The 50,482-nt window shown below is 40.2% G+C and overlaps 6 protein-coding genes across 6 annotated transcripts in view; 5 read left to right on the top strand and 1 right to left on the bottom strand.

Moving 5' to 3' along the window:
• Positions 1-1,538: 1,538 nt before the first annotated feature.
• Positions 1,539-9,605, top strand: ei24 (EI24 autophagy associated transmembrane protein). The gene is made up of 11 exons (XM_023417760.2): positions 1,539-1,675; positions 2,931-3,067; positions 4,019-4,164; positions 4,891-4,951; positions 5,348-5,414; positions 5,502-5,626; positions 6,364-6,483; positions 7,020-7,131; positions 7,226-7,337; positions 8,027-8,101; positions 8,183-9,605. The coding sequence occupies exons 2-11, from the start codon at positions 3,026-3,028 to the stop codon at positions 8,343-8,345; spliced, it is 1,023 nt and encodes a 340-aa protein (XP_023273528.1). The 5' UTR covers positions 1,539-1,675; positions 2,931-3,025; the 3' UTR covers positions 8,346-9,605.
• Positions 9,606-10,158: 553 nt separating this feature from the next.
• stt3a (STT3 oligosaccharyltransferase complex catalytic subunit A) lies at positions 10,159-18,152 on the top strand. The gene is made up of 18 exons (XM_023417757.2): positions 10,159-10,219; positions 11,038-11,158; positions 11,250-11,310; positions 11,406-11,527; positions 11,701-11,846; positions 12,319-12,409; positions 12,498-12,604; positions 12,691-12,855; positions 13,064-13,244; positions 13,388-13,543; positions 13,662-13,753; positions 13,847-14,002; positions 15,243-15,431; positions 15,873-15,989; positions 16,077-16,179; positions 16,720-16,908; positions 17,265-17,380; positions 17,773-18,152. Exons 2-18 carry the CDS (start codon positions 11,071-11,073, stop codon positions 17,809-17,811), a joined length of 2,118 nt encoding a protein of 705 aa, XP_023273525.1. The 5' UTR covers positions 10,159-10,219; positions 11,038-11,070; the 3' UTR covers positions 17,812-18,152.
• A 1,107-nt stretch (positions 18,153-19,259) lies between these two features.
• LOC111663492 (uncharacterized) lies at positions 19,260-22,627 on the bottom strand. Its single transcript, XM_023417684.2, has 7 exons — positions 22,488-22,627; positions 21,916-21,997; positions 20,974-21,800; positions 20,549-20,879; positions 20,393-20,453; positions 19,921-20,206; positions 19,260-19,782 (listed from the first exon to the last, which is right to left on the bottom strand). Exons 2-7 carry the CDS (start codon positions 21,958-21,960, stop codon positions 19,524-19,526), a joined length of 1,809 nt encoding a protein of 602 aa, XP_023273452.1. The 5' UTR covers positions 21,961-21,997; positions 22,488-22,627; the 3' UTR covers positions 19,260-19,523.
• A 920-nt stretch (positions 22,628-23,547) lies between these two features.
• On the top strand, positions 23,548-27,527 carry thap12a (THAP domain containing 12a). The gene is made up of 5 exons (XM_023417687.2): positions 23,548-23,726; positions 24,500-24,617; positions 24,886-24,984; positions 25,076-25,112; positions 25,238-27,527. Exons 1-5 carry the CDS (start codon positions 23,641-23,643, stop codon positions 27,052-27,054), a joined length of 2,157 nt encoding a protein of 718 aa, XP_023273455.1. The 5' UTR covers positions 23,548-23,640; the 3' UTR covers positions 27,055-27,527.
• Positions 27,528-28,316: 789 nt separating this feature from the next.
• On the top strand, positions 28,317-41,451 carry LOC111663509 (uncharacterized). The gene is made up of 11 exons (XM_023417713.2): positions 28,317-28,663; positions 30,524-30,644; positions 32,008-32,115; positions 32,221-32,257; positions 32,411-34,212; positions 34,377-34,407; positions 34,742-36,507; positions 36,642-36,690; positions 36,889-38,687; positions 39,092-39,128; positions 39,283-41,451. Exons 1-11 carry the CDS (start codon positions 28,575-28,577, stop codon positions 40,815-40,817), a joined length of 7,374 nt encoding a protein of 2,457 aa, XP_023273481.1. The 5' UTR covers positions 28,317-28,574; the 3' UTR covers positions 40,818-41,451.
• A 7,057-nt stretch (positions 41,452-48,508) lies between these two features.
• The window catches only part of wnt11 (wingless-type MMTV integration site family, member 11), a 9,230-nt gene continuing 7,256 nt past the window's right edge, over positions 48,509-50,482 (top strand). Inside the window, exon 1 of the mRNA XM_023417688.2 lies at positions 48,509-48,776. The gene's annotated coding sequence lies outside the window, so the exon portion shown is untranslated. The remainder of the gene's footprint in view (positions 48,777-50,482) is intronic.

The following is a 50,482-nucleotide window of genomic DNA, read 5'->3' as shown; positions in this document are numbered from 1 at the left end:
TTCAAAATTACAATTATTACGTAACTTTACCATAAAACATGAAATTTAGGTGGTAAGTTTTCTCAGCAGAGATAACAGGGGCTGGTGCCCAGAGAGAAGTGGATACAGGAATATGTCACCAAGTTGATCTCAGTCAGATCAACACTGAGGACTCCATCAAGACAAAGGCAACCATTGATGGAGGACACAATCTGACACTCGCTCATATGATCGATGTTGTAGATGGCCTCATTATCCACCTTGAAGGTACAGTCACAGTGCTATAGGATGGTGGTGGTGATCAGGGTGGCGTTGTAGGCCTTTTGTCATAGTCATCAGAGGGACAGGAGGGAGGTCAGACCAGAGCTGGTGCCACCTCCGAAGCTGTGGAAAACCAGGAAAGTCAATGATCAAATATATGAGATACAGATATGTGTGATTAATCTATTGCTGTTGTCCTAAATTTACCCATGAGTATGAGGATCTTGTCCAGGACCAGGTCAATGATCTCTTTACCCAGGGTGTCCACGGGTGTACATCCTCCTTGCCAGAGATCAGCTGCTCAGGGTGGAATATCTGGCAGTAGGTCCGGGTTTGTACCTCATCAAAAGATTCAGTAAAAAAATGTCTTGAAGGTTTGACTAACTGAAATCAAGAAACAGGTATGGCATATATATAATGAGCGTTTACTGATGGCAATGGGTTCCAGGTCTGGGGGAAATGATTCCCACTTCCAGTGTTACTGAAGAAATCTTTCTCCATTAATGGTTGGAGGAAAGAGAAAGTTTAAAAAAAAAAAAAAAGATTATTTGTAAAGACCCATTAGATACCACGACATCATGACCAAGTCACCTGGCAAAAATGGATGCATTTATTCAGGCCCAAACACATAGGCCTAATTTTTGCATAAAAGATGATTAAGACAGAAAAATAATGTCGTACTGAAAATATCATTACACAAAAGCTCTGTGGAGGAACAGCTGTGTTCATATTTTGTACAAATGCAATTCTTAAAACCACTCGAACAATGCAACAACAATTAGATTAAAACTGCGACAATTAGTAGAATAGTCAATTAGTCGACAACAGAAAATTAATCAGCACTTATTTTGATGATTAGATAATCATTTCAGTTATTTTATAAGCAAAATTCCAAACATTTGCTGCCTCGAGTTTCTTAAATGTGGGGCTTGGTTTTAGGTCATAACACTGAAAACTGAATTAGGGTCAAAAGAACAAAACAAGATAGTAGACCTTACCTTACCTTAGCTTTTTTTTCAACTATTTTCCGGGCATTTCATAGACAAAATGATTTTAAAAATGTGGCTATCTTTAAAGATTACAATCTTTAGATGCAGGACTAGAAAAGATTACAGATTATTCTGTTAGCAAAGCCTTAATAACATGTTCTTATCTGAATGAATATGTAATTATATAATACAATATACATACATACACAAAAACTTTCCTCAATTTTAATGCCAAATACCCCTCTTTAAAACAGTAATATGATATACGAGCCTCCTACTGGGAGGACTACACTTCCCATGTTCCTTAGAGGTCGGAGCTTGCGCAATATGTATTCCACGGCCCTGGCTGCTGGTAGTGTTGTTTAGTGTTGTTGTTGTTGTGACATTAAGGGGGGCTAAAACAAAGAATTGACGAAGTTAATATAACCCTGAGCCTGTCGCATGAGGTAAGGAAGACACCGTGATTGACTATGAGCTCTGTCTCTGACTTTACCCTCTGCTTTCGCGATTGTCTTGACCGTTAAGACAACAGTTAAATTAGTTGTTGAGCGTTAGCTAGCAACCCAGGCAGAAAAGCTAGCAGAGCACCAAACAAACCAACGAAAATCAAAGATTATGAGACTGGAGGCGTCTTGCTGACCGGACTAGCTACACAGTGACAGTCTTCACATATGAAATTGTTACGAGTTTTCGGCTGGTCGGAGAGAGCCAGATTACACTGTCCGCTGTCACCTATGTAAGCTAACTGACTCAGCTTGCGAACGTTAAGATAAACAGTATCACCAAGAGACACACAACGCTTCACTTTCACCCGTTTTCACCATTATAAAACGTGTATAAGTGCCTCAGACTAAGAGAGGTGGGGCTGCTGTTGTAAAACATCACCATGCAAACAGATCCAAGGCTCTATTGTAAATAGATAGGACAGTAGCAGCATTCATTTAACAGACAGTAGCTATGCTTCCTTTATTTCAGCTAGCTAATATCATCAGATCCTGATACACTGACCTGTTTTCAGTGTTTGTGAAGTTGGTAACTAGTGTGTCGTCTTTTTCCGTCATGTGATACACAATGCACTGTTATTTACATTTCAGAGGACCACATACAGTGTCCAGGACAAAGAAAGGCTTATTGTTAAAACAATTAAGTAATATTTAAGGGAGAAGTTACAAACCACACATTGGCATTAGTTTTTCTAATGAAATGTGGTTGATATGGTGGGTTGATGAGGTATCTTTAGAAAGTTATATCACACATGAATCAGCACCATATGGCTCCCAAATATGGCACATATGTAAGGAGGTGCCAAACAGCCCTTTGTCATTGAACTGTTTCAATGCCAGAGGGGTATCTGTCATGCATTTGGTAACTGTTATTGTTCCTTGAAGTAAAATATTAGCAGTAAAAAAGTTGGAGTCTCATGAATGTACTTGAAAAACAGCCAAATTTAGAAATGTCAAGATCACTATTTCTACAGCCAGCAGCCAGTCAGAGGCCTGAATAAGCCACTATCTAAAGTGCTGATTTTCTAAACAATCAGTTAATTCTTCTGGTTAAATCTGATGTGGGTGGGAATGTTAAATAAACTACTGTATATTGCAAGCAAATTGTTTGATTGTAAGATTATTGTAAATTGCTAGAAGAAGTTCAACCCATTAGCTCTTGTCCTAACTTTTCCTCTGTGGATTTGGGTGGTTGCAGGTTACTGGGTGAGCCCCTCCCTGCCATGAGAGCTGACCACCAGGTCACAAGCCCCCCCTCCTTCTGCAGTTGATGGATCTGCAGCTGGTCCAGAGATGACAGACAGCGTCAGGGCCTTCCTCCGCAATGTTGCGACGGTCAGCAGACACGCGCACACACATACACACAGTACTAACACAGTGATCCGTGAAACTGATCCATGCATTCATACTAATAGATTCATTGAGCTTCATTTTAAAATAGCAAAGACAGATACTGACGGGCCACTTTATTAAGTACACCAAGTTGTTATATTTTGTCACCCTCGAGTATGTAAATGGGGTCCACAAAATATTACAAACACCTTTCAATATAATGCAGTTGAGTACAACAACACCACCACTACAGGCTCAATAATAAAGAAATAAAGTAGAGTTATCACATTTCTGACAGTGTCAACAAAAACTAAAAATTTATGATCTTTGTTAAATAAATTCATTGCATTATTGGATTGTATTAGTACAGCTGTACCTAATAAAGTGGGAAGAGAGTAGCAGGTTTGTTTGATGGTTGTTCTGCTACGCAGATTAAGGATTTTTATCATGACACACTGACAGTCAAGAAAACAGTTGGCATACAGTATGTCCAGAGCAAAACATAACAACCATCTGCATGTTATTAACCCCTCTTATACAATAGGCCCGAAGTAAATTCGTCATTAATGGAGCCTATAATATATTTGTTGTAGTGTCCACAGAAATTCTGTATCACATTCTCTGAATGATGTACAGTACTGTGCAAAAATGATATTGTAGAAGGTTAGACAGAAGGAATATGAACATTTTACTTAATAGCCTCTGGGTTGGTATTGTGTTAAACCCTCCATTAAATGCACCTGACCCTAAAAGAACTTCAGATATATGGTTTTTATGGAAAATATCTCACAGCACCTTCATGCATAGTTTCAAAGGGCCTTTCAACTGTTCACAGCTTTGTAATTCATGTGTTCAACGAGCACTAGCTGAGACATCAAGGCGTCATGACATAGGTCATTTCAACAAGTTAAAAATATCATGTGTATTTTCTCTCTCTTGCTCTGGGCTGTCTAGGGGATCAAGGACTCCATATTGGGGATTGGGACAATCTCCAAGCTGGATGCCCGCATCCAGCAGAAAAGGGAAGAGCAGCGGAGGAGAAGGGCCAGTGGGGCCCTGGCACAGAGAAGGGCACAGAGTGAGGAGCGCAAACCAGACAAGTAAGCCTGGAAGAAAAAACTGTATATTTTGGTTCCAATGCTACTGTTATAATCTGACTCTGGCTAATGAAGAAAATGCTCATGCATCATTTCTTATTTCCTTGCAAACATCATGCGATTTATGGGATTGAGTAGCTTCATCTGAAAGGCATGCAGCTCCTCCACCTGACAGTTTAATATTCTGACTCAATAAGCTTAGCTTTGCAGATTTGTAAGAAATTATTACTTACAAAAACAGGGCTTTCTTGCCCTGACATGAGTCTCACAGGTAGAACTTCCTGTGTACCACTTCCAACAAACTCTATCAGTCAGTCAAATGGTTATATCTGACTGTCATTAAGAGATTGTTTGGGTTAGGGTCTACCAATCCCACCAATCCTTGCAAAAGAGAAGAGTTTACACAGATTGAAAAGAAGTGCTGAACTAAGGTTGACAAAATACCATGAGCCTCTGTTGTGTCTCTTTTGTCTTGTAAACAAGACGTGGTTGGACATTTTTCTACATTATATGGTGATGAAAATAAATATATACATGTGTAAAATCATCATCATCAGTGTATGTGTATATCCCTCATCTGAAAAGACCTAATTGCTAATTGACATCACACGTAATCAAATCCACACCTCTAAATACCTTCAGCCTGGACAGACCTGTAGAATTAAAGTGAAACTACACTATTCCTTTTCTACAGTGATGATCATTATGATTATTGATTTTCTTTTTCAGTGAACCCAAAGTAGCCAGTAGGATTTTTCAGTGCTGTGCCTGGAATGGAGGAGTGTTCTGGGTAAGATACTGAACCAACTGTTACACTACATAGTTTGGATGGCAGTTTTTCTTCCCATATCTTTTAGCTTCTTTACAAATTTTCCTTCTTGTAAATTGTTAACTGAAGAAATGATATCTCAGATAACCAACTCTGCTACACCCATGTTGTGTGGCCTTGATGAGCTCTGTTCCCCTGGGTGCTGTCTGCAGGCCCCCAAAACTCTTAAAATGTCTTCAGTGTGATAACATAAATACAGAGTTTTTACAGTTTTTAGATTTAATTAGAATTTCCTGGTTGTGTTAGTTTTAAGGTTGATGTAACTTTCAGATGCGGTGTTCTTTTATTAAATGAGTATTATACTACACGGCACATTATGAGTTGAAGAGTAATTATAGCATCTCATCTCGCCTCCAGCTCAGTCTGTTTCTCTTCTACCGGGTGTTTATCCCACTGCTGCAGACTCTCACAGCAAAAATCATTGGTATGTATTGCTGCTGGTAGTTCTGGGGGAGGTTGTCTGTCTTGTGGCAGGAACCAGTCAGTCAACAAGATGTTTTTTTTGCTCCAGGTGACCCTTCCCTCCATGGCAGTGTGTGGTCCTGGTTAGAGTTCATCCTGACCTCCGTCTTCAGCGCCCTCTGGGTTCTCCCTCTGTTTGTTCTCAGCAAGATAGTCAATGCCATATGGTTCCAGGTTAGGCCCAGTTTGCTATGCTGTTATGATGTGGTGACACAACAGGCAGCCATTTTTAAATGTATGCGTAGATCCAACTGCAAAGATTGATATTTCATACCCACAAAGTTATCAAAATTGTCAGGGGTCTTAAATGGCTTTTTACACGTTGTCTACAGCTGTATAATATATCATATTTTATTGTCAGTGAAATATTAGTGTTTATAATTGAGTTACAGTCACAGATGACTTCACAATGGGCTGCAGTGTAGCTGAGATTCACAAAGCCAGCTCTGCTTCTCCCATCCTTTATAATGAAGTCTGTTCTACAGGAACAATGTTTCAGACTGATCCTTTATCAGAAAAAGCAAAAAAATGTATATACAGGAGACATACTTTCATTGATGTGGTGAGTTGAACTGAAGTCAGACAGGTCATGTGGAGTCCTGTGGCTTCAGCTGCTTCACAGTAAAAGCCCTGCTGGGAATTAAATTGAAATTGGGTATGAATGAGGCATCATTGCAGGGCTTTTATTATGAAACAGCTGCAGGTACCTCAGCATTCACAACAGTGTTTGAATCAACCTGAATTTCTAACTTGATGCTACTTTGGACTTTTCTCTGCACTTTTATTTCAGTGCATCAGGACATAATAGTACAAAAATAAATATTAAAATACTATTAAAATTATTTATTTAAGCAACAGACCATTGTCTTTCATCACAGATATAGATATTAATGTGTGATTCTCTGTTGCAGGATATTGCTGACCTAGCATTTGAAGTGTCTGGCTGTAAAGCTCAGCCGTTCCCCAGCGTCAGTAAGATCATCGCAGATATGCTCTTTAACCTCCTGCTCCAGGCACTCTTCCTCATTCAGGTACATTTTGAACACAAACAGGATCCATGATCAGACACCTCTTTCTGTGTTTCTCTGTTTATCAGAATTACAAACTCACACCGTACTGCATTCACCCAGAACTCCTTTATCTGACTCAACCTCACAATCGCTGCTCAGGATGTTTAAGATGAACAGTTAAAGTGAAGTGGCCCAGATTCACCAAATGTTTGCTCAGTGTGCGGATTGTTTTTACACTTTTCTGAGTGAGTCACAAAGTTGTGCTGTTCATGAAGAATGTGCAAAGAGGCCTAATTGCACTATGGCTATTCAGACCAGCTGCTATCAACGGCATCACCCCCAATATCTCAGGCAAACAGTTTCATTCCTGGACTCTCGAGTCAGTTCAGAGAAAGTTAACGTTATGAAAAAGCTTTATGGCAAAGTAATTACTTGTTTTGAAGACTTTTTGACATCATTTCTGCTCTCCAAAGCAAATGTGATGAAAATGCACAACCTGCTCTCTCAGCACAGTCTCTGTGAATATAATCATGTTGTGTATTTTCGTGCTCCTCTAGGGTATGATCGTTAGTCTCTTCCCCATCGATGCCATTGGACAGATGGTGAGCCTCCTCCACATGTCTCTGCTCTACTCCCTCTATTGCTTTGAGTATCGCTGGTTCAACCATGGTGAGACACTTGCATTGCACTTTAGACCCAAAATAAATAATTTGCATTGAATGGAGAACTCAAACAAAAATGTGGCTCCTTATGTTTTTTTAAGGCATTGAGATGCATCAACGGCTGTCCAATATTGAGAGGAACTGGCCGTATTACTTCGGCTTTGGTTTACCAATGGCTCTGCTGACCGCCCTGCCCTCCTCATACATCATTAGGTAAAACAGCTGGGAATTAACTGTTAGGTTCATTGAATTTGAAAATAATAATTAGCTCCAGCACTTGTGTACTTTTTACTTGTAAGTGTAAATCTGTATTTATCCATTTTGCAGTTGCTACAGAAGGTTTTTTACACATTGTCATAGAACAGTTATGAAGTTACTTGAAATTACCTAATTTTCAACTCCATCAACACAATATGTTTGTGATATGACAATTAGGCAAACTGTGTTATAGTACAACTCATTGAGATGTGTGTCTATGAAAGTTTTGTGAGGCTTCAGTAAAGGAAAAATTAGGTTTTTGTACAGGAATTTTTTTCAAATACATTTGTACATTTAGTGTCCGTGCCCTCAGTGAGAAAGTATGATTGGACAAGTAGTCAAAGAGAGTGATGCACTGATAAAGTTGGATAAAATCAGCAATTAAAATACGTTACATTGGACTTTGGGCATTTTGTTTCTTGACATTTTACAGACTAAAGCATTAAATGAGAAAATAATCAGCAACTTAATCAGCTATTGAAATAATTGGTAGTTGCTGCCCTAAAGATATTTTTTAATTGTCTGGTAAGTGGACACACAGGAAGTTTGAACGAGAGGAAGGTTTGGAAACCAGACCTCACTACTACCTACTATCCTTTACTGCCTTTAATATATCTATTTCTTCATCTTCCTTTTCTACTTAGTGGCTGCTTGTTCTCCATCCTCTTCCCTCTGTTCATCATCAGTGCTAATGAGGCTAAGACACCAACTAAGTTGTAGTAAGTCTAAAATAAAAAGTTTTTTTTCTTTTTAAATGGTTTTCTTTCTATGAGTCACTGATCACATTTCCACTCTTTCAGCCACTTCCAGCTGCGTCTCTTCTCCCTGGTTGTGTTGATCAGCAACAAGCTTTTCCACAAGACAGTCCACCTGCAGTCTTCCCTGACGTCGTCCACCTCCTCAGAGAGACTGTTGTCCCCTCACACTTCCCCAACCCGCCAGAGACTTGTGCCCACCCAGTGATGGATCCACTCCAAGGAGATGGGATAGCAACTGATGAGTGGCTTCACTCAGTGTGAAAAAGTGATTCTTCCAAAAGGGTTCCCTTAATGAAGATGATATGCGGTTTAGGATAAAGGGTTGACATGTTTTTATCTTATCTCTTTGACCCTTTGGTTATTCACTTGCAGCAAACCACCAGACACATTTTCAGTGTGACACAAAAATCGACTGCCCTGTGCCTCACACTCAAAACACATTATATACTCAGCTCTTGACTTGTTTTATTTTGTGAATTTTCTTTCATTGTTTTTTGTATAATGTGCCATTTGAGTGAATCTCCTTTAATAAATTACAGCACAAGAAATCACTTAGTTTTAAAATGTTTAAGCAAACTTGTGACTAAGGATTTTTTTTTACTGTAAAGGGGCTTGTTTGCATTCAGAAGCAAAGCACAGTCTGTCACCTACAGTATGTTTTCTTGATGTTGCAAGTCACATTCCTTCCTCACAGGTTGAATGCTTTCTTGCACATCTATGTTTATCTCTCATTTTATGGTGTTCAACCAGTTCCAGGAGTGACCTTGCACAGTTACAAAGGGAGGATATTCTTGTCCTGTTACAGCTTTGTGTTTAGAGGAATTTGCAAATCAGTTCAGGAGCTGCTATAATAAGGATTGGTGACCTTAATAGTGGAAACCAAATAACAAAGTCACTCTTTTGTGTGTGTTTGGTTGGTGTCTCATCCCAAATTTAAATCTCACTCCACTGACTGATGAGATATACATGTTGCAAACTGCAAGTGACACCAGCAAAAGGAAAAGCTGCCTCAGTGTTTTCAGTGTGTTTGAATATAGTAGGTGATAGGTGAGATGACACTGCCAAACTGCTGCGTCTATGTTTTGTTTATTTCACTTCAACCACTACAATGCTAAGCTCTGTGATAAAGGAAGGAGTCCTGTAGTTTTAGTCTTTATAAAGGGTGATCAGCCTTAACCTGCTTGCTCTAGTTGTCCCTTCCCAAGAGAGCCGAAGCAAATATAACTGGTCCCTAAAGATCATTGGCTGTTTGCTTTTTGTGCTGTACATAGTATTAATACATGCTGAATGTTCAACCAGAGCCCCGCCACCATGCAGCGACCCAGTCACTGAGTTTCCCTCACTCATCAGGGGGGAAGGACCCTGATTTTAAAACAGTGTTTGTGCAGACTGATATTTGTGAGTGAGGTTTTGTAAAAGTAATACGTCTAATTTCAATAAAATTGGTCCGTATTCAATATTTTGATCACTGTGTTCAGGGTTTTGCTACAACTCACTTAACACTATTACACAACAAAGCAAGATATGGTGGGTGTGCAATCCACAATTTACTGTTAAGTATATGTAAAGAGGCAGGTAATGTGTGTTATTGTGAGAATTTAATGTATATTGTTGACATGAATTTTGTTAGTCACTTGGGGAAACTCGCACTGTTACATTCTGATCTGATCCCAAGAAGGACCAGTGATAAAACATTAATTATGTATTAATTTGAACAGATACATGTGAAAATATTGAAATATTATTATAATTAATACTAGTGAACTAACTGTTAATGTCCCATTGTCATGTAGCTGATCACATTTACCGATTTTCCGCGGTGACATTTTCTTGTCGAAGGAGTTGTGAACCAGCAGGGGGCGACACGTTTCTTTTTCCTCACTAAGGACACGTCACTACACCACGCCGACAAGGTAGGGACTCAAATTTGAAGGACAGCCGAACAACCAATCAGATTAATGTGGATTTACTGTTGACTGACGCTCAACCAATAAACGCGCACACCAGCTCGTTATGGGCGGGATTAGCTCACGGTGAAGGTTGTGTGTGAAAAGTGTATGAGTTACAGGAGCGGAGCGGGTGAGTCTTATTGAACATTAAATAATGAACTTGTGAGCTCATTTAGGAGCAGAATTTTTTTTTTTTTCAAGCTGTTGTCCTGCTGCAATATGTGAAGGTGGTGTTTACAAAATAAGACCGAGAAAAGACACGGAGCTAGGGTGTTCATTATACAGCAGCTAGTAGGTTAGCCTCGCTAGCTACCCACACACTTCTAGCTGGATGAAGGCAGCATCAGCATTAGCCGGCCTGATGCTGACTAGTTATACGAATGTTACATGATGCTGTTTAATCCGTAAGAAGCGTGTGTTCATTTTAAATGCTCATGTGGTGTGAGTTAAAAGCTAGATTAAAGGTACTAGCTGCTGTTGATTTCTTGCTCTGATTTTGCAAAGGCTTGGAAGCTGTCAGTACCTCTAAGGCTCGCTCTGATGGTGCCGCCTTCAAAGTTAGCGTTAATTAGAGCTCTGCAGAGCTCAATGGGCTGTGTTTTCACTTTGCAAAGATGATTCTCAGTGTAAAATCTGAAGAAGACAGACACGACTCCCTGCAGAAGTTTTCTAGAGTGGGTGCTTCCTGGTTCCTGACGCCACATCTTAGTGCGTGGCCTTATCTGGTTGGGCTGGACATGGAAGTTCACTCCTGCTAGAGCTGAAAGACTTTGATTTCTCTTATGAATGTCTGGCTTTCTCAAAAAGATCGTGAAAACTTTACCTCATTTTGCAGGATTTTTTTCTGAGCATGAAGATTATCTTAGTCCGTGTTGGACTACAGATGCCTCGGCTGTGCTTTTCTCCACATTTGTCCCAGTGTTACAATGTTTGTCTTCCTCCCATCAGGTAGTACGGTGAGCTGTCCCTAACCTCGCCAAAATGACCAAGCTGGGCTTCTTGCGATTGTCCTATGAGAAACAGGACACGCTGCTGAAGCTGCTCATCCTGTCTATGGCTGCTGTCCTCTGTAAGTCCCCTATGTCCTATACACACCAGTCTTGTCTACTTAATACAGATAAAACATCTGGATGAACTTGTGTGCTTTTTCTTTTCTTCAGCATTCTCCACCAGACTCTTTTCTGTCTTGAGGTTTGAAAGTGTCATCCATGAGTTTGATCCGTAAGTACCGCTTGTGTCATGGTTATCTCCAAGGATTATTAGATGATGTTCCTCCTTAAAGTAACGTCTCACTTTCACCTTAATCTCACCTTCAGGTACTTTAACTACCGTACCACCCGCTTCCTGGCAGAAGAAGGATTTTACAAGTTTCACAACTGGTTTGATGACAGGGCATGGTATCCTCTGGGGAGGATTATTGGTGGCACCATCTATCCAGGTAGGAATCAGATTAGATTACCATAGAACTGAACAAGTAAACAATTACAAGCTCATGAGCTTTTTTTTCTGGGTTTTTTGCTTTGAAGTTCAAGGGTTATATCGGGTTCAGAGGAGAGATGTCAATTAGCCAAAGCTTACTCAAACAAATCTCCCTCTCTTTTCCCTCACCAGGACTGATGATTACGTCTGCCGTCCTGTACCACGTCCTACATTTTTTCCACATCACCATTGACATCCGTAATGTCTGTGTTTTCCTGGCTCCATTGTTCTCCTCCTTCACTGCCATAGTCACTTACCACTTCACCAAGGAGCTGAAGGTAAGTTGTATCTTACATAATAAGATACACAATAAAATATATCAGTTAAGGTTATAAACTCTAACACTGGATCCTACAATTCCCATAATGCAACTCAATAGTGTCTGTCATTAGGCTGTCATTGGCTGGCAAATACCGCCATCTTTTAAACTCCACGCCACCAGTTTGTAACCCAGAAGTGTCAGTCTGATGCAAGATAACCCAGATGACATAATCAAGATTATTTCCTCAGAGTTAGAAATTTCGCTTCAGTGCACCGAGGATATTATATGACTGTATAGCCTGAGTGATAATCCTTATGACAAGTAAACTGTTATTTGTGTGAAAAATCTGTGAAGTGCCCCTTTTAAAATCCCATTAGTAGAATCACTGGAACGTATGCTCAGTACATGAGGACTGTTTTGTGTTGAGATTAATAGTTTGTTTAATGACTGTAAGTGTACTTCCAGTAAACAGTTGCTTGTCTGTGTAGGACGCAGGTGCTGGGCTCCTGGCTGCTGCCATGATCGCAGTGGTGCCCGGTTATATCTCTCGTTCTGTTGCTGGCTCCTATGATAATGAAGGTATGTGCATGTTGTGCATAACAATGTTATTCACAGAAAATATCTCACAAGGATTGTTAATCGAATCCCTCTGTGCTGTCCTCCTCAGGTATCGCCATCTTCTGCATGCTGCTGACCTATTACATGTGGATAAAAGCTGTCAAAACAGGTTCAGTGTACTGGTCATCCATGTGTGCACTGGCCTACTTCTATATGGTGAGGAGATCTGAACCTCTACATATTTGACTGAACTAATGCAGAGTTTGCAGGGGTCATGACAAGGTATTTTTGTGTATGTGTAGGTTTCCTCCTGGGGTGGCTACGTGTTCCTGATCAACCTTATCCCCCTGCACGTCCTGGTGCTGATGCTCACAGGCCGATTCTCTCATCGCATATATGTAGCTTACTGCACAGTCTACTGCCTGGGCACCATCCTCTCCATGCAGATCTCTTTTGTTGGTTTCCAGGTAAGGTGAAATTTTTGCATCCATACTCTGGTTCTTGTGCCTTGGCTTGAAGAACATCATTAGAGTGTCCAGGAGAGAAAACATTTCTGAATTGTCAAATTAATACCATCATCTAGGCCAAAGAAGATGGAAAAACAAGTCATTGTCACATGACAGGGCAAAGAGGTTTCACTCAGTTCACCTCTCTGTTTCTCCTCTCATACACCAGCCGGTGCAGTCATCAGAGCACATGGCAGCCTTCGGTATGTTTGGCTTGTGCCAGATTCATGCCTTTGTGGACTACCTGCGCAGCAAACTCAATGCCCAGCAATTTGAGGTGTTGTTCAAGAGCGTCATCTCACTGGTGGGCTTCATCTTGCTGTCTGTGGGCACTGTCCTCATGCTAACAGGTAAGAGGAGTGACAAGATGCACTAGTAGATAAACTGGCATATGTGGACAGAAAAACCTTTTTTAAAACGTTTGCTTCACCCTTCCCTGCTTTTTTGTGAAACTGATTTGTACCGTGACTGACCTGAAGTATATTTCCTTCAGGTAAGATCTCTCCATGGACTGGTCGTTTCTACTCCCTGCTGGACCCCTCCTACGCCAAGAACAACATCCCCATCATCGCTTCCGTCTCTGAGCACCAGCCCACCACCTGGTCCTCATACTACTTTGACCTCCAGCTGCTCGTCTTCATGTTCCCAGGCAAGTGTACACTCAGCATAAACACACAGAGTAGTAAATTGTTTATACTGTAAGATCACTCTGAATGAAGCAAACAGTTTGATTTTCTGACTCACAGTTACCTTTGCTTTCCTCACAGTTGGTCTTTACTACTGTTTCAACAACCTGTCGGACGCCAGGATCTTCATCATCATGTATGGAGTGACCAGCATGTACTTCTCAGCTGTCATGGTACGTCCTGTATAGAGCTGCAGATACATGTGAACATGCACCTTCTTTACATGTACTAGGGGTTAATGTGCTTCCTGTTTGTTGCCTCCTCAGGTGCGTCTTATGTTGGTGCTGGCTCCAGTTATGTGCATCCTGTCGGGCATCGGTGTGTCCCAGGTGCTAACCACTTATATGAAGAACTTGGATGTGAGCCGGCCAGACAAGAAGAGCAAGAAGCAGCAGGACTCCACCTACCCCATCAAAAACGAGGTAGGAAGCGAAGACTGGTTCAGAGTGCTGGTTTAACTGGTAGAGGATGGTGACATTTTTGTATGCCATGCAAATGTTGTGGCATAAAACATCATACAATTCAAACTGGTTGAACCTCATCATTTAGATCCAGTGGGAGCCACAATCATTGACAGCACTGATGTTGTTATTATTAAGCCAGATAATACAGTGATAATACATTCCAGATAATACAGAGGTATTATATGGTTATGACTTCTACCATGTCTAGCTTGTTCTTTTTTTCTCTTTTTTGATAGCTATTATATATAAATGAGTATAAAGCCGGGGTTAAATTGAATAATTAGCATTGTATCCTCAGGCCTTTTGAAAAATAGATGTTGAAACTGTGTTGTGTAAAGCTACATGTCACATTTTTGAGTATTAAAATATGGTTTCAGAGGCCATAAAATTTTGTTCCTCCCTCTGTTCATTTTATTTCTGTTTCCAGTGGTGGGCATTTAGTTTTGAGATCCTTGTACTTTACTTATTTATTTGATAAATGAAGATACTGGGTCCTTGTCAGATGAAGATTTTAGACGAAAAATTATACGACAAGCTTTAGAAAATTCAACATATTGTTAAACATTTAACCAGTGGCTCCCAACCTTTTGGCTAGCGAACCCTGACATAAAAGCATTTGAGGCTCCTTGTCGTATTTCAGATGTCTAAGCAGTTCCAACGAACAGACTTTTCCCCTCTAAACTTCTCAACTGGCTTCATTCAGGTAATTCTTCAGGGAGCAACGGTAAAATGGTAAAATTATCCAATGTATTACAGAAAAAAGCAACGACTAGAGAGAAGTCTAAAAACATTTAAACAGATTTCTTCTTTCCTCTCCCATTAATCATCTCACAACCCCTCAGATTTACATTGTGAGCCTTTGGAGAGGCCAGACCCTTAGGTTGGGAACCACTGGACTAAACTTCCTAAGTAGGATTTTAAATGCAGGACTATCACTTGTAATGGAGTATTTTTACACTTTCACTAAATTAAATGATCTGAATATTTCTTCCACCATCTGTTTCTTATTTATGAACATTGAAAAAATCTCTTGTGAAGATATTGTGATGATGCATACTCTTTTACAAGTAAAATACTTTTGCATTCTAATTAAATGAAGCTGATTTTTTTTCTTAGGCCATCTTTATTCCAGTAGTCAGAATAAAAGCACAAATGCAAGGTTAAAACCTGATGACATCCTGTGTTTCTTACCTTCCAGGTTGCCAGTGGGATGATTCTGGTCATGGCCTTCTTCCTCATCACATACACTTTCCATTCTACCTGGGTGACCAGCGAAGCATACTCCTCTCCCTCAATTGTCTTGTCGGCGCGTGGAGGTGACGGCAGCCGCATCATCTTCGATGACTTCAGAGAGGCCTACTACTGGCTCCGCCACAACACTCCTGAGGTCAGTGACACCCAGAGAAATAAAGAATAAGTCAGTTATTACAGCAGGATGCTGAGTTATCTGAATTGTAGAGATTGTTGAGATTGTCATTAGAGTCGGACCAATTTATCGGTTGGCCAATTTTATCGGCCGATATTGGCCTATCGCATATATATCGTATCATTGCATACACTCTCCAGTATGCACTGATATGAATACTTTTATTAAGAAGCAATAATGCAGTGAAAATGCTCGGGTCAAATGAAGTTATATAGGCAGCATTTTATTTATATTTTCATTCAAGTTAAATATATATATATAGTTATTTTTACAGTTATTTAGTTATTTTATTTAATTGCCAGTGATCGGCCCCAAAAATCCGATTTTGGTCAGGCTCTAATTATCATAGCCATAAGGTCAGAGTGTTTCCATTCAAATGCTGATTTGATTTTGTGGTTCCAGGATGCCAAAGTCATGTCATGGTGGGATTATGGCTATCAGATAACTGCCATGGCTAATCGAACCATTCTAGTGGACAACAACACTTGGAACAACACTCACATCTCCAGAGTTGGACAGGTGAGCTGGGTCGCCTTCAGGGTACTCATGTTTCATAAAGTTCATAAAGTGCTGGTGTGTTAACCGGGGCTGCTGTTTGCTCTGTAGGCCATGGCATCCACAGAAGAGAGGGCCTATGAGATCATGAGGGAGCTGGATGTCAGTTATGTCCTGGTCATCTTTGGAGGACTAACGGGATATTCCTCTGACGGTATGTACCAAGTATCGCTAGATCAGAGTCAGTGCAACAATTTAAATATCCGCATGGACGGATGTATTTCTTCCATGTGATGATGTGTATAACCAGGTGTGACATTTTGAATAAAAACAAATGAAAAGGATGCAAAGAAAAATCAGCCTCTTAGCTGTAATAACTCTTCTTTATGTATTATTTCCACTTCCCCCTCTTTAATTCAGACAAGTGCAATTTTATACTCATAGCCTCATATATTTCTATTTTTTTCATTTATTTATTACAACATGAGTACACAATTTTATATTATGAGTGTTTTTTTTATCCTTTTACCTATGTAATCTACTTCCTAATCTCTTTTCTTTTCTGGGGGAGCAAATGTAACCTAACCTAATATCCCCCTGGGATCAATAAAGTGTTCTGATTTAAATTTTCTGTGTGTTAACCCATCAAACAGGTACTGTGGATTATATGAATGATGAATGATTAAATATGATATAATATTTCCAGGGCATTTTTATGAGCACCTGTGTAATAATCAACCTCTGTCCATCACAGACATCAATAAGTTTCTGTGGATGGTCCGAATTGGGGGAAGCACAGACACAGGCAAACATATCAAGGAGCATGACTACTACACTCCCACCGGAGAGTTCAGAGTGGACCGCGAGGGCTCGCCCGTCCTGCTCAACTGCCTCATGTACAAGATGTGCTACTACCGCTTCGGCCAGGTCTACACAGAGGCCAGTGAGTAACCCTACAGCCTGGTGTGATCATTTTGTCACCGTGCATTAGACAGTTTCTCCTTGCAGTCAGAGACACATTGAGAATGAGCAACATGTGTGCCATTTTTGAAAGGACTGTAAAGTTCAGGCTGTTAAGTTTGTTTGATACACTGTATTTTAATCATTAAGTTAGACACAACTATGATTAAAACCGAGCATGTCTGTAAACACCTAGTGAAGATTACTGTGCCAAAATATTGTAGACATCAGCTGCTGACTGCACCGTACAGACGCAACATAAAATGATGAGTAAAGCATAAATATGATACATTCTTTTTTGTGCTGTAATTCTGATGATCTTAATGATGTTCTCTGCAGAGCGCCCACCTGGTTATGACAGAGTGAGGAATGCTGAGATTGGGAACAAAGACTTTGAACTGGATGTGTTGGAGGAGGCCTACACAACAGAGCACTGGCTGGTTAGGATATACAAGGTAAAACCGTTAACTTTCTTTCTTTGACATGTTATATGTGTCTATAGGGATCACATGTTTGGTTTGGTTTACTTGACAAGGTTGGGTCTTAGCTGAGCAACAAAACTAAGCAACAGTTTTGATAATTGATTGATCATTGATGCAAATTTTAAAGCAAATATCAGTTTATAGTTGCAGGGTGTGAAATGTTCTTAGGGTTGTGAAGTGCTGGTTAGACAAAACTAGACATCACCTTGGGCTTTTACCTTTCTTTTGATGTCTCAGACCAAATGAAAACTCAGATAATCTGAATATTATTCAGTCATGAAAATAATACACAAGCATTGTATGAACTCTCAACAGATGCATTTCAACTGAACCATCTAACCTAGTCTTTGTGTTCCATCTTGTAGGTGAAAGATCTGGACAACCGGGGTCTTTCAAGAACATAAAACCCTCAACTGGCAGTGAAAACAGCCTTTTAGCGCACAGCACTGAACACCTTCCCCTATGGTCTGCAGATGAGTGGGAAAAGAGTACTTTTTTTATACTTTTTGTTTTGGGGAAGAAAATTGCATCAAAGAGATTTTTTTTTTTTTTTTGTGGATGATTTTCTTTTTTTTTATTTTGTTATAATGAAATGTCTCATCTGGGATCAGAGGAAGCTGGTGTCTAAACATCCAGTCTGATGTCAGGAGTTTGCCATGAAGTGGTCAAAAGAAAGCAGTGTTCATTTATGAGCACTTTGGATTTTTACAATGTGGTCAATTAAAGTGGGGTTAAACATGAAAAACAGTGATCTGTCTCTCTTTTTTTTTTTTCCTCTCATAAAATGCACAGAATAAAAAAACAGAATGAAGTGGTAACTCTACATAGTCATTGAGACACAACAGAGTTCGACATTTGGGAAGTCATGTGTTGTTAAAACTAAAAATCTTTCTTCCTCTTTCTACAAAATAAGTTTAATGTAAAGAGAATTACAAGTTCTAATTCTTACTCATAAGAAAAAGATATGTCAAATGTAGTTTTGATATTTCATTCAAACACTTAACCAAAATTCAGGACAACAGTTATCACCCTTTTCTTTCAACAAAAATATTTCAAAACCTTTCCGGTCACTTTAGGGCATTCACCTTCCATAAAAATAAGGGACTACTAAAGGAAGGACTAAAAAGATTTGTATGCGAGTGTGTATAGAAATGTGGTTTCAAAAAAATGTAAGGGGGGGGTTGTTGAAGGGGAAGGGTCAGTTCAGGCTGGAAGAATGTTAGTGAGGGATAATGTATTTATGGGGCATTTGAGGGATTTTAAAGACAGTCGCCACCATCAGAAGCCACAAGTGTCACCAACCGCAGTCAAATGATCCAATACTGATTCTCATCACAGGAGCAACAAGGTACTCTCCAGCCACAGTCACCAATCTGATGCAGCTCAGGGATTCTCCACTAGAAAACTTGCGATGACTCAATAAAAGCCATCAAATTGGATTTAAACTTGCTTGGTTTGTAGTTGAGACACTCGCTTCTCACTTATGCCATTCTTCCCTGCAGTCTGTCTTCTCTCCCAGGTGTCAGCAACTATCCTCCCCATCCTCTCCTTTGCTGTGCAGTAAATGAGCAGTCTGTTTTCAGGCTGAATGCTACAACCCTCATAATTGAGGTCAATGGAACATTCGTGGTTGTTTTTCCCTACTCAGTATTTCTTATAATTAATGAGGAAATTTGCTTGTATCAGCCATTTTTGCTACACTTGCTCCCTGAACCTGAACAACACGGCTGCAGTATGTGGTAGAAAGCTGATGGTTTTCAGGCATTACCACAGATTGTTTATGTCCTGTATGTAGGCTGTATAAGAGACTATCAAGGCACAACTATCCAAGATAAATAAATGAATGAATAAATAAAATAAATACTCTTTTATTGTAGAGCATTTGTCAATACATGTCAACTTTACATTAAAATATATGTTAGAAAGTTACATATATAATACATTCAGCACAGAAAATAACTAGACAGGATTACTGTTGTCCCACAATACAATAAAATGATTTAAAGTGGCAGTTAAAATTCTTTGAACAGAAACAGATTAGTAAAACCATCTTAACATCAGCAGTGTCCTTTACACCCCGTCTCATAGAATTCTGAACACATATGTACAGAGCTCCTCACAGTCTGGTCTGGTCTGGCAGATCTTCTAGAAGGGCAGGATTTTTTCTGTAAATATAGGCATTGGGATCATCATCGAGCTTCACCAACTCAGCCAGTGACGACACACAGGGATCGTGATCGACCAGCATCGTTGGCAGGTGGGAGGATTTGCGCTGGATGCGGCAGGAACGGCGCACTGGTGTCAGAAACTTCAGATCTTTGATGTTGCTCTTTCTTCGGGATGTACCGGCCTCACCTTCAATCGTCTTCTTCACACTACATACAAAAGATATTTGAAGGAGGAAAAAAAAAATACAGTATTACAAGTGAAAATAAATGACTTTTTGGCTATTAAATTAATGGCAGAATAATGACAGGCTTGACTTAAAGGATTAAGCAAAAGAATGGCCTCACCTTTGCAGGTATGGAGTCGTCTTCACACTGTATTTAACGACTGAAGCATCCTCCATCGGCGGCGTGGTCTCCATCACATCGTCATCTTCGTCACTTTCTACTTCCTCAGCATCATCCGTCTCTACTTTATCTCCATCACTTCTTTCTGCTTCATTCTTCACTTGCTCAACCTTCGGCTGCTCGCAGACATCCTGCAGAATTGCATTCACCACCTCTTTTATACATTCAGTCTTTGGTTTGTCGTCCTCCAATTCAGCATCACACTCATCTGACACCTGTGAGAGTTCTTACGGAGACAAAGGTAACAAGTTCAACAGTAAGCATCTGTATAGAGTGCAACAACAGCCAGAATAACCAGCAATGCCAGTGAGGTGAGTAGACTGATCATTATTATTTTAAGAATTACCTTAATACCACTGAACTTACCAAATTCAACACTGCAAACAGATCATAGTCACACAGCTGAACTTACCATCGCTGCATCTAGAGGGCGTCACTATGGCCTCTAAAGCATCACACAGGTTTAGTACAATCTGTCAAAATGAAATGAAAAGAAGCTGGTTTATCATGAAAGGTAATATTTTGAATGCAGCTAAAACAGCTACAGTAACTATGCTTGTTTCCTTACGTCATCCATTCTGTCCTGTGGGTCAACAGGCAGATCTACATCATAGTTTTCAAGCAGCTCCAGGGTAGTATTCATGATCGCTGTAGTTCGGTTGGTTGTCGTCAACTGTGCTCCCTGTGTATCTGCACCGTGACCAGCAGCAGAGTCTGGCTTATGTTCTTCCAGACTGTGTTCAGATTTGCTCTGTGCAGCACGCTGAGGCTCAACATGAGACTGGGATTTGAGATCAGCCTCAGGTTTGGAGACTCTGGTTTTTGGGGGTAGTGTTGCTGTCATGGCTGGTCTCTTGAAAGTCTTGCCCTTGGAAGCCTGCCAGGCAGCCAGTTTTGCTCTGCATACACAACACATAATTAAAACATTTTTGAAGTTTTATGATGTACAAGGAAAACATCAAATGTGTCTGTGTCAAGAACAAAAAATGTTACCTTCTTTCCTCTGCAGTCTCCGTGGTAAATCTGTATTGGCTAAGGGTGCTTGAGACAGGAGGCTTGTTGACCTTGTTGTCTATCACCGGAATTTTTGGCTTTGAGTTGTGAGTCCCACGTCCCTTGGTGGGAGCCACAGTTGTACTTCTGGAACTAGTACTGGTTAGTGTTGCTGGGACGGTTCTGGCTGGAGCGCGAGCAGAGTAGAATCCAGCAGCAGGACGGCTGATGACAGCGGATTTGGAAACCTGAGCGGGTCTACTGACCACTGACTTCAACTTTGGTGGTGCAGGTTTTTGCGTGCCATGTCTAGGCAGGTCAGCAACAGATTTGGACCTGACTTTTGCTGCATTTCCAACCCTTTGGCTCTCTGTTTTGGGTGCTGATCGTTTGGGATCTATCCCGTCCAGGCTGGCACTTGACTTCCAAATGGATCCAATTTTGGATTGTACCATCTTGCCTTTGTACATGCCAGGAGCAGATTTGGATGACTGCACAGCAGCTGGTGGCTTGGGAGCTTCTGCAACCATTTTTCTGTGTTTCACAGCCTGTTCTGTGTGGAAGGCCCGGCTATATGTTTGTCGCTGTTTGACATCTGAAGCAGCAGCAGCTCCTTTACCATCTTTCTGCACGGTCTTTACCTTTTTTAGAGCCTCAACACATGCTAACTTTGTGTCTGCCTGTTTGGCCTTGGCTTTAAGAGGACCATTTTTTGCAAAGATCTGCTCTTTTTCATTGCTTTTCAGGTGGAATGGAGCAAGAGACGTTTTATCTCTTTTGATGAAGGGCTTGCTTCCATGTGAAGGCTGAGTATTCTCCTTGTTTCCCTAATAAAATCAAAACAATTAGACCATTATGTAGGCAAGGGAAGCTCTGAATGTTACTTAGCATTCAAAACGACATGAAAATCATTTCATGTGATGTTCATTAACATTAACTTACTTTTTTATCGATGTGGTTTCGTCTTGAAACTGCGAAGTTGTCCATTGTTTAGTGTCAAAAATTGTTTAATCAACGGAGATTTCTGAAAGGTGAACAAATCAATAAATACTATAAAACTATACATATAAATAAACTAGGTCATTACATAATTTAACATTCCAGGATTACTAGCAACAATCTATTTTATTACGCCTGTAAGAGTTCCACACACTGTCAAAATTTTACGATTTCATAGCAAGTATTGGCAGTTTTCATGAGAAATTAACACCTGCTAGTACAATGACACATACTCTTTATCTACTTTTGGGTGAAGTTTACATATATTAAGTTGTTGGTCACATTATTTTTTATCGAAAAACAAAGAAACAATCATATCAGCCCGTCTTGGATCCAGTTCAGTTAACGTTGTGTCCACGAGCTAACGTCAGCTGACATGGAGGGTAAAAACGTAAAAACTGTAATGTGAGCGGTATGAAACATATATCCATAACTCTGCTGTAGTGTGCTGACAGTAACAATACCTATAGTATATTAAAGTAAATCTAACAAGAAACATCACTTTACTAACTTACCCTACAGTAGTGTTTCTTGGGCAATACGAGGACAAAGCACCTCCACAGCACCACAGCTCTGACTGGAACAAAACACGCCGTTTGTCTCCCTGAGGATGAAAACATTCGATTTGACTTGGCGCTGTTGCACTCCAATTGGTCATTGTAGTATCGCGAGAGACAAAAATGAACCAATAGAATGTCTCCAAACTAGGAACGGGAGTTGAAGAAGACGAGCTTCAATCTGTCAGCCGACAAGTTTTCATCCCTTCTGTTCAAACATTTGAACCCAAATAGGATTCCTGTAGTACTGGTCCATGCAAACAGCTACGCCCCAAAACATTACAGCACAGAGACGGCATTTGTAAATAAACGCACAGCTATAACTTCCAGCAGGTGCTGATCATCAACAGGGACATAAAAGCAGTTATTTTCAATAACCATATAATTTACATCACGTTACTACAATAAATATTAAACGTTGAGGGACAATATCAATACAATTAGAAAAATGCAAATACTTTGTTTTAATAATAATAACATAAAAAAAAAATCATCATCATCATCATCTTCATACCAGTCATAATCATAATCATAACGTGTGTATGTTTTGCAACATGCCATGACATGTCTTCAACCTTTGCTTTGAAAAGAACGCGGAGGATTATGGGAATGAACCGAAGCGCGCGCTCCTTTGTTGCACGTTAAGTTTTACAAAACTGTTTGAAGAAGCAAGCCAATTTGCCTTCAAAATAAAATCTAAATTAACATCACAAACTAAAAGTATACGCACTGTTGTTTGTCTTAGGCCTTTACGGATAAATGTACAAAACATATAAGGACAAATAAAACAGCAGGGATCCCCTGGTGTTGTGTGGTGGACAGGGTATACTTTTAATGTTATGTTTAGGACTTTCTTTTTTGACAACCTAACATAGCCTAGTTGGCATAGTGTTATTGTAAGCGTGTGGATGAATAAGAAAATGTAAACGCGTTTTCATATTACACATTCTACAATTTACAATCTTACTTCAAACACATTCATGCACTTTAATTTGAAATCAAAAATCGGAAGTTATCCTCTTGTTTCAAGGGGCTTGATAGCTACCATTAGCAGTTGGCTATCCTCAGAAGGATCTCACAGCAAAACACAGGTGTATTATACACACGTATAATGCAGAATCACTGTGCGGTGCCGAACTGCACTAGTAGCATATCCGACCCTCAGCCACTCTTCAGGTTTCCTCATGATCCAGAAAGGTAACTAATGCTAACAGCGATGCTAAAGCAAACAGGAAGCTCTCTAGCTACCCAGAGAGAACAGTATTATTTGTAGGTAAAGTAGCATGTGTGTTAAAACAAGGCTACGTTTGTTTTTACATGTTTTGTTGGTTCAGCAACATTTAATTCCTATCTTGTCGTGCAGCACATTATTAAAGCTTTTACAAGTTCAAATCTATTTCGTTCTCGATACGCAAACTAAATTCAAAAGTTTGACAGGTTCACGTGTCTTTGCTCATTGTTAAACGTACACACACTGGCACATACGATCTTGTGTTAAAATGCTGCAGCAAAGCCGGTGTAACTAAATAGAACATGTTGGTTAGTTTTCTGAAGGACTATTTCCAACGTGCAGACCTGGCACAGTTTATTATTGATGAAAAGACACGTCAATAACCACATGGTTAATCCTAATATAAACCCTGTGGTAAACTATCAGTGTATCAATCTCCCTACTTGGCTTTTGCATGACATGTTAGTGTATTATATTACTAAGCTAGTATATCCATAATATCTTACATATTAATAGCATTAAAAACATCCATGCTTGCTTAGATGCTTTTGAATTGTTTATTAATGTATTATTCACTATTACATTCTCAGTCATTGTTACAAATCACAAAATATTGGACAAATGTTCAGCATGTTGTTAATAGTTTGTCAAATTAATATAGCAACAAACTATAATTGACTATATAACCTGAATTTCTTTTGACTTTTAAACTTGTTGTCATTTTGACCACTCCTTTCAGATCCAAGAAGTGGGTTGAAAAATGCCAGAGGAGGGACCTGATAGACAAATCACCAGACCAGCTGCACAGACACTACAGACTGTGTGGAAAGCATTTTGAATCATCCTTGATTGATAATGTAAGTTTTCAAGTTGCACAAGGCCAATGTGACGGAAGATATGGCAGTACTTTTCATGTAATTGCTAGTCTTTATAAGTAAAATGTGAGAATTCAGCCCTGCATATTATTTCATTAATTATTTAATAAATACCTTATGTTTTGTATTGCTTGGTGAATATTTAATGTAGATATTGAATACAAGTTTAATATAGTAATATTCTTGATTCGGTCTTGTATAATTATAATATGCAGTATAATTAACATTTTTTGCTTGACTTTGTTGGCAGGGTGCTCAGTGTACAGTGTTGAAAGATGATGCCATACCAACTATCTTTGACATGCCTAGCCAACCTCAAAATGGACAGGTGAAGCGCAACAAAGAGACGGTGAGTGAAAAGAAATAGTTTTAAATGGGGGAAAATAATTTGTATAATTTGATTTCTGCAGTTAACTTGTCTTGTCTTTTTATTTTTGTAGACCAAAGATGATGAAACAGAGAGTAAGGGTAGAAAAAGTAAGTAGAAATATCAATACACACATTTATTTCTGACAAGGAAAATGAGTCCCACACCAACAATTGTCACAAGATGAATGACTGAGTTAGTTTCTATCTTGCAACTGTTTCTTTTTCCCTCTTAGAAATGAAGAAGTCTCAAGACACAGACACAGCTAAGGCAGATGTCCAGACAGATGAGGAAGAGGAATACAGAGAGTATCTCAAGTCTTTATTTGAAGTTCTTGTACTGTTGGGAGAGCAAAACATTCCTCCCACGGGGCCTGGTGATAGGAAAAAGGATGGTCTTAGGGAAAGCAACTTTCAGGCATTGTTAGATTATCGCATGAATTGTGGAAATGAAGTCCTGAAGAAGAGGTACGATGTGAATCAGGAGTGCTGCTCCTCAGTTCAGCTGAGTCAGCTGATTGAGGTGTGTGAGAAATGCATCCGCAGTAAGCTGGTGGAGGAAGTTAAACAAAATGGCTTCTTCTCATTACTTACTGATGATCTGGTGAAGATCTCTGGAGAATGGCACCTCCCTGTCTTTGTCCGTTTTGTGGACCAGTCTAACTGTCAGCAGGAGAGGTTTTGTGGATTCTTGAGCTTTGAAGGAGATGGAGATGCCCTGGCAGAGAAACTACTGTCTGAAATGGCTGACGAATGGGGTTTGGATATGGAACAGTGTAGGGGTCAGGCCCACTCCTGCACTGGGACACATTTTAGTAAAATGAAAACATTTTCTGCCAAACTGATTGACAAGTATCCACTGGCAGTGGTTACTCTGAGATCTACTCGTACACTGAATGTGTCGTTGGCCAATGGTATGGTTTTGTCAGGGGTTCAGCTTGTCATGTCTACCTTTAAGAAGATTGAGTCCTTCTTCAGTCAGTCCAATTTACTGCAGTTGGAGTTGGAGCATGCTATTTTCATTTTCTACCCAGACAAAGAGGATAAAGCTAATGAACTGAAGGACATCTGTCATACCAACTGGACCAGACGACATGATGCGTTTGACGTGGCAGTGGAAATCCTAGAGGCACTTCTACTTTGTGTGGACAGCGTGCATGACAATGAAGACATGCGGTGGAGTGATCAAGTCACACATGACGCCTTAGAGATTTCAAAAGCACTGGCTGATTTTGAGTTTGTCATGGCATTGGTCGTGCTGAAAAACGTGATGACACTTACTCGAGCATTCGGGAAGAACGTGCAAGGGGAAGCACCAGATGCCCATTTTGCTGCAACCAGTTTAAAAGCTGTATTACACTCCCTGAAGGAAGTGTCTGACAACATTGATGTGTATCATGAGTTCTGGAACGATGAGGCTGTTAACCTAGCCACAGCAATGGAGATCCCGGTAAAGATTCCTCGGTCATTCTTGAGAAAGCATCACTCAGAATCTGGAACCATTCAACCAGATAGTTACTACAAGAACAACCTGTCTGTTCCTGTGGTGAACCACATCATTAACGAAATGAATGAGCTCTTCAGTGAGGACCACTTGAAGTCTCTGAGGTGTCTGTCACTGGTCCCTGCCGTCATAGAGCAGCATAAGTCTACTGAACCTGAAGAAGAGAGCATACAGGTGTTTAAAGATTACATCCCTAATGCAGGAACCCTCTCTGCCGAGCTACACTGTTGGTGGGTTAAATGGAGCAAAAAGGGCAAAGGGGAGACTTTTCCCTCTAATATCCATGAAACACTGCAGCAGGCCGATTTGAAGTTCTTCCCAAACATGCTTGCAGTCCTGAGACTGATCGGCATCCTGCCTACCTTGGCTCTGGAAGACAGCTGCAACGTGGCGTATAAGCGCTTCAAGATGTACATGGAGAACACGCCTGACAAATTCAAATCTAAAAGCCTTGCTCTTTTGAACATGAACTATGATGTTGGGTTTGATCTGGATTCAATGGTTGAGGCCTATATGAACACATACCCTGAAAGGGGCGAGGTTATGTGAGTCAAATCAGTTGTAATATGGTAGTTAAGCCTCCAGGCAGATTATCTACAGATTTGTTAATGAGTCGTGCAGATTGTGCTACCTTGATCTTGAGATAAACATCTGTTTATCTGTTGTCTATTTTATTTCCTAGCTTTCATATTGAAGTATTTTTTTCAATTTTTGTGATAAAATGTAGAATGTAAATGAACTAGCAACTGGACTGCAAAGTGTCATACAGACATCTCTGAATTTTGTTTTTGTTGTTTGCCTTTATGCTGTTTTCATTCGTTGACTCCATTGTTAGAATCAGTTGCAAATGGCTGGTGTTTTAGAGTGTGTTAATACTTTTAAACTTTGTTAAACAGTTTTTTGTGTGTGTTTGTGTGTCACCCACGGACCTCCTGACATTTAATAAGTGGGTAAGGGGGATGAGCCATAAAACCCTCCCTGAACATGTAAATAAAGATACCGTAAGCTCTTTGCTTTAATAACCTTTTGTGGTCCTCATTCTAAACTAACCTAATCTTAGCCATGCTTTGAAACAAGGTCTGTTAGAAACAAAAGTCAAAATGCTGAAACAGGACAGTGCCTAAAATATATGTAATAATGATGTGTCCTTAAAATTATTCACCATGTTGAGTTCTGTTTGAGTTGTTTTCAGGTCCATGGTGAAGTGGAGACCATGACAAAGTAATGTGAGACTTTAAGTCTTCTCCTGTGAATAAAAGGCCCTTAATTTTTAAACAATGTCCTGTCCAGTATCACAATGGATCTTGCTCTTTGGTACTATGTCTACAAATGGAGTATATGCTTGTTCCTAAACAGCTGAGTCACTGTCTGCCCTGAGAGTCAAATTGCCAATATAGCGTCTTGTTTAAATGATTGAAAACTTAAATATAAAAATATTTGGTCTATGTATATTTTTAACTGCAGTGAACAAAGAACAAATATGCCTTTTCAGTCCACTGTGCTCCACCATATATATTAAATTCAGAGTTTAAAAAAACACACACACTAGTTGACACAGTATGGGCCGGTTTATGGTTTGGCAGAACTAGGCCTAGTCTATAAAAACGTGTTGTCTAACCACGTCTGAAATCAAAAGTATTTGTAATTGGTCTGAAAGACCACGTTGGAGGACTTGGGCTGCTTCCCTGCTTTGTTCGGTTAAACTGGAATAGGATGGAAGTTATCTTGACAGTGAAACTCTTTGGCCGGCCTGGCGGGGCCACTCTGCCCTCTGCTGAGTAACATGTTGTACTGCACGGTGTAGTTCCTGTTTGGTGGGATAACACGCTTTCGGCGACTCTTGGCTCACCACGCAACATCAACTTTTGAAAGCATGGAATTAGTAGGTTCTTAGTTTGCCAAAGAGACATTAAGCTAAAACAACACTGAAACTCAACTGTGTCGGTTGCAGGTTGTGCCCAAGGCATGACTCTGTAGACTCTCCTGCAGGTTTGCTCATAGTAGGCTTGCCAGCTTGCAACCGCCAGCTAAGCTAGCTAACTTACCAGCTAGCTACATTGCAGTCCAAAATGACTGACTGCTGCGCCGCGCCGAGCTGTGATTACCAGCAAGGGGAATCAACCACTACACTTTTCAGCTTCCCCGTGGATCCGGAGCGGTAAGACATATACTTAATTCATTGAGCCGTGGGTTAGAAATGAGCCCTGAGCATGCACAATGAATGTGTCAGCTATCCACAGTTAGCACTGGCGTTAGCCTAACATCATGTTGGCTAACAGTGACACAAGTCTGTCGAAAATGGCGCAGACTAGTTACTCTTGAAAGAAAAAATCGTGTGAAATAGGCTCCGTTCACTGATTTAGACTCAGAGACCGACAGTGACTTGTGATATTGGCTCCACCAGTTTATCTTTGTGTTCAGTCATTTCACAAACCCAATAGAAACCATACTTAAAAACTTTTTTGTGCTGTAATTTAAATCGCCATCGGTACACGACACCTACCGTCTCAGTAGTGTGTAACGTTAAGGACTGACGTTAGCTCAGGAAAATTGAAAATCCACCTATTGATAATGCTATTTTCTTGTGGCTGTAGCTCACTAAACAGCGTAAATCACACAGTCATTTTTACAGTGCAGTTCATCTTGAACAATATAAACTGAAACTTATATTTACGTCGAATTAAAAGGTGATACCCGTATGAATAAAGAGCAGTCTAGCGCCTCCCTTTATCCTGTTGCTGCTTCATATATGGCGCTGTTTTTTCACTCTGAGATCCCGGCCGCATTACATAACTATAGGCATGTTATCTTGCTTAAAAATCAATTGAGTAGAATTAATTTTAGAACTGTAATTTCATGGCAGCTGTAGTTCAGCTGGCTGAATCACAGCACTGTGTCTGTGCACAGGAAATGTAACCTCCAAGCCAGAGGAAAGACTACCTCCGAATACATCACGGGGTCTCAATAAATTGAATGCCCAGCCCTGCAATGAGTTTGTGTTTTTTTCTTCCCGTCCCTTTGCCGTGTGCTTGTTTTAAAACTGGTACCCACCTAAAAATGTGTTAGATTTACGGAATTAAATTTCATTTGCTTTTGGGCATTTCTATCCACCCTTATTCTCTGTATGCATCAATTAAATAAGTTGACAGGAGAGGGATATATATATATATATGAAAAATAAAAGACAGAATACAAGCGAAGAGCAGATATAAAGTGGTGAAGGCTTTAGTCACAGCTTAATTCTTTCTTTTATATCATCGTTAACACTGAGGCAGGGTTACAAATGCAGATAACCAAAGCAGTTTCAATTAGGTGTATCAGCCGAATCCAGTTAATTGTTCCAGACTTGACCTCATAAAACCAAACACATAATCTAACAAACCATTATCTTTGTCTATCTTTGTCTTATCTTTGTTATCTTTGCATTCTGTCAGTGATGAAGTCATTTAATGTAACTGGCATTTTAAAAGTTGTGTCAGTGGCCGACTGAAACAGTTGGCATTTACAATGGTTTGGACCAATGTTATATTAAAGTGATTGTCTATTGTATAAGAACAACAGTCAGTTTTTCACCCAGTGAGTATGTTGAACATGTTGAGATAAGAAAAGCAGGTCACCTTTTTAAATAATTATTGAATAAACATTGTTGCTATGCTTCTTGATGCAAGTATTGTGCCTCCAGTGTGTCATAACCTAATTAACCTGCTTAAGGAAGTAGCCTAGCTCAAGCAGCCCTGCCCGTTGCTGCAGTCTATATTAATGTAAAGCGTCACCATGCTCATTGTCAAATTGGTGCATCACAGTGAACAGCGTTCAAAATGGAGCAGACTGTTTTCACCTCAGAAATAATTGGGAGTTCTCCAACCTTTCAGAGCTCTTATGGATTTTTGTCAAGTCATTATTTAATTTATTTAGAGAACAGAAAATAATGTGCACAAGTGTTTTGGCAAATGCCTATTTTAATCAAGTTTATGGTTTTGAACCCAACCATTTATTCTTCCCCCCCTCTATTTTTCAGCTGTAAACAATGGCTGAACAACTGTCGTCGCCAAGATTTGTCATCAGAGCCTCCTGAGCAGGTGCATAAGCTGTACAGACTTTGTGCAAAGCACTTTGAGCCCTCTATGATCTCTCATCAGGTAAGATGCAGATTTATTGCTCATTACCCTTTTGTGTGTTAGACAAGAATAGGAGTTGCCATTTTCTTCCCTGATTTGTTAATACAGAATTACCAGTTTATTGGCTATACTTGAAAAACATCTAATGCAATTTAATCCAAAAGCTCAAATATAATCCATATCTTTGTGAAGCTTGCAAAGTAAAAAGAAAAAAAAGAGATGTTTTTAATGTTCCTTATTCACTTACATGTAAGTGATACATATGTGCAATCAATCAATGGAGTGTAATCCAATAAAACTATAGCCTCAAAAAAATCCCACAGAATTGTATCAACATCACTTTGATAGTGTCAACAAAAACTGAACATTAAACTGGTTTCAGGAAATATTTAGATCCCTTCACTTTTATACATTTAATTTTAAATGGATAAAACTTCCTTTTTTGCCCATCAGACTACAGTTAGTAACCCATAATAACACAGTGAAAATACATTTTTTTTAAATTTATTAAATTATTATCATTATTAAAAAATTACATTACAATTAATTTAAGATAAACACAAAGCTTGTGCTTGTGTATTTAGACCCTATGCTGTGGCTTCCTTGAGATGTGTCTACAACTTGACTAGAGTTCAGTGACGAGACAGAAACTGAAACCTTTGGGCAGAACTCCAAACACTACATCTGGTGAACACCAGGAACTGCTCATCACCTAGCTAATACAATCCCTAAGGTGAAGCACGGTGGTGGAGGCATCATGCTGTGGAGGGGCTTCTTAGTGGCAGAAACAGGAAGGTCAGAATCTAGGGAAATGAGAGAAAACATGTTTCACTTTGTCATTACTGGATAGTGTAAATTGATTGGTAAAAATGACAGTTTTATTCATTCAAAATTAAATCTACAACAACAAAGTGTGCAAAAAGTGGATGGGTCTGAATAATTTCTGAAGCCACTGTAAGCTACTTGTGTACCAAAACACATGGAATAAGGGAAAATGAATATTGAGAATTAAATTACAACACTAAAAGCAGCATGGAAGAGACTGCTTAATAAGCGATGACCAGATAACATTGATACTGTCAGGCAACAACAGTTTTTGTTGCTCAGTGACATCGTGTTTTGGTTTGTTGGATAATACCAAGGTTCTTTGTAAACAACAAAACCTTTGGTTACTTTTTAGTGACCTTTATCAGGCTTTGTGTTGATCAGAAGTTAGGGTAAAAAAAAAATTCTAATCAATTATCAAAGTCTTTTATAATCATTAGATAAAACATACTTATAGTTGTATTTATTTATTTTAATATCATATGGTGTCAACTTGAATTTTAGAGGTGTAGCATAAAAGTGTTACCGCCTTTTTTTGTTTCTGTTTTTTTCTTCCTAGAGTGCCTCCAGTTGTGTCTTAAGGGAAGATGCTGTTCCAACAATATTTGACTTTACAACTCCTGCGAATAACCAATCAACCTGCAACAGGAAACGAGCTAGAGATCCTGTAAGTGTGTAAATGTTTAAAATGACTGCATTTTTAAATGATTGCAAATAACTTTCATCAGACATGAAAAATGCAAACATGTAATTATCCTTTTAATCTTCCTAGTCGGAAGAGGAACCTACGTCTGTAAAGAAAACAAAAGGTACAGTACTGCTTGAAAAAGTCCTTATTAGTTGTTGAATTTTAGTCTGTTAAAATGTATTTGCCAAGTTGTAAATATTGATTCACTGATTGAATTTGCAATTTTTAAAAATCATCTCCCCCTTTTTATTGAGTTTTTTCTCTTTCCTATCAGAAAACACAGCAACAGCAGATGTGACTGAGGAGACAAAAGAATTGTCTGGAGAGAACAGTGCAATGCCTGAACTGCTGACAGAGAGCCTAACACAAGAGGACGTGGCCAGCTCCAAAGCAAAAGAGACTCTGAAAGTATATTTTAAAGAAATCCTGGCACTGACTGGATTCAGCATCAATGGTGCAAACATCAACACTGATGAGCCGATTGGAGGCACTAGGGGTCAGCAAGCTCTCAATCGTATCTGTGTGGAAAAAATTGACAAGAAAGAAATCCTCCAGTTCAGTGAAGACCTCATGCGAGAGGAGATCCAGAACAGCCTCAGACTGGCACGATTCTTCTCCATTCTGCTTCAAGATGTGACTAGCATAGAAGGAAAAGATCAGATCCCAGTTTTCATTAGGTCTGTGACAGTAGCTGGGTTCCCTCAAAAGCACCTCATTGGGTTCCTGCCATGCGACATGGATGCAGAGAATCTGTTTTACATGCTTCTGTCTGAGTTGAGAAACAAGTGGGGGCTGAGGATGGAGCACTGCAGAGGACTCACTTATCTGGTTACAGGCAGTATGTGTCAGAAAATGCGAGACCTTACCTGCAGGATTCTGCAGGAGTTTCCACAAGTAGTTCTGTCACCAAGTGACCCATATGCCTTCAACATATGGATCATTCGCTGCATGCCTGTGTCCTCCATCCAGAAGGTTGCAGACGCTGTAGAGGAGGTGGCCTCGTTACTCAGGAGAACACCAGAGCTGTCCAAAAGATTGGAGGGAAAGATCCAGATGACATATGGGCATGTAAAAGGGGAAGTGGAAAGGATCAAAGCAGCTGTTAGTGGGAACTGGGAATATAGCACTGATGCCTTCCAGACTATGTTAGATATTCTGGAGCCATTCCTGAACTGCATCAATGAGATGATTTCAAAGGTAGATGAAGACACTGCTGAACAGATGGCCAAGCTCAAGCCAGTTTTGAAGAATTTCAACTTCATCATCACACTTGTTGTTCTGAAGAACACTCTCTGTTGTGTGAGCATACTCAACTCAAGTCTCAGGGGAATAATTAGCATCAGCAGTACCTTGCAGTACACAATTTCAAATGCCTTAAAGCTGGTAAACAAATATCAACAGGAGCTTGCAATATTCCACAGGAAATGGTTTTCAGATGCAGTTGGCCGAGCCAAGAAGCTGGGAGTGGAGGTTACTAAACCAGAGATAGACCAAGGAGAGACAACTGAAACACCACTGGAGGACTTTTACAGAGAAACTCTGAGCCGGCCTGTCTTGCAGTATCTTGTTGCAGAGGTGAAGAGAGTGTTCAGCACTGAAATGGTGAGGATTCTACGATGGCTCTCGTTAGTTCCATCTTACATGGCTGACCACAATTTCAGCATTCGCAGGGATAAAGTAGCAGACGCCAACTTGAACAACCTTGCAAGGCCTGACACATTCTACGAAGAGCTTGGTTGCTGGGAAGTGAAATGGAGGCATGCAAGCAAGCGCAGAATCCTACCAACGACAGTGTTCGCTACACTCAAGATTCCAGATATTGGGTTTTACCCAAATGTGCAGAGTTTGCTGAGGGTGTTAGGCACTGTTCCGTGTGTGAATGCGGAGGCTGACGTGTATGGACAATACCATATGGTACTGGAGCGGTGCCACTCCTACCTGAGAGCTACACCAGAGGACCAAAGACAGTGCAGCATGGCATATGTCTATGTGAACCAAGATGTGCACTTCAACGTTGAACAAATGGTGGATTCATACGTCCAAAAGCATCCAGACATCCTGCAGTTGCTGCAAGTGGTGCGTAGATTTCCATAAGCAGAATTCCATTGAAGTTTCATAGCTGACTTAAGTGATAAAGCAACTCTTCTACTTGAAAGTACGTTATTTAGTGTGTGTGTGTGTGTGTGTGTGTGTGTGTGTGTGTGTGTGTGTGTGTGTGTGTGTGTGTGTGTGTTTTACAGGATGATGACACAAAAGAGAAGACTCCCAAAGGTGAGATATTTTTTAAATTGTTGATTGACCATATCAACAGGCTGTTCTGTCAGAAATTTTAAAATATACAATTTTAGGCAGTTTTGTGAAAATACAGCCTCATACAAAAAGATGGTACAAAAAGTTACAGAATAATGGCTACAGTATATTTTAAGGAAATCTGTGTAAGTTTTGGAATTAAATGTGTTGGCGATATCTTGAACAAGTTGAATAGTATTTTTGTTAAACTGCAATATTCAATGCACTTTTTTTGCTTATTTACCAGTCTCTCCCCTAGTAACTAACATGATGAAGTAAAATCTGCTTACACAACCATTCCCATTTTTCATTTCAGTGGCAGGCCATGGAAACCATGCTGAGAAGGACACTGAAGAGGAATTACAACTCATAAACCTAGAGATGGATGCTGAAAGGCTTGTGGAGCTGAAGTGTGCAGAGACTGACAGAGAAGCTCTTAAATCAGCTTTACAGGCTGCAGTGACGGCCGCATACAGCAGTCAAAGCAGACTACATAGTGACACTTCCGCTCAGGATGGAGAGGTTGAGTATGTGACCAAGTCTGAAATGAAAGAAGTTCTTACTGTGTGCGAGAATGCTGTCAGGGAGGGAATCCTCACTGAAGTGGGAACTTCATTCTTTTCCTTGTTCATCGACCGTGTTGTACAACTGGGGGAGAAAGACTATCTTCCACTTTTCCTTAGGTTTGTGGACAGTTTTGATGTCATGCGGCTGGAGTTGATGGGATTCCTTGAGGCAGATCTTGATTGTGATGCCATGGTACAGCGTCTCCTGGAAATAGTTACCGTTGAATGGCGTCTTGATTTGAACAACTGCAGAGGTCAAGCATATCTAGGCTCTGGTGACGTGTCCTACAAGCTGAAAGCTTTTGCCTGCAAAGTTCAGGAGAAACATCCTCTTGCTATAAGCACACACTGCTCTTCCTACTCTTTCAACACATGGTGGTCAAAATCCATCCCAGTGCCTGCTGTTAAAAGAGCTCTGGATACATTTGAAGAGGTTTTGATGTTTTTTGGGAGCAGTGTTACTCTAGAAAAACAACTCGACCATGTTATAGCCTTTGGTCTTAGAGAGAGCTATGAGAAGGTCCAAGAGTTACAAGGGAAGTTCTGTGCCCTGTGGCAAGAGAAGCATGACTCTTATGAAGTGTTTGTGCAGATGCTGGAGCCCCTGGTCGAATGTCTGGAGAAAATCAAAAACAACCCACAGAGATGGAAAGCCTTTGTGTCTGAACAAGCCGGGGCACTTCTCTGCAAGGTCATGGAATTTGATTTCATCATTGCCATGGTCATCTTAAAGAATGCATCCTCTTTTACCAGAGAGCTGAGTGCAGGTCTCCAGAAGGACCACTTCAGTGCCGCATCCCAGCTTTGCCAAATCAGTGGTATTGTGGCCACTCTGAACCGAGTAAAGACGAATATGAAGGTGTTTCACCAGAACTGGTTTGATGAGGCTTGTGCAATTGCACAGAGTCTAAGAGTGCAGATTGAAGTGCCTGAAAACTCTGTGCAAAGGGACAGCATGATGAAGCCCGTTGGGTTTTACAAAGATGGCTTAAGCGTGCCCCTAGTAGATAACCTTATCAATGCAGTGAAGGATCATTTTTCAGAAGACCACAAAGAAGCTCTCAACTTCCTTTCTCTGGTTCCATGCTCAGTCACAGTGAGTTACATGTTTGAGAGCTTGAAGTCAAAGCCTCCTCTCTATAGCAGTGATCTTCCCGATGCTGACAACTTCTTCACAGAGCTGTGCTGTTGGAGAGTAACCTGGAAGACCAAAGTGGCATCTGTGACCATCCCAAACTCCATATTTCACACACTACGTCTGCCACTCATGCAGTACTTTGGAAACATCAATGCACTGCTGAGGATTATGTCTGTGCTTCCCAGCACAGCACTGGAGGACTGTGGTGTTGTAATGCGCCACAAGAAGTTTCAAGAGTACCTGAGAAATACAAATCCTAAAGACAGGTCCTCGTGCTTGGCTATGCTGCAGGTGGGCACGGACTTCAGCAGAGACCTGGACCGTATGGTGACCCAGTGTTTGAAGGTTACACCGCAAGCCTTGGAGGGTATCTGCCTGGTACGTACTTTTATTCTTTAATACTAAAAAAAGACAGTGTTACATTTCTTGTTTATTTTTGTTGTTTTATTCTCCATATTTTATTAATTATATGAATGTCAGACTCATTTTTATGTACCTGGGTATATTCACAGGACAAGGAATCCAAAAGTTTCATCAGGAACTCTGAAAATAATATGGAAGGTATGGTTGTTGAGATATTTTATTTTTATTATTTTATTACATATTTAATAGCAATTCCTAGTTATAAGAGCACATTACCTAAATAATAAGTTATTAAAAGTTGTTGTTTTTTTTTTTGTTTTTTTTTGTTTTAGTTATTTTCAGTGTTTACCATAACCGCCATGTTGTTTTCTATGCTGTTCTCCCTGATACATTTAGTTGATTCTATCAAGGAGGAAGCTGAGGAGCTCAAAATTGAACAATCTCCTGACAAGATTGAGGACCAAGACATGAAACCAGCAGAGGAGAACGGGCACGCAGGAGATAATCGGCAAAGTTTGGTGACAGTATTCAGACTGGCTGCACTACTGGGGAAAAAGAATAGCAGTCTCTCTGACCTCTCAGAAGATGACAGAGAGCATTTCATCCAGGAGCTCAGCATGTGCCACTGGTTTGGAAGGGAGAACAAATGCGCACCTTCTCTAGGTGATGATGAAATGGTGAACCTCCTCATAGATGGAATCAGAGATGTCATACTCAAGGAAATACAGGAATCTCCGTTCTTCTCACTGATCACAGACAAACCTGTGAAAATTGCCGACAAGACGCACCTACCTGTGTTTGTCAGGTATGTCGGAGAGTCTGCCCCAAAAGTTGAGCTCATGGGTTTCTTACCATTTGATGAAAACTGTCATGTTGATACACAAGCGAATAACCTTGCAAAGATTCTCACTGAAGACTGGGGCTTACCAATGTCTCACTGCCGAGGACAAGCATTCATGCACTTGGGCTCAGGTTACCAAAGCCTGAAGAAAATGTCTTTGGATTTCCTCAAGAGTTATCCACTCTCTGTTGTAACACCAAGTGAGTCTTGTGGCCTTGCCCATTGGCTGGCAGGAAGTGTGCCTTGCCCTTCAGTAGCAAAAATGTTGGATATCACAGAGGACTTGCTGCTGTTCTTTGATGAATCTCCTTGTCTAGAGGGACAGTTGGCACAGGCTGTTGATGGGCTTTTAAATATGCCAAGAGAGGCCCTGGAGGAAATTCCAGAAACATGTTGCTCAAGGTGGAAAAAGAGAGAGGACTTCTTTGACATACTTGCTGACACATTGGAGGGTATTCTCAGCTGCCTGGATGCTGTTAGCTCTAGTGCGACAGGTGCCAAGTCAATGCATGCACAAGTTCTCTCTACCGCTCTGAGAAATATGGATTTCATTGTCACCCTTGTGATTTTGAAGAATGCTTGTGCTCCCCTTCGTAACTGTAGCACTGTCTTCCGCTGTGGAAACCCTGCTGATATTCTCTGTGAAGTGGAAAAAATCCCCTCAATCATAGAGACTCTCAACAAAATGTTAGAAAATGTGAGCACACTGCACTCATCTTGGTTTGAGCAGGCCTTTCAGCTAGCAACCAAGGTAGCTCCAGAACAAGTATGCTTCTCAGAGGAAGCCAACAGCTATGAATCTCCTGAGTTATACTACAGAGAAAATCTGAGTGTCCCTCTCCTCAGAAGTCTCATTGATGAGATGAAGTACAGCTTCTCAGACAGCCACTTAAAAGCCCTGTCGGTCCTGTCATTGCTTCCCTCCTGCAATCCACAGCCTATTTTGTCGGAGTCCATGGACAAGCCATTCGGCCTCTACCTTACAGACCTTCCTGAGCCAGAAGCAGCCGAGCAGGAAATCAGTGCCTGGGCCACAGTCTGGAGAGAGAAGTACCAGGATGGTGCTCCTCCAACATCCATTGCTGAGACACTTGTCCATCCTGAGTCAAAGAGCCACCCAGCTGTTACCTTACTGCTTAGGCTAGTAGCTGTCCTGCCGAGTGTCAGTATGGAGTTTGATCTGATGAAAACCACGCTGAATTCCATGAGGGATCTGTTAAAAAACACTCTATGCAAAGGCAGTAGAACGGATCACGTGTTGCTCCACTCTCACAGCTCAACACTGCAGAGATTACCAGAGGTCATTGAGCGGTGTATGGAGGTGGATCCAGAGAGCAACCCATGTCTATCCCAGGTAAAGTAAAAATGGTTGGATCATGATGATTGTGAGTTTCCCAGGCAAAGATTTACAGCTTTCCAAATGTAAATATTTCTGAGTTTGCTTAATCTTCTATGATGAACTGAATATCTTTGGGTTTTGGATAGTTGGTCAGACAAAACAAGACATTTGAAGTCTTCACCTCGAAGTCTGGGAACTTTTAACATGCATTTTTCTGACATTTTAGACACCAGACAAAAATGGTTAATCAAGAAAATAGAAATAACTTAATTAATTGATGAAGGAAAAACATTCAGTAGGTGCTGTCTTGAATCATACTTTGCTTAATCATCATATTGTAAAAGGAAAGAAAATTGAAATCTTTTAACAGCAATTCTAATCAGCATTACATAACCAAAATTGTTCTGCATATTTTTTAGGTGATGGGAACTTTGCAACGACTAAAGCTGGACAGTGGTAAGTGCATTCATGGCAACTACATGATTAAGACATCACTGTGAATAGTTCTGACTGTAGGAACACAATGAGCAGTAAATAAGCAAAAATTTTGTTTTATATGAAGGTCTTTGTGCGTCATTGACATGTTTTTATTTTTTATTTTTGAAATCAGGAGCCATTGAAGTAAAACCAGGGGCACCAACAGAATTGCAAGCCTCCAGTGTAGCAGAGAATCCTGCTGATGGAGAGGTGAATTTGGCTCATAAGGAAGTGATACTGGAGGTTGCTCAAGGACCAAGAAAAGCAGTATCTTTCTATGAACCACAACTACGTGAACAAATCCTCAAGGAACTCTGGGACTCTCAGTTCTTCACAGTTATAACTGAGCAAGCTGTTGAAATTGACGGTGAGCTCTATGTCCCCTTGTGCATCAGGTACCTAAATAAAGAGGACATCCAGTGTGAGGAAACACTGGCATTTATCCCTTACTGTGAAGACCCAGTTGTCCTTGCAGATGCTATTGAGACTGCCCTGTCTGAGAAATGGGGGCTTAACATGGAGTACTGTAGAGGTCAGGCCTTGCTGAGTGTTGGTGAAGTAGGAGCTCAGATGAGGGCTGTAAGTTTAGCAGTAGCTAAAAAATACCCCCAGGCTGTAAGAACTGTCAGCTCTGCTTTGTCTATTAATGTATGGCTGGCCAAATCTTCTCCTGCTGAAGAAGCAGCTGATGGAGCAGTTCTCATAGGCAAAATATTACATTGGCTCACAGAGGATGCAGAACGGCAGAACAAACTGGAAGACATGATCATTCACGTGTTCCAGCACGATGAAGGAAAAGGTAACGAGCTGAGGGACAAACTCATCAAGAACTGGGAGAAGAGTCATGACATGCATGAAGTGATGGTTGAGATTTTAGAAGCAGTCATGCTATGCTTGAATGAGCTGAAAGGGGAGGGAAGTATTTCAAACCAGCAGCAAGCATCACAGTTCTTCAATGCAATCAGAAACTTTGAGTTCATCCTATCAACCGTTGTGCAGAAAAACGTCTTGAGTGTGACTAAAAAGCTAAGCCAGTCTCTTCAGGGCAAACCCTTAGATATGTTGCTTGCTGTGAATAATTTGCCCGATCTCAAAGCGTCCCTCAGTAAACTGAAGAGTGAAATTGACACCCATCACAAGGCCTGGTTTGAGGAAGCTGTCGCATTGGCTTCTAAACTCCATGTCACAATGTTGCATTCGGTGCTTCAAGAGCCATTGAGTGAGTTTTACAAAGAATCAGTGAGCATGAAGGTTGTAGAGCACTCAATTGCAGAGATTGATGACCTCTTCACAGAAAAGGTATTGGATACTTTAAAGTGTCTGGAGATTGTGCCTTACGCAATGTCCAAAGTAGAAACCAGCATTCTTAGTGGTCTTGTGTTCCGCCTGTACAAGGAGGACTTGCCAGATCAGGTCTCCCTTCACTCTGAGATGAAGTCATGGAAGGAGAAATGGTTGGATCCCCTAGCCGGCTATCTCCCAACTACTGTGCTCGATACCCTCAAGACGTCACAGATAAGAAGTTTTAGTAACATTGAGACTCTCCTCAGACTGCAGGTCATCTTGCCTTTTTCAAGGAGGGAGAGCAACTTCAGGCAAGGAAAAAGAAGCTTACAGGAGTTCATACAGCAGAAAAAGAGATCCCTCACTGAGCTCCATCCTCTGTAAAAGCCACAGGTCTTCCGTCACGGTTAGCAGATTTGAGTAATGCGTTTGAGATGTCACCGCCACCATATTTAAGAACTATTGTGTCTCAGCGCCAATTGAGCCTGAACTCAATATTTCTATGTACATTATTGATCTAAATTCTTTGAAATTTCCTTTTGTCGTTTTCCTGCAAACCAGGCCCTATGTTATGTTTTTTTTATTCTGTAGTTTGTACAGTTGTACTGCCCAATGGGACCAATATCTTGGCAAGAAAAGCAATGCTCCACTGATGGTTATCAATGCGTGTGCCTTGATGCAAAACTAATAATTTACCCCATGTATTATGATAATACAAATGTTTAAAAATGTCCCATTGGCCTGTGAAACAACTCTATTTTTTATCATTACCAAAAATGACCAGACTGACTTCTGTATCACTGTCATAAATTCATTATAATTATTAAATTGCACCCTTACCTTTCCTGGGCACAAATAGAAATAGGTAGTTCCATCATGTCTTCTGATGATTTCCCATGTTTCCTGTCTGTTTGCAGGAATGAATTTGCTGTAAACGTATCTTTGAAAGAATGTTTCCTTAATAGGAAAACCTTCATATATATATTTGTCAGAAAAGTAATAAAATGCTCCAAAAATATGTTTTTGGCTTTTGAGTTTCTCTCTTTTTTCAAGCTAGATGCACAGTGTTGTGAGCTTTATGAGTTGTCAAGTTTAGTCACGTCTGCAAGTTAACACAAGATGGCGCAGTGAGGCTGTAATTTTCTTTAAGAGGAAAAAACTGAATCTGATAACAAGTGGGACTTTAAAAGGGTAAGTATACCTGTAAGGTTTTTAACTAAGTAATTTTCAATAGTGAATCGGAATACCTGTAGGGATGGTACTTCCTGTTAACCTTGGTCAGGTCCAGCTGGGCAGAATGAGGTCCTGTAAGTTGGATGCTACGAGCTACTAGAACTATTCTCTAAATACACTTTACACTCTTACTGATATTACCATGCTGGTAAATGAAAATGCACAGCTACAAATGGCCTGTTTGAATTATTTATTTGTTTATTTTTATTTTTTTGGAGAAGTAAAGCAACACTTTCCCATTCACAGTCACTGTGATATCGATATGCCTGATTTTAATTCTAAAGGCATGTGAATTTGCAAAACAGGCTCCCGCTGTTAATGATTGCTGACTGAATACAGGCAATCCACCCTCTAGTTCAGGTCATGATGCATTGAATAAAAATTCCCTAGATGATTCACGTACTGATCAACAAGGATGTGGGTTTAGAAGGAGGGTTATTAAGGTCATACAATCACTACACTATCTGTAGATACCTGATAAATATTATTTACAATTATTTTCTGCCCTCATCGTGCATAGCCACTAGAATGTTGGGTATGTGAGGTTTGACCAGTTTGACCAGTATTTGCTAGTAATGCAAATCGTCGCTTTGGGGCTCCTTTGTTACAATTGTGGTTTAGTTAATATGTAATTTATAGGAACAAGTGTATTCTGTGTGCCTTTCTTGTCAATTATTTGCTATGAATTTCAATCAGGTGAATAAGCCTTTACAAGGAATTTCAATAACACACAGCTTCTGCAGTGACAATTTAAAAAGCTATTATCATTTACGGCTTTAAGGCTTATGTTTGTTTTATATAATTGTTAACCACTGAAAACATCAGTGCAGATTTTATACTAAATTTAAAACCTGTAATAAATTGTTTAAAAGGCTATTCACTGCACTGTGTTTGAATGTCTTCTGGTTTATTATCAGTTGTTAGAAGCCAAGTGGTTAAAACAAATCTGAATGTTACTGAAGCTGTACTGGGCTTATTTGTTTCACATAAAAACTGAATTAACTGACTTAAACAAAATCTAAATTGTAGTTTTGGACTAAGTGGACCTGTTGCCCCCTGGAAACTCCTGAAAAGAAAGACTATATGCCACTGTTAAAACCCTACCACTTACATGCATTTTGTGTTTGTTGACATGAAGCCACTCGATCTTTTACACTGATAACCCCAGTGAGAGCACTTTTTAAAGAAACATGTATTCTTCCTGTGAGCTGTAACAGCAGATGCCTCCCTGACAAAGCCCTGATTGTCGGTGCTCAGCTCACTGTGAAAGGAGCATCTCCGTGTCCCCGCTCAGCTGCTGAGCAAACGGATCTGTCTCCGCTGTGGGCCGCAGCAGTGTTCACATGCAGGCCTCAGCACACCAGCATCGTCTCATAATAACCCCATGTCTACACTCTCTGCCAAGAGTAATACTCCTACAAGCTGTGTTTTATTTATTTACTCTTTGGATGTAGACGCGAACAGTTACAAGTTTAAATCTCAGGTGCAGCCTGTGTGTTTGAGCATGAAGAACACATCCTCCATCTTTAAGCAAAACAAGGTATAGGCATAATTGACCCGTGCACCAGGCTTCCTGCTGGAAGTCAAGGTTCTGCACTGATGTAAAACCTGTGGCACTCTGTAATCATGTCCATACACAGCCAGGATTTAACTACACTCTGGCCGGGAAGACAGAAGGCTTAAGTGGATTTTATTTCAAGGTTCCCTTTCAGGGAAAATTGGCAGCACAGGCCTGAATTCAGATCCTCTTAGTACTATGAGCAAAACTTTTGGTTTGAATTATTTGGATGTCATCTTGTTGATTCTACCCTTAAAGAGCACTTCATTTTTACTCGCCATAGTAAAGCTAAACAATTTTGAACTGAGCAGCATATGATGGACTGTCTTCGGTGAGTGTGTTTAACCAGGACTGAGGTGTTTAAGAGGTTCATCCAATCATGACGCAGAGGATAAATTTAATTTATGATCACTCACAAACTTAACTTGATTGCCAGTGCTCAGCTTTTGGACATGTGAAAAAGCATCCATTTATTTGTTCCTGGAACACTTTCTCTCAGCAATAGGCATGTCAATGGAATTCCAAATACTTTTATAATCCTTAAAGAAGTAAGCTTTAATCATTTATAAGGATGCTCTGTGTTCTCACGCCTCTGCCAACCAAAATCTAAAGGGCTGAATTCATAAGAACCAGATGTATCTGCACAATTTGTCTATTGTAGTGTTTAGAGGCCTGCAGCTGGGCTGGTGCCTGTCCTTGTTGTGTTTACCAGGAGGAGCGGTTGGAGAAATGTCTGTAAATGAATGGAGCGCCATAGACTCTGTTCACCCCCCACTCCTCTTCAGCAGCACCTCTTTAGACACAGTGATATAGCTTCATATGGTGAGACAATGCTGTCGCGCTTGATGCTGGAAGAAATGTCTTTTTTTCCAAAAAGGAAATCCACCCAAAAATAGAATTCACCTTTGTCCATTTTTAAGTGATAAATAACTCAGTCTTGGATGGACTGAAAAGTAAAGACACAGACTGTAGTGATGATGTCATGAGACAAATCCTGCAGCTGCTGCACGGACAGGAAATAATGGAACAAATCTCAAGATGTTTTAGTGGATTATAGACACATTTTCTAGTTCACAAGTGTAAGTGCTGCTCTACATCAAATATAATTTTCATAAATGACAACGAGAGGGACACAATTCAACTTCTCCATTAATTCAGTCACAAATTCTTTGTCAATGAAACAAATCTATCATCAGTTTATGTCTCCAGCTTCTAATTTCCATTTTGCTTACAGTAGTCTGTGTAAAAATGTCATAATCACTGGAGTAGAAAATGTATTTAAAAGTCTGTTTTATGGTGGTTTTTCTTTTTAAGTTGTTGGAGCTCATTTGCATGCAGTGAATGGACTTGTTTAACTCAGATTTATGATGCTCTTGTGATATGACAGGACCGTAATGTGCTAAAGTAGTTGCATTACTGGAATCCATCCCTCTCTTGGCTGGTTGATCCGTGATGCAGGCAGCTTCCATACGCTCAGCTCAAACCAGAGCAGCCATGCTGATTTGGTTTTTCGAGAATGATCCTCCAGTGCTGCGGAACTCCCTGGCAGGGCATTTGCAGCAGGCCTCACGAAACACACTGCTCATGGTGTAGGCTCCTGGAAGACCACATGACATGTTCAAAAGTGCCACCCATCTGTCACTTGAAAGAGCTCTATCCTCAAAGCACAATAGAGACAGAGGTTGTAAACAAATGGTACACAAAAGATGTGGGTCCGGTCAGACAGATTGGACGGAGCTTGTTGTTACTGTGTTGATCCCCACTGTGAGCTACGGCAGCCTTCACAGGAGGGACACCAGAGGCTGATGGGATTTTCACATGGCTGCTCTGAAGCTGTCATTGTCCCTCCAATCTGACGGCCATTACTCTTTCAGAATACCGTTTATTATGATGAACATGATGTTCTTGTTATTTGTCAATAATCAGCTGGCAGCGCTGTTCAGTGTTTAGTTGGAGATAAGAGGCAAAATGAAAACTAACCGTTACGGATTATGGTTCACTGATTGTTTCCATTCAAAAATCCCCTTTTAAGTCTCTGCTTTATTGCATTTATGATGGCTGTTAATCAAACTCCTGGTTTTAATTTTGATTGGAAAATTATCTATGGTCAGATGGGTTTCATTGCTAATAGAGAACAGGCCGAACAGACAGAGAAGAACGTACCTCATCAGAGAGAGTTCAACTTTTATAATTTATCATTGTGGTTTAAATATTTCTGCCACTTTATCAAAAAATGACCAAATGAAAAGGATTAGATTTAAAAGTAAAAACATCACTCAATCTTTTTTTCTGAATGTGGAATGAGGGTTTGGCATTAAAACTGAACTAAGTTGAGAACATGCCATCTTCTTTATTGTTTTTTTTTTTTTTTTTTAATTTCTCTTTTAAATCGCCTTGAAACTTTTATAACAGTAAGGACAAAAATGTAAATGAACATCGAAATAATTCTTTTACCAGTTTTGTTCTATATGCAGCCTGCTGGGAGCATGGGATAATTTTCCAGGGGCATAATAGTAACTCTGCACCCATTCAGGCTCTGATCCTGGTGGGTGAAAGTTGAGTGTCCTTACTTCCCCCTGATGAGCCTCCAGATTCATGATAACTGCTCGACCCCCTTGAGATTCAAAGAACAATGGCCCAGTGCTGTGAAGCCGAGGACTTGTTCCTCCCAAATATTAACACTGTATTTAGTCAGAGCAGAGCCAACTCCATTCTTCATTCAGCCAATTTAGAGATTTCATATTTTTCTTGAAGATTTAAATTATAACTATATTTTTGCAACACAAAAATAGCGACATACATGTTTTTGTGTAAAAGACTGCACACAAGTCAAATAAATTACAGTTTCTGTTTATGTGCATTTACATTTTGAGTTGTTGAAATATTTCTCTGTGGTTCTAAATCATCCAAAAGGATTCATCTCATTTACTGATTGGAACTCATTCGAAAATAAACATCCAGCTCAAGGTGAAACCGCATCTGCGTCAAACAACAGCATGTTATAAAAAACACAATGCGATTTGGAATCGTGGAAATGTGTTTTCCACAAACGTGTTCTTCATACACATACTGTACTTATCTTATTTATTTATTTTTTTACCAGTAATCCCACCATGTCAAAAGCTGATTATAGTGACTGTTAAAAAAAACCCATGTAACTGTAACATTATCTCTGTAAAGCTGTTTTTGATCCTACATGTGGATTATCTATCATAACGACTGGACTCTTATTCCACTGTTGTGTGACATGAGTTATTTCATTATCATGAACTCCAGTGGTTCTCTCACCCCCCTGTGCCTCTCTCAGAAGGTCCCCCCCCCCCCCGTATTGCTTGGAAGGTGAGATGTGAGGATCAAGGGGCTGCGTGTTGATCCTAGCTCAGGAATGGAGAGCCTGTGTGTAAAAAAGTTTGTCTGTAGACGGGCCCGGTCCTGCTGGAAGCTCCACGACTCCCACACACGCTCCAACCTGTGCCCATTCACAGTTGACTGCCATGTAAAACACATGGAGTCTCTCTGGAACCAGGATCACAACCCCACTGTAAATGAGGTACACACATATGGGGCTATCATACTGTGTATAAAACATGGCAGCGGACCGTTTGGCAAACAGATTTGGACACAGGATCCAGGTGTTCCCAGACGGGGGGGGTGGGGGCTTGTTGTGGTCTGTAAATGTGTCTGGTCCAGAGACAGCATGACAACACCCGATCTCCTGGTCCCAGTGGAGCACCCAGCAGCGCACGAGGCAAGCCATGTTAGCTATACCAGCAAGGTCAAGGTCTGGACAACAGTTCACTATTGCCTTTGTCTGAGCGCTGGAGGTGCAGCAGATTCTCAGGGAAACTATACATTACATTCCCACAGCTGGCTCGGAAACGTATCACTTACAATGTGGTTTAATATTTAAGGAAATCTGCCAGTACAGGAAAACTCTCTGTAACTTTAGGGAGGTTTTACTTGAATTTCTTTTTTTTAGAACATGTGTTGGACAGCGTTCATGTGTGTGCATGTGTGTACCTGGAATAACACAATGTCATGTCACATTGTATTACACTACATATGTTCTAACTGTTGTATAGCATCCACATTAATAAATAAAACACGTTTTTTGTGTCATAGTGAATAAAGAACATCATTTAACTTTCAAATTGGAAGTTTTTCCTTTTTCCTATTTCAAATTTTATCAAAACACAAAAACAGCACATTATATTTCACTGCAGGTAATGGTAGAAAGGGTGTGTCTGTGACTGTGACATTTCACTTAGACATTTCTTTTACACATATTGAAAATAATTTGCTCACAAATGAGAGACCACAGCTGAATCCTTATAGTGCCAGTTTTCTTTGTGTTGCACAAAGGTTAAAAAATATCATGCAATAACATCTGAATGTATAACATTGTTTCTAAATGGATTTGAATCAAAATCATGGAACATGGAGTTTTTCATTAAGTGTTATAGAATGATTCAATTATTTCACATTTTCCATAAGAACATATAGGCTATATATGAAATCAGCAGTGCCTGTGTTTAATTTCACTGTTCAGAACAATGAATGCACGTTTACAGTTCACGTGGATCGTTGGATTCAGTTTGTGTCTGTTTAACTTTTTATATCTTAAGAGTAAAATATAAGATGTGTGGACTTTTATCATTATCGTTGTCGTGGTGTTAAAACTGAAATGTGATTTCATCGTTTCACACGGACAGTATAACGATTTGCCAAGAAGGAAACAAAACTACAGATAACTGTGATTTAATTGTAATTATAGGAAATATTTTAACATATTAACATATAAAAAACATATTTTACAAAACCATTTACCAGGTAGGCGATTATATATTTGCACCAGCTTAATTCATCTAATATTTTATAGCTATATATCTTTTATAGAATAATTGGTGACATGAAACTATAAGTTACCATTAAGCATGAAACGGGCGCCACAACGTGTCCTCTGGGAACTTGAGGAATCTTTAAAGGAATTTTATGGGACTATGATAAAGATACCAGAGAAACTATAAATGCCGTTAAAATAAGGTCACTGTATCGACTATTCATCATCACAGACGCACAATAACTCACTTCAGCGCCCTGTGGGAATAATATGGGACTATTCCAGAGGACTTGGAGTGGAGGATCAGTCCAACGACGCTGCGCAGTGTTTCTCAGTAGCTGCGCTCTGGTCCCGCCGCAGCGCGCTTTCTTATGTTAATGCAGGTCTGACATCAGCAGTGAGATCAAAGCGGGGCAGGGGTACTTTAGAGCTGAGTCTGCCCCCACTCAGGCTCACTCACTCTCCTCTGCTCAGACCTCTCTGTCTCTCACACACTCTCTCTCTCTCTCTCACACATATACACACACTCACACTGGCTCTGATACACACCATGCCTACCTGTCCGGAGCTACTCTACCACCCCGTGCTGGATTTTACTCGCGCTTCAGGCTGACACCGACTCAGACTCTGTGGAAGGATATTCCGGCCGCTTTTATTATTATTTTCCCTGCGTCGCTTTATTGAACGGAAAGAAGTGAGCGCCGCAGCAAAGGTGAGGTTAAACGCGTCTGGCTGGAGGAAAAGTTAGGCTGCAGTGAGAGGGTGTAGTGGGTATTTTACTGGATACGTTTAAAGTGAGGGAGTATTCAGTGAATATAAAGTTGACTGCTCTGTTTTTCTACAGAGGCGTAATCTGCTGGGGGAAAAAAAAGTATGGAAAGAATTGTAACCAAGATTAGTTTTAGAAAGGAGAAATAATGGTTAACTTAATTTATTCCAGTTTATTTTACACAGATTTTATAGGCTAGTTATCTTTTTTAATTTCACGTAGTCTAAAAGAGGTGAGTTTGGGTGCAACCCGCTTTAAAGTGACTTTTCAGCCTCTCCTCATGGAGACTTTTGTCTTCACAGACAGACTAGAAAATCCAATTGTCATAAGGTTTCTATAAAAAATGTTATAGGCTATCCTTGTGCGACCTTGTTAGTTAATCTCCACTAATTATACATGATTAATGATTAATAATCCACTAGGTGTGCCCTACCCAGTTTATCTGTGGCTGATGACAGACACACATCGGATGGTGTGTGAGTCTATCAGCCTTTATCTTCTCGGGGGAAACCGGAGCTGCCATTCAGACCACTTTGCCTAAATGTGCATTGAAACAGTGAATCCAACAGATCTGACGCAGAGCGGAAAACAAATCCGCAAATTGCTCAGGAAATACTTGAGTTTTAATCGATAGTGTATGGCAGGCTGGTTATTTTATTATTGTAGCCCAAAGGTCAGACTTCTGGAGCTAGAAAAGTGGTTGTAATACACAATGGTGCAGTGGGGAGTTTCAGTCAGCTCATTTAAATAATTAATACAAGTGATTTCACACAGTTTCGAGCGCGTCTCGGCCAATCAGCGACAAGGACCGGAACTCCGCTGCTTTAAAAAGGCCCATTATCAACTACCTGCAGCTTTAACGCCTCAGTTTAAGCTCTCTTCAAAGAGATTGCTTATCATCAGCTCAAAGCGCTATCAGATAATGCCTGTGATGCGCTGACCTGGCCAGCGGCTGCAGATTACTGCTGATCTGTGCTGCTGTCACTCTCATTCTTTACATTTTTCCAAGTGGAGCAGAGGTGACACTGAGTTACAGAGACTAAAATATCTGTGCAAATAAACCAAGCAGCTTGATCGCACTAAATCATGGGAAACGGGCCCTGAACGTGTCCAGAGTTCATCCATGTAAATCTCACCAGCAATGTGAAAGCAACTACAACAGAAAAACAACCAGCCACCATATTTTATGATTCTGTATATTTAAAAATAACCTCAGCAGATTATGAAACAACATAAAGTCACTTAAAACTCTTGAAGGGAAGTCAGCGTTGTGTCTACTGTCACTGAGCATGTAACACAGATAAACTGCATCCCTCTATGAGAATTAGAGGTTTCTTTGTCTTGAAGGTTTCATTGCAATGACTCGTCTTGTTTATTGTTTATTTGCATGTAGATGGAAGCTGAACGTTTTTTGTATCATCATGAATCGTTTTACAGTGTCAGTGAAAAACCTAGAAAGTATATCAATGATTATGCTCATTTCAGTTTATTTTCTGTTGTGTGGTTATTCATGATTTAAAGCGAGCAAATGATCCGAGATCGCTGACCGTGAATAAAACGATATTCCTTTATCAGATTTTCAGTCATCAGATTTGGCCTGTTTTTTAAATGATATAAACCAGTGGTTCTTACATCAACGCATCAAAGAA

The sequence above is a fragment of the Seriola lalandi genome, unplaced genomic scaffold (genome assembly GCF_002814215.2).
Source record: "Seriola lalandi dorsalis isolate HSWRI2012SDOR001 ecotype SW California unplaced genomic scaffold, Sedor1 jcf7180002054577, whole genome shotgun sequence".
Taxonomy (NCBI): domain Eukaryota; kingdom Metazoa; phylum Chordata; class Actinopteri; order Carangiformes; family Carangidae; genus Seriola; species Seriola lalandi.
Note: the sequence above shows the minus strand (reverse complement) of the source record. Positions and strands in the feature narration are given on the sequence as shown.

Excerpts from the sequence above, each read along its gene's own strand:
- ei24 (XM_023417760.2), top strand. The coding sequence starts at position 3,026 with ATGACAGACAGCGTCAGGGCCTTCCTCCGCAATGTTGCGACG. Across the intron at positions 7,132-7,225 it reads GTATCGCTGGTTCAACCATG|GCATTGAGATGCATCAACGG; the intron begins GTGAGACACTTG and ends TGTTTTTTTAAG. Across the intron at positions 8,102-8,182 it reads AAGACACCAACTAAGTTGTA|CCACTTCCAGCTGCGTCTCT; the intron begins GTAAGTCTAAAA and ends CCACTCTTTCAG.
- stt3a (XM_023417757.2), top strand. The coding sequence starts at position 11,071 with ATGACCAAGCTGGGCTTCTTGCGATTGTCCTATGAGAAACAGGACACG. Across the intron at positions 11,311-11,405 it reads GTCATCCATGAGTTTGATCC|GTACTTTAACTACCGTACCA; the intron begins GTAAGTACCGCT and ends TCTCACCTTCAG. Across the intron at positions 17,381-17,772 it reads GGCTGGTTAGGATATACAAG|GTGAAAGATCTGGACAACCG; the intron begins GTAAAACCGTTA and ends TCCATCTTGTAG.
- LOC111663492 (XM_023417684.2), bottom strand. The coding sequence starts at position 21,960 with ATGGACAACTTCGCAGTTTCAAGACGAAACCACATCGATAAAAAA. Across the intron at positions 20,454-20,548 it reads CACAGGACAGAATGGATGAC|ATTGTACTAAACCTGTGTGA; the intron begins GTAAGGAAACAA and ends TCATTTTGACAG. Across the intron at positions 20,207-20,392 it reads GCCCTCTAGATGCAGCGATG|AACTCTCACAGGTGTCAGAT; the intron begins GTAAGTTCAGCT and ends TGTCTCCGTAAG.
- thap12a (XM_023417687.2), top strand. The coding sequence starts at position 23,641 with ATGCAGAATCACTGTGCGGTGCCGAACTGCACTAGTAGCATATCCGAC. Across the intron at positions 23,727-24,499 it reads TTTCCTCATGATCCAGAAAG|ATCCAAGAAGTGGGTTGAAA; the intron begins GTAACTAATGCT and ends CACTCCTTTCAG. Across the intron at positions 24,985-25,075 it reads TGAAGCGCAACAAAGAGACG|ACCAAAGATGATGAAACAGA; the intron begins GTGAGTGAAAAG and ends TTATTTTTGTAG.
- LOC111663509 (XM_023417713.2), top strand. The coding sequence starts at position 28,575 with ATGACTGACTGCTGCGCCGCGCCGAGCTGTGATTACCAGCAAGGGGAA. Across the intron at positions 32,116-32,220 it reads GGAAACGAGCTAGAGATCCT|TCGGAAGAGGAACCTACGTC; the intron begins GTAAGTGTGTAA and ends TAATCTTCCTAG. Across the intron at positions 36,691-36,888 it reads CTCTGAAAATAATATGGAAG|TTGATTCTATCAAGGAGGAA; the intron begins GTATGGTTGTTG and ends TGATACATTTAG.